The 72,089-nt window shown below is 38.8% G+C and overlaps 1 protein-coding gene across 2 annotated transcripts; it reads left to right on the forward strand.

Annotated features, from left to right (window-relative positions):
* Nucleotides 1–4,761: 4,761 nt before the first annotated feature.
* On the forward strand, nt 4,762–52,380 carry FANCB (FA complementation group B). Of its 2 annotated transcripts, XM_016202949.2 has the most exons (10): nt 4,762–5,956; nt 10,550–10,702; nt 12,552–12,644; nt 15,695–15,823; nt 17,868–18,031; nt 18,683–19,116; nt 19,233–19,470; nt 20,266–20,584; nt 47,189–47,326; nt 51,823–52,380. In XM_016202949.2, the coding sequence occupies exons 1-10, from the start codon at nt 5,030–5,032 to the stop codon at nt 51,871–51,873; spliced, it is 2,646 nt and encodes an 881-aa protein (XP_016058435.2). In that variant the 5' UTR covers nt 4,762–5,029; the 3' UTR covers nt 51,874–52,380. The 2 variants fall into 2 exon arrangements, with proteins under 2 accessions (XP_016058435.2, XP_016058439.2); XM_016202953.2 differs by lacking the exons at nt 47,189–47,326; nt 51,823–52,380 and having other exon boundaries at nt 20,433–20,517.
* Nucleotides 52,381–72,089: the final 19,709 nt, after the last annotated feature.

Raw genomic sequence — 72,089 nt, forward strand, 5'->3', positions numbered from 1 at the left:
TTTGATTAATCAGGGCTTGTTTACATTGTTTTAAAAACCTGTAAATTGAACCTTAATTTCGCTTGTTTCCAGGTTATTTCTATCTAAAAAGAGGAGAAAATTATCATTTATCCCATAGGTTAAAGGTTTATTTTATGAACATATGCTAAGAGCTTTTACTCTTAAAACAGATGTTGCATTAGTGTGAAATGAAATAGATATACACATATAAGGGAATTTTAATAGGCCTTGAAGTTACAGAAAGTTTGAGGAAAAAATTTATCTTCATAAATACATTAATATATTAGTAGCTTCTAATTTTTAACTCTGAAGGTGGCCCATTTAAATAACATTGAAAATATGCATGCTTTTGCAATAGTATTTAAAAATAAAAAGTAATAACCTTTCATATAATAGTCATTTATGTTTTTAAATCTATTTGACTCTAAGCCCTTGAGAGTAAATTTGCTTTTTGCTTAGAGCTCATGCTAAAAGAGAGTTGGGTTAGGATTATAGCAGGGCTTTGAATACCGTGCTGAACTTTACAAGAGTGGTTTGCAACATTTTCTCTCTGCATCATTCATATGTTCAATACAGTGTTTAGCATCTCTCCAGGTAGTAATTCAAGGGTCATGGATCTATTGAGAAAGCTGTGGGTGTGCATGTAAGGTTTTTAAATTAGGCGGCAGTTACCAGATAAAGGTTGTGTTTTAGAACAATAAATAAGATAACATAAATAAACTGATATATTGGAGGGGGAGAGACTAGAGTAAGGGAGATCTATTAAGGAGATGAAAGCCTGAACTATCCTAGTGGCAATTGGAACAGAGAGTTTGAAGATAGAGGTTTCTAAGTTAAGGAACTTGGTGATAAGTCACACTAAAAGGAATGGAATGTAAGGGGCCCGATTTTCCTAAGTCATAACTTTATCAGAGTGCAACAATACATACTCTAAAGTTTAGTAAAGGAGCAGATTCTCCTTCCTGTCACACTCGGATATTAGTGCATCAGAGCACTGTGTTGATTAAACATTACTTGTGACATTTAATATTAGAATAACAAAATCCTTTTCTATACAGAGTTCTTTTTGGTTGTTTTAACTAATATATTTATTTATGAAGATAAATATTTTTCTCAAACTTTCTGTAACCTCAAGACTTATTAAATTAACATATATGTGTATATTTATTTTATTTTATACTAAGGCAACATCTCTTTTAAGAGTAAAAGCTCTTAGAGTATGTTCATAAAATAAACCTTTAAACCTATGGAATAAGTGTTAATTTTCTTTTTAAGAAATCTAAAAAACTTTTTTAGTAGGTAGTAAAAGACAGTGTGTTCTTAGGTCTTTATCTTTGACAATATCATTTTATGCTTTTCCTTTTAGATATCTTCTAAGAGTCCTGACATGTCTGTGGGAAATTTGAAATACAGAAATTACTATTCATACATTTTGGTATAATATAACTAACATGCTTATTTCCTTTAAAGTAAAAGGTATAAAAAAAAAATTAGCCTGGCCAGGCGTGGCTCAGCAGTTGAGCATCGACCTGGGATCTAGGCAATTGGGGTTCAATTCCCGGTCAGGGCACATGCCTGGGTTGTGGGTTCCTTCCCCAGTCGGGGACGTGTAGGAGGCAGCCGATCAATGACTCTCACATCATTGATGTTTCTCTCTCTCTCTTCCTCTTCTTTCCTCTCTCTGAAATCAATAAAGATATATTTAAATAAATAAAGTAAAAGGTCGTTTCATAAGTAAAAGTCACACTTTTGATGTACCTAGCTATCTTCCTTACTATGGAAGTTCAAACTACTTTGTTTGTCCCACATCATTGACATTAATTGCCTAACAACACACCAATAAGCCAGAGACATCTGCTAGTTTGTATTATGATACAATATCTTCAGTTACTTCATGTCATAGATACCATGAAATTCTCTAAAACAATATCATGAATTTAAAACAAAAGCCATAGTGGAATGTATTTGTCTGTTGCTGCATAACAAATTACTCCCAAATCTAGCAGCTTAAAGCCACAACCTTTTGTGATCTCAAAATTTCTGAGAATCAGAAATTTGGAAGCCACTTAGCTGGGTGGTTGTGGCTCAGGATCTCTCCAAAGGGCTGAATTAACTAAAGGTGTGACTGAAGCTGGAGGCTCTGACCCCAAGAAGGCTCACTCACATGGCTGTTGTCAGAAGTCCTCAGTTCTTCACTGTCTTTTGGCAGGAAGCCATAGTTCCTTGACCTGTGCACATCTCCATGGGGTTTCTTGAGTGTGTTAATGATATGGCAGGTGGCTTTCCCCAGTGCAGGTGATCCAAGGAAGATATCACTAAGGAAGCTGAAGTGCTCTATGACCCAATCTGGTAAGTCACACACTGTCACATCTGCCACATTCTGTTGGTTAGGAGCCAATCATAATGATCAGCCCTCACTCAAGGAGAGAATTAAATGCCACTTTTTGATGAAATGAGTTTCAAAGAATTTGTGAACATGTTTTAAAACCACAAGTGATGTATTTGAAAATCAGACAATAAGGTTTGAAAGTAAATGCTGAGTAGTCTGCTTTTAAGTAAAATCTCCAAATCAGTCATTTCTCTAAAATGCAGGCCACATTAAACTTATAGATTATGTTTCAGTGATTTTTTTTTAAATTGGACTATTGATAGATATTTATAATAAAAGAACAAGACTTAAGCCTTTGGAGTTTGCGTCTCATTCAACAGAGGAAAACATTATTTACTTCTAAATAACCTAGTTTTTATTTATTTCTGAAATAGTTGAATTCTCTGGTGTAAATGATCCACAGGTAGGAGAAAAGAGAGAGTATGAATTATTTATAGTGGAGAGAGACCTTTCAGTATTTATAAACTGTTAAAGTATTTGACTATTGTTCTGATGTTTCTAAGGTTAGGTACCATATAAACCAGAGCCAGCCATGATGATGATAATGATGATAGTAGCTCCCCTTTGCAGAGCACTTTCTGTGTGCCAGATTTGATCTCAAGTGGGTTATGTAGTTAATTCCAGTAGCTTGTGAGGAAGATACTGTTACAATACTCCATTATGTAGATGTGGATGTGGAGCACCTCGCCTTAAGTCATGCATCTAGTGAAAGGCAGGCCCAGCATTCATGGGTCTCTAACCATGTGCAGCTCTGCTTAGCCTGAGCTAAGCCTTCAGTGACTGTTACAGGAGTGACTCAGCAAATAGAGCAACTGAATGGAGAGAGAACAACAGTCTTTTTCTTACGTGTGTTCAGTGTGGGGCAGTGTTCCTTTGTTCTTTTTTCTACTTGACTAATTCTCTCAAGTTGCCTTTTAGAATAAGGGGAGGCATGCCAGGACAGTGCGATGGTTACAAGTGTAGATTCCAGAATCAGAGGTCCCCTCTTCCAAATCTAGCGCCATTGCTGATTAGTGTTGTAACCTTGGAAAATTTTTTGACCTTCATTAAAATAAGGTTTTGTTGTTTAAAAGATGGGATAATAAGAATACTTACTTTAAAAGAACAGCTGTAAGTGTTATGGGTGGAAGTGGAGTTCCTGGTGTGCCTTGAGGAAAAGGATTTCCTGAGGTCCCCATGGGAGGGTAGAGTTTTGTGGGAAGCTTTATGGTGATGTAAAATTAAGGGGGGTCCCCTCCAAGGTCCCATCTCTGTCCGGCTCGCCATGGAAGAAGTCCATCTTGTCTTCACAGGGCCAGAATTAAGGCCACTGCCCAGAATTTCTGCTCCATATCGCAGTGCAGTGCAGTCCGGCATCCGGCTGGCTTAGCTTGCGTTCCCAGCTGCAGTCCATTGCCTGTGGGGTCCGCAGGGCCACGGGCCATGTGGCTGCTTAAGGTCACATGCCTATGGAGAGAGAACAGGAGCACGTGGGCGGTGCTGGTCACAGAGCAAGAGAAGAACAAGGCGAGCAAGAGGACGAGAGAAGGAACTCTGGGGATTCGCACCTTCCAGGCTTCTGACGGGTCCACCCTGTAATCAAGCCATTGTTCCCCAGGCTGGACTGACAGGCAGACATCTTTCTTACCTCACCCCAACTTCACTGCGCATGCACCCATCTCCCCCTTGTTCGATCCCTTCCCCCAGTGGTCTGCAGGGAACGGGCCAGTGGTTCCCGGGGGAGTGTGAAGCTGTGGCTTCCTGGTGAAACTGCCCAGATGACCATGCTTATAATGTCTGGCCTCCCCTTTGCTCTCTCCTTTATTAATATTAACTAGCTAATTATGATAACATTAACATTAAATGAAATCATGTTTCTATTATACCTGGCATATAATAAGCATGAATAATTGATAGCTTATTATTTAATTATTGTGTTCATTATAATATTACTAATCCTCTAAGAATAGCGACTTCCGTCTTAAAACTGCATTTTTTTTTTCAAAGTAAGATTTAAGATCTACTACTCCTGTGAAGATTTTTTTTAAAGCCATCTTATACTGTCTCCTGTTTTTCTTTCTGGGCTTTCATAGAGTCTATATGAGCTCCTGTCTCAGAGAAGCAGGGACCCAAGCGCCTGGGCTATGGGAGCAGTCTAATTTGAACAACTGACTGACTGAATTGTCACTGTAAAGGAAATGGGGAAAACCACATTAGGTCAGTAGGTTTGAAAGAGAGACAGAGTAGAACCCTTAAGAAATTCGCTGAGCTAGAAAGAATGTCTGCAGTCACTTTAAAAGAGCCCTACAGCTTTTAATAGTTGCTGTTATCACATTTTGTTATTATTTGTGATATGGTTATTTGCATTCTTTGCAAATGGTGCTTTTTAAGGGCTGTACAAAAATAACACTCGGGATATGTTTTTTGATGTGTGACATTAAGATAACAGAAAAAGCTTTAAAATGTTGACTTCATAAAATTTATAGTTCTTTAACAAAGGTAATAGTTCTCTAACAAAAATGTGTTTTCAAATCTGCTTACTTAATGGCAGTTTTTCTCATTTCATTTTTAGGTTTAAAAACATTGAATGGAATCAATTTGCATTTGAAAATTGGACCGACACAAAGACTCGATACTGTGGAATAAGCAAGCAAGCAGGCAATGACATCTAACAAACCACAAAAGCTCTTGTGTTATAATGGCGAAGTCCTTGCTTTTCAGTTGTCTAAAGGAAACTTTGCAGATAAAGGGCCTGCAGAAATACCCATATTGCATGTCAGAAGAATGGTATTTGACAGAGAAACAAGTGCATTTGTTCAGAAGTCCACCGGATCCTTTAGCATAAAGGAAGAAAACTCTTATTTAAAAATTATATGTTGCAGCTGTGTGTCAGATTTCAGAACTGGAATAAACCTCCCTTATATTATGATACAAAGCAACGAAAAGAAGAATGTTTTCAAATATTTTCTACTATTTCTTCACAATACCAATAAATTTGAAAAGCGTTTGAGTTTTAGACTTGGCCATGAGTTGAAGGATGGCCTAAGGGTCTTTAATGGCCCTTTAATTATATGGAAACATGTTAAGTCATTCTTCTATATTTCTCCCCAAACTGGCAAAGTTATTACTGTGTCTGTTAACTTTTCCTCTATTGAGTGGGCAGGGGAGATTGAAAATCTAGGTATGGTTTTATTAGGACAAAAGAAATATTATTTATCTGAGGAAGAAGGTGCCCCAAAGCCTTCAAAATCAGATTATGCAGTTTGGAACAGCAGATTTTGTGTGTACTTCCTTGAAAGGGAAGAAGTCGTAAGCGATACATACATTATCCCTCCCGCTTATAGCAGTGTGATAACTTGTGTGCATGTCTGTGCAACTGAGTTTGTCAATAACGAGCTAAGAATGTCCCTGATTGCCCTTACTCGAAAGAATCAGCTGATTTCATTCCAAAATGGGACTCCTAAAAGCGTGTGCCAGCTTCCCTTCGAAGATCCTTGTGCAGTTCAAGTTATGGATTCAGGAGGAGACCGCCTTTTCATTGTGTCGTTTAGGTCCAGCGCTTGTGCCGTTTGGGAAAAGAACTTTCAGGTACAGTAGTTATTCTCATAACTATTCAATCAGTGTAGCCTTAGACCTAGTGAGCATCCTACACTTAATAGAGTTTATCCTGGAGTCTTATTATCCAAATCAATTTTCAGTGCTGCACTTAAAAGAAAATTATATATGGTACATTACTCTTTTTTCTTAGAGTTATCGGAATACTACCTGATAAAGGTTTTGCCTTGCCATTTTGAGTCATAAAACCTTTGAGTTGCTTGGAAATATATAAATCTATAACTATAATTATTACATATTTATTTGTCTTTTACTGTGACTCTAATTTTTATTAATGTGATAATTGGAAGTATATTTTTACTTCGAATAAGATTAGAGGTGATTCGACTTCATAATCCTTCTTAGAAAATTCAAATAAGTTCAACTTTTGAAAAGCTGGTAATTATCTGTTTAAACTTAAATTGAAATCTAGAGGAATTTCTGGAAATGTGTCATTGTCCCTTAAGAGACAAATATTTGTTCTCCAGAGAGGAGTGATAAGTGTTAATTTTTTAAAAAGACTTGCTTGGTGAATTTTATGATCTTATATTTTGTCCTTAGCAAGCATTCATATTTTATTCACATTTACAGTAGTTGTATCTTTTAACGTAAGGTTTGGAAATCTTTTTAAAATACCCTCTGGTATTGAGTGTTCAATAACAGGTATAAAGGTGCAGAAATTGAAAAGGAAATTGGAGGTTTGTAACTGGGCATCTGAACAAATAATATTTCTCTGACCCTGATTTTTTTTGGGGGGGTAACACTGCGTCCTCCTGGCTTTAGATACATATCATCTTCAGTTATGTGATGTGAGTGTTTATAGTTCATGATAAGTAATCATTACTTGTCAGAAATGTCTCTTCCAAAAGTGAGTTTTAGTACATTATACAACTTCTTAAGTTGGAGATAATGCCTTACTTTGTGTGCACTAGCCATTCAATTAGAAGCTCAATTACAATTTCTATCACTATATTATCATGTTGATGACGAATATTGATAAATATTTTAGAAAGTTTGAGAGACATATTTTATTTTGTGTATGTGGAAATGTCAGGTTGAAATTGTGTTTCATCAGGCTTTGCCTTGTAAATTACCTTTATGGTAATAGGGATTATTATAACTATATTCAATCCCTGTTATACATAGAGGACTTAAATCCTCAAAAGGAAAATAATTTGAAAGCTACCCTGTTTTATTTGGAAAGCAGTCTTTTAAAAGCACATTGTACTTTTATTTGAAGGTTATTTGGAAGGTAGCATTTTCTGTCTTTTCCTTTTCCTTTCATGAAATGGTGGGGGGAAAACATCTGGTATAGCCCATAATCCTTATTGGGGTCAGGGTAATGGAAAGAACACACTTAACCTGGGTTTGAACTCTAACTGAGCCACTTACTAGTCTTACCTTAGGGAGAGTATTTCATTTCTGTGAACCCGTTTTCTGACTGTATGAAATTGAAATCATTCTGCCTCTGAGAGGGGAGAATTACATTAAATGACATTGTAAAGTGTCTAGCATGATGCGTGACACATAGGAGAAGCTCAGTAAGTGGTAGCTGTTATTGTTAGGCAAGGGCCAGGGCTGTCCTCAATGACTTGGACCTACCTAAGGTCCCTTATTCACCTAGATAAGAAAAAACAATTACCTCATGCCTCATAAATTCAGTGGAATATAGTCCTAACTCCCTTGAAGTGGGCCCCCTGCTGGGACACTGTAGACCTCTGCACTAACACGTTACCCAAAGCAGGAGATTGCCACTGCCTGTAACTGCTGGCCTCCTTGCCTTCAAATTGTGTTCTAGAATTCTTTTTCTACAGTGGACCACCATCCTTTCCACAAGTTACTTACCTGAGCCCCTACTGCCATATTCCTTAGGCTATGTCCCCAGGGAGTCTGGACTCTGAAACTGTTTGCAAATACCGTGTATTGAAAGCTCTAGGGTTTACTCCCTGATATCTGCCAAGTTAAGTGCTTTTAAATTGCCTCTGTAACTTGGGAGTTTTGGAGATAGCATGCTAAGACTCTACAGCTAAAGGGAGAGGACAGTTAAGGGAAGTAATTGCATGGGAGCAATTACACTTAGTTTAGCAGTTAAGACAAAAAAAGTAAATACAGCAGGTTTTACCTTCGAATGGAGCATATACTCTCAAGGGAAAAATATTTTCTAATTGAGTTCTGAGAAGAATTTACTGTTTGTGGTACTCTGTAAGAGGTTTCGAATAATAAAATAAATCCAGCCTGGCCAAGCGTGGCTCAGCGGTTGAGTGTCGGACCTAGGATCCAGGTGATCGGGATTAGATTCCCGGTCAGGGCACAGGCCCGGGTTGCGGGCTCAATTGACTCTCTCATCACTGATGTTTCTATCTCTCTCTCTCTCCCTCTCCTTTCCTCTCTCTGAAATCAATAAAGATATATTTAAAAGAATAAAATAAAATGAAAATAAAATAAAATAAATCCATTATTGAAAAACTAAAATGGTGTCTGTGATAGCAGTTTTTTCCCCAAATGGGAGAAAACAACAGAACAGTCTTCCTTTGGGTTGGCTATGGACTTACCTTATCCATTCATCCGTCTGGTACTTCATTCCATAAAGGAATTAAGGCAGCTAACAAAGATAGGTTAAATACACACAAGCATAAAGTAGAATAAGTAATGAAAGTCAAGGTTAGTGTGTTCTCAGATCAGCTCTCCCAGGTATAAATTTTTATCCAGTGACAGGACTTGAAACTGAGAGCTGAGCCTAGAGAAGTATATGAGTAGCCTTTCTCTTCCTAGGCTTTCTCCTTGAGTAGAAATTGTCTCTGCAAGTTTTGGCAATTATCTATGCAGTAGGCTTTTCAAAATTGAGATCGTTGTCAAGTATACCTGGTTCTAGAAGTGTTCTGTCGGATGCTACAGCCACTAGCCACATGTGGTTATTCAACATTTCAAATGTGGCTAGTCTGAATTAGAATATGCTGGAAATGTCAAATATACACCAGCTGTCAGAGACTTAGTAAAAAATGAAAGTCAAATATCTCAATTTTTATTGATTAGATTGAATTGAGATGATAGTATTTTGGATATTTTGGGTTAAATTAAATATAATAGTTACTTCTACTTTTTTCTTTTCACTGCTACTGGAGAATTTTATTGGATCTTGGAACATTTTAAATTATATATGTGCCTTGCATTTGTGGCTTGCCTGTATTTCTTTTGGATGACTGTTCTAGGCCTGTGGATTGCAGATGTGTGAGTGCATGTATAAGGGCACAGCTCTATGATGTTTGCATGCTGAGCACATTCTTATTACTAATATATATATATATATATATATATATATATATATATATATATATATAGTCTTTTATATAGTTATTGTACTCCATTATACTCATGGGGAGGTGGGAGGATGAGAGGACATGGGTTTACAAATAAGCTCCTTCCTGCATAGTGAAAAATCATTGCGTTAGAAATTAGTCTTATAGGGGAAAAGCTGATATTTGGTAATATAGATCGAAGACTCTTATTTATCTTGCTCTAATGCAAGCCGCCCTCATGTGTCACCTAGATGATGTGACTGCTCCTGGGATTCTGAGTGGGAGTTTTAGCTTTTCTGCCTGAGGGAGAAAGGGTACCTGATCCCCATGGTGTTAGTTTTCCAGGGGACTAATCTGGAGGCTTTTAGCTTTATGGTCCTTTAAGAAGTTGTATTCTATTTTAAACTTGTGGTCTCATGTTCTGGTATAAACTGGTCAAATCATTCCACTAGGCTAGGATGGTTCTAGGTGCCCCACTATTGGAGTCCCTCCCCTTTTGTGGCTCTGATAATGGCTGTGTCCTCCCCAACCAGAGTTTAGAGTATTAAGTTCATCTGACTCTTTTAAATTTTTTTAAAATTAAATTTATTGGGGTAACTTTGCTTAATAAAATTATATAAGTTTCAAGTGTACAGTTCTATAATACATCAGCTGTATATTGCTTTGTTTGTTTACCACCCAAAGTCAAATCTCCTTTTGTCATCCTGACTCCTAAAGGTTATTTTGATTTGAGCGCTTTTAAAGCGCTCAAATGGTACCTTCTAGTTACCTACTGCAACTGACTTCTTTGTCTGATCATAAGTACAGGGTGGGGCAATAGTAGGTTTACAATTGTGAGGACCGAAACACAAAATTTATTCTGTAAACCTGCTTTCACTCCACCCTGTATATATCCACCAAGGCTATGGGAGTGAGGGTCATCCTTAAATTAACCATGTTAGACAAAGAACCTTCACTAGAATTACTCATGAGAAATGTTAGAATTTCCAAAATAGTCTTGAGAAGTATTAAAATTTATAAATTATAACAAAATTTTAATATAGAAATCAGCAACGTTACAGTCCTTGGACAAACGATAAAATATTAAATTTAAGTACCTTGATATTTATAAAGTTATAGCTCCTTATGTTTTCTGATCCCTTAATATATTTATTTTAGTTTTTAGTGTTTATACTCCCATTTTCATTACTTATTTATAAGATGGAAGATAAATTACAACTACATGTGACAAAAAGATTTAGGACATTTCACATTTGATTTTTCCCCTCTCTGTTCTTTCCCACTCTTTCAGGTTGCTGCTAAGTGGGAAGAAATTAGCTCGGTGCTCGTAGATGACTTTATTGGAACTGGAACAGAGCAAGTACTGCTGCTTTTAAAGGACTCTTTAACTTCAGATTGCTTGAGTTCATTTCAAATAACGGATCTTGACAGCATAAACTATTCAGTGAGTTATGTTTACTTTTTATACATTAAGTACCATTTTAGGAAATTTGAGTGCTTTAAAGCTTTTGACCAGCTATATAAGTATTTGTGATTTCATACTTAAAGTAAACTTTTTGAACTTTATATGGCTTGACCAGAGACATAGAAGCATGGAACAGACTAACAAATCTCAGAGGGAAGGTGGAGGTGGGTGGGTGGGAAGAGATTAACCAAAGAATTTATATGCATATATGTATAACCCATGGACACAGACAATAGTGTGGTGGAGGCCTGGAGGGGCGGCAGGTGCAGGCTGGAAAGGGTCAATGAGGAGAAAAAGGGGACATCTGTAATACTTCAATGATAAAGATAAGTTTAAAAAAAATATATATATATATATATATATATATATATATGGACATCTGTAATATTTTAAACAAAAAAAATTTAAAAATTAAAAAAATAATAATAATAAAATTAAATAGAAAAAAAAGATATATATGTATTGAATCTTTTAAAAACACAGTCGGGCGCCACTTAACGATGGGGATAGGTTCTGAGGAATGTGTCGTTAGGCAATTTGTTGTACAAACACCATAGGTGCAGTTACACCGACCTAGATGGGCTAGCCTGCTACACACCTAGGCTATGTGGTACAGCCTGTTGCTCCTAGGCTACAAATCTGTATAGCATGTTACTGTACTGAATACTACAGGCAGTTGTAACACAATGGTAAATATTTGCATATCTAAAAATATCAAAACATAGAAAAGGTACAGTAAAAAGTACAATGTAAAAGATAAAAAAAGGATACACCTGTACAGGGCACTTACCGTGAGTGGAGCCTGCAGGACTGGCAGTTGCCCGGGGAGAATGGGTGAGTGAATGTGAAGGCCCGGGACACCGCTGTAGACTTTAGAACACCACACACTGGGGCGACACCACATTTATGGAACAGCACGCGGTGAAGGGACGCCGTGGGAGGGTGCGACCGGGAGGCGCGAGGCCGCCGGTGCAGGAAGGCGCACTGTGCTGCCTCGCGGCCCACCTTGTCCCGGTGGAACGGGCGCGATGCAGAGCCCGGGGCAGGAAACGCCTCCGCCAGTGGGGCTGCGTTTATCGTTATCAGGCATCATGTGCTGCATGTAATTGTATGTCTATTGCATGTGCCTAGACTTTTATGTGACTGGCGGCACAGGTTTGTCACCACCAGCATCACCACAGACACGTGAGTACTGCGGTGCCCTCCAGTGTTGTGATGGGGCCAGGGTCACTAGGGAATTGCAAACCTTGAATGTCCTTTCAACAGATGTCATACAAGTCGACTATGCTTTTGAATATAGTATATCTAGTGGTCAATCAAGTGACAAAAATACTGTAAATTAACTTACCATTGCTTCTGAAAGTCTTTTTATATCAATAAACATAATAATATTGGATTAATTAAAGAATAAAGTGAAGTGAAACTGCTTTATTAAAACAAGGAACAGTTCATTAAGATTTTGGGCATAAGGGAAATAATACTCCTGAAGTTTCAGATTTATATAAATGCTTCTGAGCTTCAATTTTTTTATTAGTGAAATGAGGGTAATTCTTATTTTCTCTAGTTATGGGATTTTAGGGTTTTATAAAAATCTAGTAAGCTGATACTTTTTGAAGCAGTATACAACTGTTACATGAGTGGTAATGGTAATAGTGATTTTTTATAGTTATAAGAAGATTGGGGGAATATATATTTTGTCTTTTATATAATAGTGTCTAACATAGAAAACTGCCCTTTGACTGGATAAACTTTAATTGTATATTGTTAATATTATGTTTTTTTAGTTTATTTCAAAATTTCAGTTTCGGTGTATTTTTTTATTTATTAGAGTCGAACATTGGATTGCAATGAAGATGACTTATTTGAAGGCGAACAAGATAATCGTTATTTGGTGATTCCAGCTCTAGAAAGAAGAGTGAAAGTTAGTGTCTGTTTGCTTTTTTGCTTTTGCTCTTTTGGATTAGTGCTATTTTATTTTATTTTTAAAGAATGCTTTTTATTATTTTTATTTGCTTTTTAAATCTTCACTGAGGACATGCTTGGGGGGTGGAGGGAGAGGAAGAGAGAGGGAGACAGAGAGAGAGAGAACACTGATCCTACTTTTGCACCAGGGACATATGTATTTAGCCTAAAGCAGCAGTGCCCTTGGCACCTGGCAGAGACAAACATAAAATCCTGTCCCCAGCCCTGGCCGGGTGGCTCAGTTGGTTTGAGCGTCGTCCTGTACCCAAAGGTTGCAGGTTCAGTTCCCTGTCAGGGCACATATCTAGGTTATGGGCTTGATCCCTGGTAGGGGCTTGTATGGGAGGCAACTGATCAGTATTTGTCTCTCACATTGATGTTTCTCTCTCTTTCCCTCTCTCCCTTCCTCTCTCTAAACATATAAGGTGAGGATTAAAAAAAAATCCTCTCTCCAAGCACAAATTTATTCTAGTCCTCATATTAATCTCAGTGTCACAAGTAATTTTTCAAAGAAAGTGAGCCACCCACAAAATAACTAAGCCCGTAAAGAAACAAGCCAGCATTTATTCACATAAAAGAACCAAAAGCATTTCTATAAACTAAAAATACACTGAAATACAAAAAACTTAACAGATGAGTTTACAGTTGACTCAAAGACATTCAGAGGAAATTAGCAAATCAGACTATGTTAGAAAAGTTATTTAGAAGATAGCACAAAGGAAAAGAAGGAAAATATGAAAGAAACATAAAGGGAAGCCAGGGACATATGGAGATGGGGAATATGAGATAGTTGGGCTCCATTTTGCCTCAGGAGCCTACATGTTGTCACTAGTTCTAAGTGTGGTTATAAACATTTCCAAGTGTTATAGAGATTAACAAGTCTACCCTGTCCCCCATTTTCCATCTGAGGTGACAAATGGAGAGGCAGAAAGATTAAGTAATTTACAGAGTATGAACTAGAGTCTAGAGTCCATTTCACTGTTCTTTCCTCTGTGAAATTTGTTTTCCAACCAGTTGTTGGAGGGGAATTGGGGAGAGCAGGACCTTGGAGAAACTCGTGCACATGTGCAGGAATGTTCACAGCAACACGTAATACTTCACAGCTGGATGAAACGCAGATGTCCATCAACAGCAGACTAGAGAAGTAAACTGGTGTAGTCACATGATGGGATATTGGAGAGCAATGAAAGGCATGAACTGCAGCCACCAGAGACAAGTGGATGACTTTAAAACCTAATACTCAAAAAGTTCAGAAGCAAAACACACAAAAGCTACATGTTCTTTAGAAATTCATACAATGATGGTAAAAGTATGAAGACAAGAGAATTATTAAAGATCAGGGTAATGCTGCCTCCAGTGGAGAAAGCGAGGTTTGTGGCTGGGAGGGCCCATGGGTGGCTCCTGGAGTGCTGCTTCTTGGCTTGGGTGTAGTTACATGGGTGTTGACTTCACGATTAGTCTGTAAACTGTTCTTCGTATTCTGCAGTCTTCTCCATGCGTGAGAGAGATCGCAGTGCAAAGAACAAAAAGCAAGCTTCGCTCTCATGCAGTACAGCGTGCTCCTATATTAGGTTCTGTGTGGGTTTCGTTTGTTTGTTGGGGGGGCAAAGAAACTATTCCTTAGCATATACTACTTGGAAAAACTCTGGAAAAGTAAGCAATCTGTTGGTTGCACAAATGGGATTAAGGGTGTAGGAAGGGAAGGTGAGATGTACTTTTATGTTGTTTAAATTTATTACCATATGCTTGTTTTCATAGTTTTATAACAAAACATCATAACAGAATATTTGAGCGGCCTAGTGATTTACCATTTATTCCTGGAGCAGGGGGCATGTGGATGGGAGTCGGGAAGAGAGAACAGGATCATTTCTGAAGGGGGCCTTATTTTCAGTCTGCCTACATAGTCCTTTCTTCACTCCCTCCCCTGCAGCAGTCTCAGATTTGTTCCACCTCTGCTGAGCACATCTTTCTTCCCCTAAATTACAAATTGCTCAGAAAATGAGTGATGAAGTGTGAATGATGTGGAGCCCACAGAACTAGGTCAACAGATGAAGTTTTAAAATATTTGCGAGACACTTTACATACTTTGTGCAATGAGGTAAAATGTGATTCAATCTTCACTCTCCAACTTCTATTCATTGATACCAAGAAAAAGAATGTACCTGTCTTAAAATGTAATTTAAAAGAAAGGAATTCAAAAGCAGGGTGCATTGTGTTTTTTCAATCTAGAAAAACATTTTTATTAAAAACTACATTAATACTGAAACAGTCTCAGATATCCATCTGAAATGAAACAGCTTCTGTCAGTTCAATGATGTGACTAAATTTTCAGTAACAAAATGTATTTCATGCATATTTTATGCTTTTTGCTGAAATCTGTTTATCTAGGACAATACAAGGAATGGATTGCTCTATGCCCAGGTCAGAGCCAGTCCCCCCCCCCCCCCCCCAGTAGTTAACAGTCAATCTTAGTACTGAGTTTATTGGCACAAAAATAAACGCATGACAGTTTGGAAGCTGCTAATGTGTTATCTTTAAATTTTTTATAAAGGTTGTATGAACAGAATTTCAAATAATATCAAATTAAAAGTAACTATTTCAATTTATAATTATGTCTTTTGCTTTTTGAAACAGACATAATTTCAACAAGAAAAACAGTTTCACTGTGGAGGTAGGAGTGTTGGTAGACTGGTTTTTATTCATATCAATTGGACTTAGTCATATTCATATTGATGGGCTACTAAACTCAGTAGTGAAACGAATGCTAATACATTGGCATTCTCTCAATTTTTAGACATAAAGTCTATTGCAGTTACTTGCTGTTTTCTTTTGTAATTAGAGACTTAAAATGTACAAGTAAAATAGTTTTGCTCTGAGAAATATTCTCTGCTTTTCTATAGAAAAATGAATTAATAAGCAGATTTGGAGAGAGCACTTCCTGAATTAATTGTATGTCAGTTTTCATTTGAAACTATGTCTCTGGCAAGGATTTTTCTTTCCACTTTACAGGTTGGTTTGGCTTCTATTCAGGAAGTACAGCAGCATCTTTTGCTTAAGGAAAAAGTTATTTTAAAATCTTACAAAGCTTTAATGAACCTGCTTCAAGGAAAAGAAGATACTACATCAATTGCAGAGGAGGTACAATTCATCATGTGACATTTTATCATTTTATGAATTAAAACCTATTGAAGAGTTATTTATTTTTTAACTTTATTTTTATTGTTGACACTATTACAGAAGAAAAGTTATTTAAATAGGAAATTGGAATATATTAGAAATGCTCAATGGATCAAGAAGCAAAGTGGCAGGGATTATTAATGGTGGGCTTTTATGACATTGAAAAATATGTGATTAAGAAGCCAATATTTTACCAATTTGCAAATTATTCTCGGTAGGATATTAAAATCTCAGTTATCAGGAACCTTGGGGCATTAAGTCCTTTTGTTTAAAAAATATTTAAACTTTTTAATTTGTATAATTTGAATAGAAATTACTCCGAAGTGAATTTTATATTTTCTGACTTCTTAAACAGAATTCCTGAACATTATTTAATCTTGCATTAGTGACACAGTTTCATCATTAGTATAATAGTTGTTCTTTTAGTCTCTTGCATGATTCATTTTTAAGGATATTTCTCTAGGTAATGTCCCTAAATTGCTCTGATTTTTTTAGCCCTTATGTCTGCTTTTTATAATTTTACTGTCTCTTTCTTTGTGGTTGACCATCATGAGAACCTCTTTTATGCCTGTACAGCAAGTAATGTAGAAAGTTAGCAAAAACTGCTTTGACTTCATGAAAATAGTATTTATGCACATTAGTTCCAGGCAGAGAAGGGCAGAACAGCAAAGTTACAAATAAATCAAGAAAAGCTGAGCAGAGAGGAACTTTAGTGCTTTGCTCTGACCCTTCTCAAGGTTGACCATTCTTACAGTGGTCAGTGCCTTGTGTCTGTATTTCAGTCCTAGCAATATGAGGATTTGGGTCCAAAATAGGATTTTGTGAGTATAGGAAACATAACAAAAACCCATCATATTACATTTCTGTATTACTCTTGTAAGTTCCTGAGAAATCTCATGAAAGTCATTGTTAAAAGTCTCCCCATGTCCCTTCCTTACCTCACCCCAACAACTTTGCCAGTATTAGAAAAGGGGAGTCAGTGTTTAAAAATTAATGCATTGAAAGCTCTGTGTGTGAGACACTGTTTTGGCCCTTTACATGGTTCATTTGAACAGCAATCCTGGCAGGTAGTAATCATTTCTGCAGGTTTGGGATGACTAGTCTGTCTCACATCTCACCGCTACTGGCAGAATTGTCAGATTCCTAGGACCGTGTGTCGTCCACTCTAGTGTAAGTGCCCATATTGTGTTTCAGTTATTACCACATAGAGGGGTAATAGAGATTAATGGTTGAGATAGAGCATGGTCTCTGGAACCACTGCGCTTTGGTTCAAATCCCAGCTGTGCCCCTTGCTAGCTGTCTGACCCGGGACAAGGTACTTAACTCTCTGAACCTCATTTTTTAAAAAATCTGGAAAATGTAGATAATAATACTATGGACCTAGGGTATTAGGGTTATTGTGAAGGTTAAACAAATTAATACAGAAATGGCATTAGAACAGTGCCTGACCTATAGTAAACACTGAGTAAGTGTTGTATATTATTATCATTACTACTACTATTCTTCCTCCTCCTGCTACTGTTTCTCTTGTTACTAAAATCCATGTGTGTGGAAATGAGTGAGTACAGCTTGGGCTTTAAGAATAAAATTTTAGCAATAATCAATCAGCAGTTCAAAGATAGTTTAATCATTTTTATTCATACAAAGTTTACAGTTATGGGTTTAGTGTAAGTTATTGATAAGATAAAGATTGGATTGTTTTCAGCATGCCTGGGGTACATATTGTCACATTATTTTCAAAATGGACTCCAGGTTTACATCCTGTTGTGTTGGATACCCTGTCTTGTTTCCAGTCACGCCCTGCTTCTTGATCTGAGTAGTTAATTATATATGTTTTATAAGTTTTATTTCAGTGAATTATGTATAATCTATAATATAAGTAATTTATTTTAAAATATGTAAGCTTTAAGGCTGACCAAAAGCTGATTTACATAATTTCTTTTAGTTTTGCTACATTTGATAGTTTTTTTTGTAATTAGTTACTTAAACATGTTTTTCTTTTAAGAAATGTCTTGTTACTCTTTGTGGTGGAGAAGAAAATCCTGTTCATACTTGTGATGAAAGCTTATCAGGCAGTTCTGAAGATTCAGAACAGCTAGTAGAGAAGATATGGTATCGTGTAATAGACGACAACTTGGTTGTTGGAGTGAAAACCACATCTCTGAACCTGTAAGTAAATTCTAACATGATACCATTGTCTTGATGCTCTAGAATAGCACTTGCCCAACAGAAATACAGTGTAAGCCACACATGTAATTTTCAACGTTGTAGTAGCTATATTAAAAATGAAAATAGAAATAGGTGAAATTAAGTTTAATAATATTATATTCCCAAAATTATCATTGTTGAGGGATAAACAATATTCTGTATTGAAAAGCTGATTTTATTTAAGTTATTTAGGGGAGTATAAAATGCAATTTTTACTTTAGAAGTATTTGCATTCTAAATTATTGCCAAAATAGTCTTTTTAAAAATGAGTAGTTTTTTTCTTGTTTAAAGAAAAATGGGGGGACCTACTTCAGAAATAAAATCCAGTCATTAATTTACCATTTCTTTCCATTAAAAAACTTACTTTCCTGAAGTCCAGCATATTTGCAATGTTTTTGCTTTCTTATTTTAAGAGAAGTGTTATTATAGGATTTTTAAAAATGTGTTTGGCTTTTACACTTAATTTTCTGATACATTTTACATTTGAAATGATGTTCCCTAGTAAAGGAGAGAATACATTTTGTTGTTGTTGTTCTTTGTATGACATTTAATCATCTATTTGATTTTAAAGAATGAACTTTTAGACTAAAGCAAACTCTGGATGTTTTACAGGTCTCCGAAGCAGGTGACTCTATCGTTGTTAATGGATGAACCCCGCAGCTGTAGCTTTCGGCCTATTAAGTGTCAAAATAGGGTGATCCGGTTGAGTAGGGGCTCTTTTCCCGCGCCCTGCTCAGTGCCCTGTGCAGTGGGATCAGAGGCAAAAAGGATCAAGTTGGCTGGTGGTGAGGAAGAAGAGGAAGAGGAGAGCTTTGTTTGTGGACAGCCGCCTGAGGAAGAGCGCGTCCAGGTGATCGCTGCTGTGACATCTCTTTCGCCGCTTTTAGCATTCAGTCAGTTTTGCTGCATTGTGCTGCTACAGATTACACAGAGAGAAAATGGTAACTGTTCTCAACATCGTTTTGTTCCGTGTGGCAGACTTTTCTTAAGTCTAGAAGATTTTTCAAATGGGAAATATCTAGTGACATTTCCAAAGAAACCTATAGGTAATTTTTGTTGGTACTTTTTAATCATATACCTAGTTGAATCAGAAAATTTTAAGAACTCTCTTTATTTGATAATAGAGTTTAGTGACAGAGCTTGTGGCATGTTTTTCTTGCAGAGCACATGGAAGATCTCTTTGCACTTCTTGCAGCATTGCACAAAACTTGCTTCCAAATCACATCACCCAGATACGCCCTGACTTCAATGAAGGCATGGCTCTTAGAACACATGAAATGTGAAGTAATCAAAGAATTTCCAGAAATCTGCTTTTGTAAAGGGTTAGAAAGTTTGTATGGGACACTCTTCCACTGGAAGCAAAGGACATCATTTGAAGGGATCTTAATAGTCTATTCCAGGTAAAGCACATCAAATTGGCATTGCTCCATCAGAGTTAATGTGTGCTGAATGTGTGGCCCAACAGTAATCCCCACGGTACAGTGCTGTGCCATTGTGGGACATGTCCCAGCCATTGCCTGGTGTAGCATGGATGGACAGGTGGCCTCATTTAAAAACTGACGCTGTTTTTCTTTTAATAAACTTAAAAAAATTTTTTTTTAATGCTCACCCGAGGATATTTTTTTCCCATTGCTTTTCAAAGATAGTGGAAAGGAGAAAGAGAAAGAGAAATGTCGATGTGAGAGAGACATCAATTGGTTGCCTCTGCACAGGCCCTGACTGGGACCAGGGATGGAGCCTGCAACCTAGGTACATGCCGCTGACCAGGAATCGAACCCAAGAGTCTTCAGTCTATGGGTCAACGCTTCAACCACTGAGCCAAACCTGCTAGGGCAAAAACAGAAGCTGTTTTTAATTTTATGTTTTTCGCTTTTTAAATTTTTGGTTGGATAGGACCTAATAATTAAGATTTTCTCTTACCTCTCCCTCACAATAAAATTTTAAAAATACAATATTGATCTTATTGCTCAGAGAAAAAAATTGGGAAGCAACCTCATGAGTATTAATTGACTTGGGGTAGGATACGTATTTTTGATTGCTACAGTCTAAATAGTGTCAATGATCATGTACATGCATCATTGGTTCTATTCATTGTAGAGTATTTGTACATGAATATTAATTGATTAATATGTTGTGCACAACTGCTTTGTGCTGTCCCAAGTTTTATAATATTGTGTTTGTCTTTTTTATTCCAGGAACCAAACAGTTTTATTCCAGTGCCTTCATAATCTCACCAGAGTTCTCCCTGTAACCTGTTTCTTCAAAAATCTAAAATCAGGAAGTGAGGATTTCCTAAGTGATTGTTTGGCATTAACTTTGGAGAAGGAATTGGTTATCCTTGGTTCTCTTTCTTCTGCCTTAGCTAAGATTGAAAACAACGTGGAGCAGAGATGTGAAGCAAGCAAAGAAAAGAGTGGTGGTGGTCTGGCTGCTTTATCAGACAGACAAGAAAACATCCATCCCTACAGAGAAGAACTTCAGAGAGAAAAGCAAACATTGGGGACAGACCTAAAAGTGAGTGGTGCTCTTTATAGAGAAATGACCTTGAAGTTAGCTGAGGTCCAGCTGAAATCAGACCTTGCTGCACAGAAACTGAGTGGCCAATAACTATAATCTCAATTTGATTATATTTTAAAATATTTTTCCCTGCTAGAACATTTTGGTTCCACTGGTTTTTATTTTACATTACATAACTCCTTTGTAAAAATAAAAAATGAGGCTTTTTGTAGGATATTAGGTTTTGATGAGGCACAAGATAGCATGGCTTCGAGCAGCAGTTCTCAACTCGCGCCGTTTTGCCTCCCTCCAACCTTTCCACCACCCTTCCCAGACCAGGGGCATTTGGCTTGTTTGGAGACATATTTTTGATTGTCAGAAGGAGTGGGAAGTGGGGAGGGTGAGGCAGGGGTGCTATTCACATCTGGTGGGTAGACGCCAGGGATGCTGTTAAATATCCTACTCTGTAAGATGAGCCACCTAGAATGATCCAGCCCAAAAGGCTGAGGTTGAGAAATCCTGCCTTAGAGTTACCACTTGAGTGAAGGCAGAAGTGATCTATCAGTATTTGGGTCTAAATCTTTTTTTTTTTTTTTTTTTTTTTTTTTTTATGTTTTTACTGATTTTAGAGAGAGGAAGGAATAGGGATAGAGAGATAGGAACATCAATGATAGAGAAACATCATGGACCGGCTGCCTCCTGCACGCCTCCTACTGGGGATCGAGCCCAAATCCGGGCATGTGCCCTGACCTCTAGGTTCATGGGTGGATGCTCAGCCGCTGAGCCACGTTGGCCAGGCTGGTCTAAATCTTAAAAAACCAAAAACTTAAATAGACTTTTTATTGTATTCTGCTTATTTAAAATCTAGCTTATAAAAATTAACTTCAAACAGATAAACAAGATTGTCAGGAGTCACAAGTTTATGTAAAGACCAACCTCCTGTGGAAATTTAAACGGCAGACTGTCTGGGTGAGACTGTTAAAATGAAAGTGTTTGGAACCATTGTTAATTTAAATTTTATTAGAAAGTTTCTCTGAAATTGTCTATAGGAATGTGAAAATTTTAGGCCATTTCTCTGAAAAGCATCTCTCTTTCAAAAGGCTAAGCATACCTCACAGGTCAATATTTTTTAAAAAATTAAAAATGCCTTTAAGCCATCTGAAACTCTTAACTCTAGGCAAAGCTAAAATATAATATTCTAACTAAAATAATTTAATGTTCCTCATGGATGGAAAAATTTAAAAATAAGTAAAAATTCACTTCAGTCAGGAAGTGATTTTTAAGGAGTTCAGTGAGACATTTCAAAGGGGTAAAAATTCAACCTATTCCCTTTTTTTTTGAAAAAAAAAAAAGAATTCTGGAGTAATAAGAGAATGTCAGGAGAGGAAAAAAAGACTCAAAAGGATATGGGCCAAAAGGAATGTTTCTGATCCTTTTTGCTCTAATATCCTTAAGTGAGATGGAAGAAATAAAGATGATTGTAGAAAGTGCCATTTCGTGCTTGCAGCTATGAAGTGCTAATTCCCACCCTGCCTTAGAAGTGCTTGTACCTAATGATCTGATGATGTAAATGGGTTTTAGAGAATATAGGTTCTTATCTTGTCTCTGCCTTTATGATTGTCCGTATAATGTGCTAGCTCTTTTTTAGTAATCCATTGCAAACTGAGACAGCTCTCTTTCTATGAAATGTCAATGGAAACTATTTCAGACCTTCTGAAAGTGGAAATGGAATAGTTTCAGGATGAATTGTGGAAATCAGGGAGCAGGATGTGTCAATAGATATATTAAAACTGCCCATGGCATGTTCTGAAATAACAATGAAGTATAAAGTATAGAAACTAAATTGGAAGGTGGAGGCTGTCAAAAAACTAAGTAGAATTTAATTGTAGTAGTTTATCCATAGGGAACTTAGGATAATAAAAGTAGCATTTGCTTATTTTTTATTTATGAAAGCAACCTAAAGTTATTAATGTAGATATACCAAATAACTTCTTTACAAGTGAGTTTGGTACTTAAATATATTTTTCTACTTACAAAAAACTAGAAAAGCCAAAGTTTGAGGAAATGATGGCCTACTGCTCTCTCATGACTGTTGTCTGTTTGCCTCTGTAAGCGTTTTCCTCTGGCCACTGCCCTCATCGTGAACTGGAAGCTTCACTCAAAAACAGTCTTCCCTCCTTTCCCTCCCTCCCTCCCTCCCCCTTCCTTTCCTTCCTTTTATTCTGCCTAAAAGTTGAACAGTATCAGATATTGAGAGGTATCCTTTTTCTTCCTTGTACTCAAACTTGTAAAAACATCTGTTTCCATTCTCATGGAATGAGTGAAAGCTCTTTCTTGGATAACCACATCTAGAGAATTTTAGGCTTTTACTGCTAAAGACAGTATGGTGCAAAGGAAAGAATGTTGATCCATAAACAGTGTACTTAATTGAATCCTTCAATGGTTTGTTCTGTTTTCCCTTTTAGAGTTCCCTTGATCTGTAACTTGAATTGCTTACTGCCTTAACCAAATAGCCCTATCTTGTTGTGTTGAGTATCTTCACAGTGCTAATGGTCTGGCCACTTTCTAGGAGCTTATTTCGATAATCCTGTTGGCTTTTTATTCAGTAGGGTAGCAGGCAGTATTCAGGTAATGAATGTTCATAAGGCCAGAAGATCAGACACCTTCTGAGCCTGCACTGTTGAGATTTTTCCTGTGCTGCACTTGTGAGAAGCTACACTGGACAAAGTACCTGTGTGCATAACTGTAGGTCAACATAATGGTCCTGAGTCCAGCTAGGAAATACCTTTAGCATCATTAACTTCATCTTTAATTATCCATTTCCTCACAGCAGCAGCCTACTTACCCAAAAGTATAAGTAGTGTTACAGGCCGGTAAAGCATACCATTAGTAATGAACCAAGGCGTTTAGCACTAGGTACCCAGTCGGTGTAGAGTGGGAGAGAAATGCGATGCACTGTATTGATGGCCTGTTGCACATTGATTTCTTTCTTTCCTTGTACCAGAACTCTCATTTTATCCAAGAAACTTCCTTTCCTGCAGTTCATGTGATGGGGAAGTGAGCTCCATTCCCAGTTCCGAAAGTTAGTCCTGACTCATCTAGGCCAGTCAGTGCAAGACATTTCCCTGGGAACTGTTACTGGTTTGAGATGGACACAAACCATCTCAAGGGGAAGGACTTGGTTCTTCGGTGAGGAAGAGGTTCTCTTCCTGTCCATCTGGAAGTAGGTGGCCCTAATTTATTTACTTATTTATTTATTTATTTATTCATTTTAAAAAAATTGTTACTGATTTCAGAGAGAGGAAGGGAGAGGGAGAGAGAGAGAGAGAGAAACATCAATGATGAGAAGTCATTGATCTGCTGCCTCCTGCACGCCCCCTACTGGAGATTGAGCCCGAAACCTGGGCGTGTACCTTGATGTGGTCCTAATTTAAAATGTTGAGAATTATCTTATAACCACAGGATATTAGGCTTTCGAATGAATCTGACCGTGTAGACTGAATAATTGTTTTATTGTGCCCCTGATCAAACCTAAATCTCATCCTTTCCCAGGACTGCCTATTGCTTCAGGAAAAAATAACTAGTGACAGAAATCAAGGTTTCTATTAATTGCAGGTGAAATAATTTCTCACTGCTAGAAATGGGGAAAAGAATCCCAGAGAATGAAGCTGACTGTTGGACATGTGGAATTCCCGGACAGGAACAGTTTAGTACGGAGGCAGGATATGCATAAAAGAAGAGTAGGAAAGAGCCACCCACTCTCTGCCCTCACACGTACCTTTCATTGGCTTGCTAGGCTTCTTTCCTGGGTGTTTTTGTTTGTTTTTTAGTTTACAACTCAAATTAGTTCATATCTCATAGTATTTTATGTCTGCGATCAGCTTTTTTTAGTGTTTTTTTTTTTAATCTTCTTTTCTCTATCACTTAGCTTCCCTCTGCTATTACACCAGGCTACTTGTTCAATTATGCCTTCCTCACTGGGCTAGAGGTATATGTCAGATTATTTAACTTATTTCTCCATATTTCCTGTGTTAGAATATAAAATTATAAATGTCAGGATCTTATTTTTAGTGTTTCTTAGATATGAGAATTCAGACTTGCAGTTCTCTTCTGATAACTGTTCTCATATCCTCAGCTATATGCTATAGGAAGGGAAATCTTTATCAATCATGATTGTTCTAGGAGTCTTTGTGTTAGAAAAAGCTGATTTGATATAATGGGACTGTTTTGGAAATAGAGTAGTATTCCTGTATCAAAAGAGGGGCACAGCATTATTAATTCAGAGCTTATAGCCTTTTCAAAGGTAACAGGTACGTGCTAGAACATGACTGGTTGCCTTTTAATGTATACTAGGGAAGCAAAAGATAACCCTTTTTAACTTCATTCTAATCTCATTAAAAAACAAGATTATGGGAATTTTTAGTGTAGTTTTTGTAAGCCTGATGAGATGTTTTAAGGTTTAGAATGAGCAAGTAAATTGGGTATGTCAAGCGTGATAATAAAGTCCTCCTAAAAGTTATCCAAACAGGAAATGAATATGCTCTAACATTTGCAAGATTCTGGTAAATGTAGTAAATACTTAGGGAGTGGTGGGGTGTAACATCCGAAGGGAGCCAAGACCAAATGTGCTCTTGATAGTCTGCAAAATCTTTCAAGAAAGTGAACATGCAGTATGCGTGTTGGGCCCAAGAAGGGGAGGTGGGACTTGGTGTGCAGACGGGTCTGGTGTTTTCTGAAGCCAGTGCCAACTGGAAGGAGAAAGAATTAGGCTAGAAGTATAAATATTAGGAAAAATAATTATCCACAAAATTTAGGGAAAGAGTTGGAAATTGCAATTCACACTTGCATACCAGTTTTTTATGATGTGGCATTGCTGAGAAATAGCAATAGCTCACATTTATTGATAATTGTGTGCCAGACATTGATTTAAATGCTTATTAGCTCATATGATCTTTCCAACCATACCAAACTGCTTTCCAGGAAAAGAGCCACTAGCCACTGGCTATTTAAACTTATATTTAAATTAGTTATAATGAAATTAAAACTTTGTTTTTTTAGTTATACTAGCCACATTTCAAATACTCAGTGGCCACATGTGGCCAGTGGCTACCATTTGGACAGTACGACATTTCCATAGTCACAGAAACTTCTCTTAGATAATGCTTCTATAAGATGTGTACTATTAACAATCTCTGGTTTTTACATCAAGAAACCGAGACCCACACAGGTTAAATAACATAACCAAGGTCACATGGATAGTAAGGAGCAGAGCCAAGATTCAGGTCCAGCATAGCTCCAGTCCCTTTGCTCTTTCACCACTATGCTATTTGGCTTATAAAGTCAGTTTGTAATAAAGCAGTGTATGCCCTTACTGTTTTATATTAACAAAATGCACTTATTGCAAAAGAAGATTATGAGAAATCTACAATTCAATAAAAATAAAAATATAAGTTTGTTAATGTAATTGAAATATTGTAAGAACTCTGGGCCATGCTATATTAAATCTTGCAATGAGCAAGTTCTTAGAGTTGATTGATGGCTTCAGCTGAGTTTTATGTCTTGGCTACTGACCTCCAACTATATCTAAATACCTGAGTCTCTTATTTCCTCTAGGTTTCTTTGTTAGACCCATTGCTCTCCAGAATTATTGCATTTACCACTGCACATTCTTATTTTGAGGTTTCTGAAATGTGGTGTCTGTTCCTTATAGAACCCTTAAGTAACTTCTCTTTGAGACATCTCTAGGAGATCTGGAGATACTCTGAAGTGTTTGTCATTGCCTGGGAATAACTGGTAGAGCTTGGAATTCTAGGAAAAGTTGTGAGCTGTCTGGTCTACAAAACTTACGTCTTTAGTCTATGAGTACTATATCACTTGAGAAGAATAGGGGTGGAATTCTTTTTTTCACCCTTTGTGTGCTCTAATCCTCCCAAATGATGTGCAGATAGAAAAACATTTCATCCCTTTAAAGATATCAGTGGTGTGTCAAGTGGAAGGGGATATAGAGTTCTTTCATTTGGTTGTGTTTATTGGTGTCTCATTGAAAACATTGTCATTCCCAGGTGTATAAGTAGGTGCTAGAGACATAAAGATACCTATGACTATTCTTGGCTTTCAAAAAGCTTGCAGTCTTAATGGGAGGGACAGTGGTATAGAATTATATTGTACATGGAGGTAATTCATAAAAGTATTCCTAGGGTTCCATGGGAATACCCTTATAGGACACCATATCCAGTAGGGACTCCATCTGCGAGCAGGGGTTCTTAATTTTGGCCTTTGGGGATCTGATAAAGGCTAAGGATATTCATGTTGGGGCTGGTTGTGGATTTAGTGGTGTAGTATAATGGCATTTTGCCTAATGATTCAAGGATCATCTGCCAGACCTATTGTTGCCCCATGAAGAAAGGCCCAAGGAGAACTGTATACACAAAGAAGGAAGTTCAGACCAGAGCACTTGGGACAGTAAAAAGGGGTCTGAAATATTTAAATCATGTGATTTTGCAATATTTATTGATTGAAAAAATGTATTTTATTATATTGGTGAACCCATAAAATAATTATATTTAAAACCCTTTTAGAAAACAAAATTTGTTTAAAAAATTTAAATAACATATCCATGTACATTAAAGTAAATGATTTCTTTAAGTTGATTGTTTGAATTATTTTGCCTGTTTTATTGTGGTAAACACATAACATTGAATTTATATTATTTTTAACTGTACGGTTCTTTAGTGTTAAGTATATTTAAGTGGTCGTGCAATAAATCTCTAGAACTTTTTCATCTTGCAAAACTGAAACTCTATACTCATTAAACATCAATTTTCCCTTCATTTCCTTCTAGACGTTACTCTACCCTAATAATTCTCAGCCATGGTTGTACCTAAGAATCACCTGAGGACTTCTTAAGGAGATTTGCTGATTTTAAGCCCCACTGCAAAGCTACTGATCCTATTGGTCTAGGTTCTGCCTTGGGCCTTTACATCAGTTTAAAAGGGCCCCGGGTAATTCTGATGTACAGCTAGGCTTGAGAGCTACCCCTTTACAACAAGCTGCAAATCAGCTTGACCATTTCAGGGGGCATGACTTACAGATTTCTTTTTGTCAATGGCATCTTTCTCTTAATAATGTAATATGCCATGGTTTCTCAAATTTTAATGTAAATACAAATCATCTGGGGATCTTGTTCAGGTCTCCATTCTAATTGAGCGGGTCTAGGGTGGGGCCTGAGACTGCATGTCTAACAAGCTCATAGGTGATGTTGGTGCTGTTTTTTGAATACCTTGTGTTGATTGGCTTAGGCCTGGGTTATGAGAGGGAGACTTTTTACTGTTTACTACTTAAATGTTTTTGATGTAGGCATTTGTTATGGGTTGGATTGTGTACCCCATAAAAGATATGTTGAGGTCCTAACCCCATACCTCAGACTGTGACTTTGGAAATAGAGTCATTTAAGATGTGATTAGTTAACTTGAGATGAAATCATACTGTAGTAGTATGGGCCTCTAATGCAGTATGACCGGTGTCCTCATAAGAAGATGTGAAGACAGAGACAGGGAGAATATAATGTGACAATGTAGACAGAGATTGGAGTTATGTAGCTGCAAGCTAAGGAATGCCAAAGATTGCCAGCAAACCACCAGAAGCTAAGAAGAGGCAAGGAGGGGATCCACTACAGATTTCAGAGGTAGCATGACCCTGCGTACATCTTGATTTCAGATTTCTAAACTCCAGAACTGTGAAACAATACATTTCTGTAGTTTTAAGCTACACAATTTGTGGCATTTTTGTTTCAGCATCCCTAGGAAACTAATACAACATTTATCAATGACATTAGTTTTAAAAATGAAAAGATCAAGGGTATTTTGGAGGAAAGAGGAAAGGTCATTGTAAATTAATGAAAAACAAAACAGCGTGATATTTGCATAGGACTATAAAGCAGGTGGTTGTTGGTATTAAAGTATAAGATTCTGTCAATTCGTCCTAAATATCTATTAAGTTTATCAAGCTTTCTTCCATTTTCATGGCTACCTCTCTGTTCCATGCGACCATTATTTCTCACCTGGACTATTTCAGCAGCTTCCTAACTTGTCTTCATGTTTTTTACTCTTGCTTTCTTCTAAGCCTGTTCTTTAAACTGCAGCTACAGTTGGCAAAGCTCCAATATGATCTACTGAAAAGCCATTCATCATCATTTCAGTGTCATTGTTCATTCAGTGTCTTCCCATTACTTTTAGAATAAAGATCTAAATCCATATGTGGCATGTAAGCTATGGTGTCATCTAGCCTGCCTCTTGAGCCTAGCTAGGATTCTACTCCTGTCCCTGTGGGCACTAATCACTGACATCCCACCTCTTCTTCAAGCACAGCATTTTGCTTCCTACCTCAGAATCTGCACATGCTGTTCCCATTATCCAAGCTGCTCTCTCTCCTATCCTACTCTCTTCGCCTAGTTTCATGCCCATATATCCTTCAAATCTCACTTCTTAATTTACTTCCTCATGGAAACCTCTGATCCTCCAAGACCCAGTCAAGAGTCCTCACCCCATCCCCGGTATACACTTTTGTAGTATAACATTCCAGTAACTATAATTAGAATTTAATAGCTAACTAATTATAGGCAGGTATTATAGTTAACTCCAATTTGAAGTCAGGGCTGTTGTCTCCAAAATGTAAAACTCTTAACTTCCTTATGACTAGGGCCCATTATCTGTCCTGATTACCTTTGTATACTACCTAGCATAGTACTTTGCACATACTTGCTGCTTGACTAATATAAGTGTAATTTTTTTAAAAAGAGGACACTAATGAATGACATGTTGTTTTAAGAAATTAAAGGGCTAACCTTTATGTGTATGTGTGGGAGGAGGCAGAATTTCCATATTAAGAAGCTTGTACTTAATTCTTCAATCAGTGGTTCCAAGACTTTGATCATGTGGGCAGGTATAGCTTTAAAAATTGAGGAGGCCAGAACAGAGAACCCAAAAATTGACCCAAGCCATTACTCTCCATTAATATTTCACAGAGGAGGCAAGAGCATACAGTGGAGTAAAGACAGTGTTTCTTCAATAAATGGTTTTGGGAAAATTAGACAGGTACATGCAAAAAACAAACAAAACTAGACCACCAACTTACACTATACACAAGAATAAACTCAAAATGGATAAAATAATTAAATGTAAGTCGTGAAACCATAAAAATCCTAGAAGAAAACATAGCAAAATCTCAGATATCTCAAGTAGCAGAATTTTCACCGAAAAATCTCCTAGGGCAAGAAAATCAAAGGAAAAAATAAACAAATGGGACTACATCAAACTAATAAGCTTCTGCACAGCAAAAGAAACCAGCATTAAAATGAAAAGGGAACCCACTGTATAGGAGAACATATTTGCCAAGAATACATTTGATAAGGGGTTAATTTCCAAAATGTATAAAGAACTCCTACAACTCAACAAAGGAAAACAAACAACCCAATTAAAAAATGGGCAAAGGACCTGAATAGACACTTCTCCAGAGAGGACATACAGATGCCAAGAGACATTTGAAAAAATACTCAAGGTCACTAATCATCAGAGATGCAAATTAGAACCACAATGAGGTGTCACCTCGCACCTGTCAGAATGGCTCCATCAACAAATCAACAAATGACACGTGCTGGCAAGGGTGTAGAGAAAGGGGAGCCCTAGTTGCACTGCTGGGGGGAATGCAGACTGGTGCAGCCACAATAGAAAACTGTGGAGTGTCCTCAAAAAATTAAAAAATGGAGCTGCCCTTTGACCCTGTGATTCCACTTCTTGTAATATATCCTAAGAATCCTGAAACACTAATCAGAAAGAATCTATGTACCCCTATGTTCATAGCAGCACAGTTTTTAATAGCTAAGATCTGGAAACAGCCCAAGTGCCCATCAGTAGATGAGTGGATAAAAAAGCTGTGGGACATTTACACCATGGAATACTACGCAGCTGTAAGGGAGAGGGATCTTTTACCCTTGAGACAGCATGGAGGGACCTGGAGAAAATTATGCTGAGTGAAATAAGCCAGGCAGAGAAAGACAAATATCACGTGATCTCACTCATATGTGGAGTCTAATGAACAAAATAAACTGATGAACAAAATAGATCCAGAGACATGGAAACATGGAACAGCCTGAGGGATCTCAGAGGGAAGGTGGGGAGGGGCAGCGGGAAGAGATTAACCAAAGAACTTGTATGCATTGCCCATGGTCAGACAATAGTGTGGTGAAGGCCTGGGGAGCGGATGGGAACCAGGTGGAGGGGGGCAATGGGGGGAAAAAGTTGGGGATATCTGTAATACTCTCAACAGTAAAGATTAAAAAGAACCTTTCAATCTTATGAAACGGCAAAAAAAAATTTTTTGAGGAGGCCAGCATGGATTTAACAACGTTTTTTAATGCTTGATATTTTGATATTTTGATTTTTTTTTTTTGTCATGTAAGGATGTTTAAAAGTGGCACTATCATTTTATAAAACAATATATTGATACTAGATATATAATCATAGAATACAGATAATTTAAACTGAATAAATTTGATTTTGTGAAAAAATTCACCACATTGGCTTTATTTTCTCAGTCTCATCACTCAGCACGCCGATTTAGAAACTTATGGACCAGCATTAGTCAGTGGATCAATGTTTAGGAATCATAGATAGGAAGTTTTGAAGGAATTTATGTTGGCTAGTGGCACAGTCTGATTTTTATTTTACATTGATGACCTTGTTAGCTGTTTGGACGCTGGATTGTAAGGAACAAAGAGTAGATTCAGGAATAGCAATTAGGAGATTGCTAGAGTGGTCTAGGTGAGAAATGATGAAGTGTTGATTTAAATTGGGAAGGGTAAAAATGAAAAAATGTGTTGCAGAGATATTTAGGATGTATGGTCAACAGGACTTAATTTGTAATTTATTAATTGTTATTAAAAGGTGGGAGATCAGAATCACTGGAGTTGAATGTGTGTGTGCACATAGACATTCACATTTATGCCTAGATTTGCCCTAGACCTGAACCAAATGGTCAAGGGTAGAATCTGGCTATATTAATTTTTTTAAATGTGATTTAGATGCTTGCCATACAAACCATGGGTAGATGGTCAGTAGCAGGAGAGGAGGTAGTCAAGGAGGACTCCCAGGGTTTTATTTTGGGTTAATTATATAGGAAATGTAGGGAGGTGAATAGTTGGAACTCCTTCGGTGAATCTATCCCATTTTTATTGAATGGGCTGAACTCAATGAAAGCAATCTTCTTTTTGTACTCAAACAGTATTTCCTGTACACCTCTATAGCTCCTCTGGTACTTTTGGATACAGAAGAGCAGTCACATTTTCAAGTATTGTAAAATTCAGTCCAATTTATTGTCTTCAAAATGAGACCATAGAAGAAAGAAAATATTACAGTAACAACAAAAAAGTATCCATAACAAGAAATATGGAAGATCTGAATGAAGAAAACATTTAAATACTACTAAAGGATCCCCCAAATGACTAAAAAATAATAATATATATCATATTCTTAGATAGGAAGACAATGTCATTAAGAAGTCAGTTCTCTCTGTTAGTTTATAGCTTTAACCTACTCACAATAAAAATACCAATAGATTCTCTTTGGAATAAAATTTAATGAAAAAGAAAATGCAAATAAACATTTAGCAACATGTGCAACTTCAAAAATGCAAAATGAAATGAAATTCCATGGAAAAGGCTGGACTTTAATGGCACAGTAAAGTGAAATAGGTTGCCACAGACCTACTCTTCCACTAGACAAAACTGAATACATTACAAAAATCACATTTTAAAGGGTTCAGAGAGCTGTGGAAACAAGGACTGGATGGACTAAAATTACAAAACAGGAATAATTATTCCATAGTGACTTGATAATTGCCAACCCTTTGTTACCTGGGGCCAGGCTATGGATCAGGCTTGGTTCAGGCAAAGGTCTTCTGCTTGCGGACAGACGTCAGCAACCTTTTAGCAGTTGCATAGTGCTGTAGTGACAAACTGAAACATTAAGGGCCCTTAAATGCATACAGGTTTCACCTTGGGGTAAAACTATAGTCAGGCTGTGCAAGAAATGGGGGAGCTAGCACAGAAACTTCTAAGAGGCACACTGAAATCTCTTTCAGTTGTACAGTGCTGCGAGGGAGGAGCTCTGCTTCCAACATGGCTGGGTTCTCCTTCAAGGCATTTGCAAAGTTTTGAAGCTGAATGAGGTGGAGGGAGGAGGCTAAAGGGATAAAATGAAAACTTCTGAGGGTCAGAACTGTCTTTTGTTAGCTTCCAGGGCCAAGGAGACCTGTGCTTCCAGAATCTAGGAACAGGAACATAGCAGAAGTAGATGGAGTCTTCCTAACCTTGCAATAGATGATGCTCAGTTTCTGCTTGGGTTGAGTGGATTAGCTACTCACCCTAACTGACTAATGAAATAGAGACTCTCTTTTCCATGAACCTCTTTTCCTGTGTATGGTTTTTCTATACACATTATCTGGCACACAATAAAATAATTTCTAGATAGGCAAAGAGGCAAGATTGTATGACCGGTAATGAAGAGGAAAACTACCGGTGGATCCACAGATGTTGCTGACACGGACTCTAACGTATGTTCTATAATAGAGGAAAGGGACAACATAGATGAGGTGGGAAATTCAAAACAATTGGAATCTAGATCAAGCGGAAAGATTAGAGCTGAAAATGTAATGTCTGAAATGAAAAACAGTGTATGAGTTTATCAGCAGAGGGCCATAGCAGAATGTACGATTAGTGACTTGGAACATGGGGTCAATTCAAAATGCTCAGACTCAAGCAGAGAGAGAAAAGGTGGAAAAAAGATTTGAGAAAAAGAGACGTGTGAGACATACTCAAATGGTTTAACATTTATGTAATTGAAATCCTGGAAGAAGAGGAAGAGAATGGGAATGAGGCAAAACCAATATTTGAAGAAGTAATAGTTGAGAATTTGTCAAAAATGGTCAAATATGTCAACCCAGAAGTTTCAAGAAGCTCAGAAAACTCTAAGCAGAAAAAAAAGTAGGAAACCACACTTATACACATCATGGCAAAACACTGATAAACAAAGCCAAAGCCAATTAGAAAAGCTAAAATTGGTTAGAGAAGAAAGATACATTACCTTCAACAGAGCAATAGTATAACTGATGGCCAAGTTTTATCAGAAACAATTCAAACCAGAAAGCAGTGGAATTACATCTTTAAACTGCTTATAAAAAATAACTGATCCTAAAATTCTATGTGTAGCAAAAATATGTGAAGGTAAAGCCCTGGCCAAGTAGCTCAATTGGTTAGGTCCTGAAAACTCCAAGGTTGCCAGATTGATCTCCTGTAACAACACATACAAGAATCAACCAATGAATGCATAAATAATGGAACAACAAATTGATGTCCCTCTCTCTCATCAGTAAATAAAAAAAATTTACATAAAAAAATAAAGGTACAGACATTGCCCATAAGCCTGCTCTGAAAGAAATATTAAAGGGATTTCTTCAGGCAGGAACAAAATGATACTATATGGAAACATGAAAATGTAGGAGAGAGTGAAGAACAAGAAAAGATACAGTCAGTAAATATACGTCAATAAATATTGTACAAAACAATAGTTGTCATGTCTTGAGTTTAAATTATTTATGAAATCAAAATGCATGAAAACGAGAATTGGCATCACCAAGATGGTGGAGCAGGAGACCCAGGCCTCTGGCCCCCAACAAAGAATGGCAATTAGCTATCCACAAACGGGAACAGCTCTGAGAACTCAGGAATCCATTTACGGAGCTTCAGCAACACTGTGGACCAAGAAAAACTGAGAATATCTGTACCAAAAAAAGGTAGGAATAATGGTTTGATTTTGCCTGCATCATCCCAGTGCCTGGTCAGCACTGCTCAGAGCTTCCTCACCCAAGGTCCCCTTGCTGGAAGAAGGAAAACAGAGTGAGCAAGCAGCTTCCCCAGGCTTTCAGGACACTGCCTGAAAGACCCACTTTGGCTTCACCCCACCCACTTAGAAACCGGCATGGCTGAGCCATCTCGAGATTGCTGGGAGTAAGGAAGGCCAGGGAGCACCAGTGTTAGCCATGCAGTGGGAGTGAATATTTCTAGGACCTGCTCTGCAGAGGACCCCAGTAGCCTTTGTCACTGAGGACCCCAATAGGCCTTGTAAATGCTGTGGACCCTGCAGCTTTCATCACTGAGTACCTTATCACCAACCCCAGCAGACTGCTCTACAGAGGATCTAAGCAGCTTTTCCACTGAGGAAACCAATGGCCAGGACAGCCGCTGTAGATCCCATCCAGCTCTTAACACTAAGGGCCCCACAGGTTTTGCATTTGCAGACACCTGCTGCCTGACTCCCTCCCTGTTCCCCTTTCTCTCTCCCCAGCCATCTTGCTGCAGGACCCCCAGGATCTGCACTGGCAGCCAGACAGCCTCAGTGGCTTTGTGGGTGCATAATGCCAGCTTAGGTTTGTGTGGCCAACTCCCCACTACCATGCATATACCCACAGCTACCCCCTGTAGATGCCTGAGTGCCCACCAAAGCCCAGGTCCAGGTTCAGCACCTGCTTATATGCCTGGATAGAGCCCGACTCTTGTCACAGGACTCCCCTGCCATACAAATGCTCACAGTTAGTGCCTACAGCCATGTATCTGCATGTCCCGGCACCTATATCTAGTGCCCACAACGGAGCATGTGCACACCACCAGCCCCTTTTCCTCACCTGAGGACCTGGAGTTACCACTAAGGGCCCAAACATCCATTGCAGCCACCACAGACACACTACAGCTCTCACCACAAAGGTTCATTCAGTTGTCAATGTGGATAACAGCTTCCTGAGCCAATGAGACACCATGTCCCCACCCTCAAGACCTAATGCCCTTACACTTGGCACCCTACACCACTAGACCAAGGGCCACAGCATGCTCCAGCATGCCATGACCCACAGGTGAAGGCTTTTCTTACTAAAGTCAGTCCATAAATCTGGAAGAGGCTACTGCTTCCTGAAATGTGCAGACACAGACTAGGCCACACAGATCATGATGAGTCAGGGAAACATGACACCACCGAAGGAACACAATGAACTTCCCGTAACTGACTCCAAAGAAATGGAGATCCATAATTGCCTGACAAGGAATTAAAAATAATTGTTCTAAAGAAACTCAGAGACTACAAGAGAACACAGATGAACATTTAAACAAAATCAAGAATACAGCACAAGAACAAAATGAGAAGTTCAACAGAGAAAACATTAAAAAGAATCAAATTTTTGAGCTGAGGAATACAAAAACTTAAATATGAAAAGTAATAGCTTCAACAGCAGACTCCACTGAGCAGAATAAATATTCAGTGAACTAGAAGATAGGTTATTTGAAATTATCCAGTCAGAGTAGAAAAAAGAAAAAAATAATGACAAGGAATGAAGAAAGCCTGGAGAAAGATACGGACAGCCGGGTACATGACTCTTGTTCAACCCAATGGAGACTTCACTGTGACACATTATAATAAAACTCACATATTAAAGACAGAGCATCTGGAACGCAATAAGAGAAAAGAAACTCATCACATGCAAGGGACTCCTCCCAAAATACACATAATGGGGATTGAGTTCATCCCTACTAGACCTACCTTACAAGAAATGCTAAAGGAATTCTTCAAGAAGAAAAGAAAGGACACTAACTAGTAACATGAAATAATAAAAGAAAGCGTAAGAGTTAAGAAAAAGTATAAACCTTACTGGTAAAGGTAAATATATAGTCAAATTTCGAATACACTAATATTGTAATGGTGGTGTGGTGTGTATAAGTCCCTTATATCTTTAGTGTGAAGATTAAATGACAAAAGAAAAATAACTATAGCTAAAATTTGTTAATGAATACACAATATAATAAGATCTGAATTGTGACACCACAAATATAAATTGGGAGGGGGAGTAAAAGTGTTGAGCTTTTGTATGCAAAGTTATTATTAGCTTAAAACAAACTGTTCAAAATATAAGATGTTTTATGTAAGCCTCATGCTAACCTAAAAGCAAAAACCTGTAGTAAAGAAAAGGGTAAAGGAATCAAAGCATACCACAATAGAAAATCATCAGATCACACAGGAAAAAAGCAAGAGGAGAAGAAAGGAACAAAGGATCTCCCAGAAAACAATGGGCAAAATAGCAATAGTAAGTCCTTACCTATCAATAAGTACTCTAAATGTAAATAGACTAAATTTGCCATTCAAAAAAATAGTGGCTGAATGGATTTTTTTTTTTTTTTTTAAAGACCCAGCTATACCTATAAGACCCACTTCAGCTAAGAACACACCTTGGCTGAAAGTAAAGGGATGAGAAACACATTTCATGCAAGTGGAAACCAAAAGAGAAAAGGGATAACAATTATATCAGACAAAATAGAATTTAAGTAAAAAATGTAATAGACAAAGCAAGTCATTATATAATGATAAACAGGTCAATGCATCAGGAGGAAATAACAATAGTAAATATATATGCACTCAACATCAGAGCACCTAAATATATAAAGCAATTGTTAACAGATCTAAAGGGAGAAATAGTAATACAATAATAGTCAAGGACTTTAATACCCCACTTTCAACAAGGAATAGATCATTCAGACAAGATCAGTAGGAGCATTGAGCCTGAACTATATTTCAAATGGACCTAACAGATAAATATGTGTGTGTATATATAAAACATTTCATCTAATAGGAGCAGAATAAACATTCTTCTTAAGGGCTCATGAAACATTCTCCATATGTTAGGCCACAAAACAAGTCTTAAATTTCATAAGACTGAAATAACATCAAGTATTTTTTTCCAACTACAACGGTATGAGACAAGAAATAAATAACAGGAGGAAATCTGGAAAATTCACAAATATGTGGAGCTTGAACAACACACTCCTGAACAACCAGTGGGTCAAAGAAGAAATCAAAAGGGAAATCAGAAAATAACTTGAGACAAATGAAATACAACATTTCAAAATTTATGGGATGCAGTAAAAGTAGTGCTAAGAGGGACGTTTATAGCAATTAAGAAAAAACAAAGATATCAAACAACGACTTTACACCTTAAGGAACTAAAGTCCGCATCAAATGTTTGGCAGACATCGACTTGCTGCTACCAGGAGGGGTAGAGCCTTGAATATATAATTGTTCATGTTTGTATTGTCCTTGGTGCTGGTGAAACAGGTGATACTGGTTCTTATTGGGTGTTAGGAGAAGTCAAGGATGTTCCTCAGGATTTCGTTTGGGGATCTGAGTCAACAATGACCCTATTCACAGACTTGTGGAATTAGCTTCCTATCCCTGTCTTACACTTGGCTAGGCTTTTATGTCTCTATCCAGACACCAGACAATAACTAACATTTGTGTAGTGCTTTACCATTTATCAGGATCTTTTACACATGTTATTATATGTGATGTTTTCCAAAGCCCTTTGAAGTCCACTAGGCAGTCCACTGTTTCTTATAAGGAAATTGAAGCTCAGAGAGGTGAAGTGAGTTGCTCAAAGTAGTACAGCTAATACGAATTCCAGTTCTAAATCCAGTTCAGTCATTTGCTTGTGCATTTATATATCTATTCTTTATTTCTTACACAAATATTTATTGGGTACTTCCTACATCAGTTACTGGGCTAATCGCTGGAGATAAAAAGATGTGCATGATATTGTTCCTTCTCTGAAGGACTGCACAGACAGCTGTGTACACATATAAGGAGAATGCCAGTAATCAGGAAGAGAGATTAAGAAAACAACCCTATTTACAATTGCATCAAAAAATAAAATAACATACCTAGGAGTAAATTTAACCAAGGAGGTAAAAGAATTCTATTTGGAAAATTATAAGACATTGAAGCAAGAAATAGAAGAAGATACAAATAAATGGAGGCATATACTGTGCTCATGGATTGGAAGAACTAACATTGTTAAAATATCCATACTACCAAAAGCAATCTATAGATTTAATGCAATCCCTATCAAAATAGCAATGACATTTTTTACAGAACTACAGAAAATGATTCTAAAATTTATATCAAACCACAAAAGACCCCAATAGACAGAGCAATTTTGAGAAAGAAGAAAAAAGTTGGCAGTATATCAAACTACACTACAAGGCTATGGTAATCAAAACAGCATAGTAATGGCATAAAAACATATACATAGATCAATGGAACAAAATAGCCCAGAAATAAACCCACACCTATATGTTCAATTAAACCTATGACAAAGGAGGCAAGAATGTACAATGGGGTAAGACAGTTCTTTCAATAAATGATATTGGGAAAACTGGAGAGATACATGCAAAAAAAAAATGAAACTAGACCACTTTCTTACATCATATACAAATAAACTCAAAATAGGTTAAAGCCTTAAATATCAGACTTGAAACCATAAAACTCCTAGAAGAAAACGTAGGTCATAAACTCTATTACATTGCTCTTAGTAATATATTTCTGGTATATCTCCTCAGGCAAGGGAAACAAAAGAAAAAATAAACAAATGTAACCACATCAAACTAAAAACTTTTTGTACAGCAAAAGGAAGCGTCAACAAAACAAAAAGACAACCTACCATTTGGGAGAGATAATCTTTCACCAATGATACATCTGATAAGGGGTTAATATCCAAATTTGTAAAGAACTCTTACAACTTAATGCCAGAAAAACCTCATCTAATTAAAAGATGGGAGAGGACCTGAATAGACATTTCTCCAAAAAGGACATATGGATGGACAGTAGACATATGAAAAGATGCTCAACCTCACTAATCAGAGAAATGCAAATTAAAGCCACAATGAAATATCACCTCACACTGTCAGAATGACCATCATAGCTCAACAAACAACAAATGTTGGCGAGTATGTAGAGAAAAGGGAACACTCGTGCACTGTTAATAGGAATGCAGATTGGTGCAGCCACTGTGGAAAGCAGTATGGAAATTCCTCAGAAAATTAAAAATAGAACAACTTTATGACCCACAATTTCACTTCTGGATATTTATCCGAAAAAATCCAAAATACTAATTTAAAAAGATAGATGCACCCCTATTTTAAGTGCAGCATTATTTACAATAGCCAAGATATGGAAGCAACCTAAGTGCCTGTCAATAGACGGTTGGCTAAAGCTGTGGTATATCTTACAATTTGTGACAGTATGGATGGACCTAGGGGGTATTATGCTAAGTGAAATAAGTCAATTAGACAATAACAAATACCATATGATTTCACTTATCTGTGGAATCTAAAGGAAAAAATAAAACAGAAACAGACTCATAGATACAGAGAACAAACTGATAGTTGCCAGATGAGAGGGGCGTTGGGGATCTGGGTGGAAAATGTGAAGGGATTAGGAAGTACGTATTGGTAGTTATAAAACAGTCACGGGGATGTAAAGTACAGCATAGGAAATATAGTCAATAATATTGTAATACCTATGTATGGAGCCATGTGGATACTAGACTTACCAGGGGGCTCACTTTGTAAGTTATATAAATGTCTAACTGCTATGCTGTACACGTGAAACTAATATAAAATAATATTGAATGTCGACTGTAATTGAAAATTCAAAAAAGTAAAATAACTTAAAAAAAAAGCCAGCAGATTTCTCCAGGGGTGTACAGGTATTGTAAGAGCATAGAGAACTTTCAGCTGGTGCATGGGTGATGTGTAGAAGACGTCAGGAGGAGGTGAAAGAAAGACACGCCAGGAAACTACTTTTTCCTATTGCATGTCTATGGTTCTCTGATTTCAGAATCCTGAAAGTTACTGAGAGAAATGCAAAGTTATTGATACCGAGTTCTACCTTTTATGAAAAAGTTGGGAAGAAAAAATAAGGACCAAATTGAGGGAGAGCATTGTTTTATGCAAATGGTTAGATTTAGTCAATAAATTCTTCCTTTAAAGGACTTTTTAAAAAGTCAGCTATTCAATAAAAGGAATTGTGCTTCTAAGATGGGTAATTTTTCTCTATTGTATTGCACAGTTTGAGCTGAGAACACTAAACATTCCCTCGAATTGCAAAGCAGGGAAAATAGAAGTTTCATAACTAACAAATGTAAAATCATAATTGTTCACCAGGGTGCCATAAAAATCTGTCATTAGAGCAAGTGAAAATATGGTGGTCCTTTTGATCATTAATGGAAAATATTATGACACTTCTATGGAAAGGAGAGTTACAAAGTTAGACCTTTCTGTCCTAATTCAATTTGAGAACTGCTCCTTTTACATTTATTTATTTATTTATTTATTTATTTATTTATTTATTTATTTATTTAATTTATTATTTATTTATTTAATTTTTGTTTAAAATATTACAGATGTCCCTTTTTCTCCCCAATTACCCATTCCACCCCGTCCCACCCCCTTCCCCAGTTCCCCTCCCCACCATTGTCCATGTCCTTGGGTTGTGCATATATGCATATAAATTCTTTGGTTACTCTCTCCCCCTCCACCCACCCACCCTCCTCCATCCCTCTGACATTCATCAGTCTCATCTATGCTTCCATGTCATTGAATCTATTCTGTTCATCAGTTTATTAAGTTCTTTAGATTCCATATATAAGTGAGATCATATGATATTTGTCTTCCTCTGCCTGGCTTATTTCACTTAGCATAATATTCTCCAGGTCCATTGTTACTGTCCCAAAGGGTATGAGATCCTTCTTATTTATAGCTGCATAGTATTTCATGGTGTAAATGTCCCACAGCTTTTTATCCACTCATCTACTGATGGGCACTTGGGCTGTTTCCAGATCTTAGCTATTGTAAACTGCACTGCTATGAACATAGGGGTGCATATATTCTTTCTGATTAGTGTTTCAGGGTTCTTAGGATATATTCCTAGATGTGGGATCACTGGGTCAAAAGGCAGCTCCATTTTTAATTTTTTGAGGAACCTCCATCCTGTTTTCCATAGTAATTGCCCCAGTCTGCATTCCCACCAGCAGTGTACCAGGGCTCCCCTTTCCCCACACCCTCGCCAGCACATGTCGTTTGTTGATTTGTTGATGGAGCCATTCTGGCAGGTGTGAAGTGACACCTCATTGTGGTTTTAATTTGCATCTCTGATGATTAGCGATGTTGAGCATTTTCTCATGTGTCTCTTGGCCATCCGTATGTCCTCTTTGGAGAAGTGTCTATTCAGGTCCTTTGCCCATTTCTTAATTGGGTTGTCTTCCTCTTGCTGAGTAGTCTGAGTTCTTTGTACACTTTGGAAATTAGCCCCTTATCAGATTCATCCTTGGCAAATATGTTTTGCCAGACCGTGGGATTCCTTTGTATTTTGAGGCTTTTTTTTTTTTTTTCTATGCAGAAGCTTTTTAGTTTGATGTAGCCCCATATGTTTATTTTTTCTTTTGTTTCTCTTCCCTAGGAGATGTATCAGTGAAAATTCCACTGTGTGGGCTGTCTGTGACTTTACTTGGTGGTCTAATGTCATTTTTTTACATCTATCTGTCCAATTTTCCCAGCACCACTTATTGAAGAGACTGTCTTTACTCCATTGGATGTTCTTGCCTCCTTTGTCAAATATTAACTGACCATAATGGCATGGGTCTATTTCTAGGGTCTCTGTTCTGTTCCATTGATCTATATGCCTGGTGTTGTACCAATACCAGGCTGTTTTGATTACAGTGGCTTTGTAGTACAATTTGAAGTGCGGTAATGTGATCCCTCCCACTCTGTTCTTTTTTCTCAAGATGGCTGCAGCTATTCTGCGTCCTTTTTGGTTCCATATAAATTTTTGAAATGTTTGTTCTAGATCTTTTCTTGCTGTTCTCATTCTAGTTCTTTTGGTTGTTGTGTTAGATGGTTCATTAGGTCTTTTTCTTGTTTCTTGAGATAGGCCTGTAATGGTATGAATTTTCCTCTCAGGACTACTTTTGCTGTGTCCCATAGATTTTGGGTTGTTGTCTGTTCATTTTCGTTACTTTCCATGAAGTGTTTGATTTCTCTCTTGATCTCATTGGTAACCCATTCATTGTTTAATAACATGCTATTTAGCCTCCATGTGTTTGAATATTTTTGAGTTTTTTTATAGTGGTTGATTTCTAGTTTCATGGCATTGTGATCTGAGAAGATGCTTGATATGATTTCAGTCTTCTTGTATTTGTAGAATCTTGCCCTGTGCCTTAACTCACCTTCAATTTTAAATGATAGCCTTGCTAAATAAAGCAATCTTGGTTGCATGTTCTTGCTTTTCATTACTTTGAGAACTTCATGCCACTCCCTTCTGGCCTGAAGAGTTTCTGTTGAGAGATCAGCTGTTAGCCTTATGGGGGTTCCCTTGTAGATCACTGCTTGTCTCTCTCTTGCAGCCCTTAATATTTTCTCTTTTTCCTTGCCATTTGCCATTTTAATTATGATGTATCTTGGAGCGGGTCTCTTTGGGTCCCTCTTGTTTGGACCCTTTGTGCTTCCTGAACTTGTGTGATGTTCTCATTCACCAGCCTAGGGAAGTTTTCTGTCATTATTTCCTCCACCAAGTTCTCTATCCCTTGTTCTCTTTCCTCCCCCTCTGGCACTCCTATAATGTGAGTGTTGTTTTTCTTCATGTTGTCGCAAAGCTCCCTTAGACTGTTCTCATGCTTTTTAAGTGTTTTTTCTTTTTGCTGCTCTGATTTTTTTCTACCATGTTTTCTAATTCACTTATTCTATCCTTTGCTTCATTGAGCGTGCTTTTAATTCCTTCCAGTGTACTCTTGATATCAGATACAGCATTCTTTATTTCTGTCTGATTTTTGTTTATGCTATGTATCTCTTTTTTCATGTTTCCACTACGGTTCTCCATCTTATCCTCTAGTGCCTTGTTTTTCTCATTAAGTTCCTTGAACTTCTGTATAATCAATACTCTGAACTCTGTTTCTGATAGCTTGCTTAATTCCATCTCATCAAAGTCTTTTTCTGGCGATTTTTCCTTTTCTTTAATTTGAGGGTTGTTTCTTTGTCACCATTTTGGTAGGTCTTAGTGTTTATATCTATATATTAGATATATTTGCTGTCTCCCAATCTTGTGGGGTGGGATTTTGTATTGTGAGTCCAGTGGAGCCCAGAGGTGTGTTTTTCTTATACTTCTGAGCTCTTTGCTCTAGTCGTGTCCCTTTTGTGGGTGTCCGTTTTGTAGGTTCTTTGGGTTCTCCTTTTCTGGTTGGGTCTAGATTGTTGTTGACTAGTCCTTGGAAGGACTCTCCCCTCAGCTTGGTTAACTGTCTCAGCCACAACTTCATCGTGTAAGCTGTTGTACAGGTGCTGGCAAGGCAGGACAATATACAACTAAACTTCCAGGAAACAAGTGGTATCTTACAAAATATCTTGACAGTCACAATGAAAACAACCCAAGTAGAAACAGAACTGGGAGAGTGAAGGGAGAACAAACACACACACACACAAAGCTTAAAGAAAAAGAGAGAAAGAAAAGTAAAGCTTAGAGAGAGAGAAGTATATTGTTGTTAATAGTGATGAAAATTTAGAAAGTAATAATAAACTAAAATATAAAAAATAGAGAAGCTACTGGGAGATAATAGAGGCAGAGAAAAGATTCTGAAAGAAGGGCCAGTAAAAAATTAAGGGAGAGAATAGGAATAGGATAATAGTTGAAAAGGAAAAAATAAAAATACAATAAAGAGAATAAGAGAAACTAACAATCGAACAAAAGGACAGGAAGACAGAAGGGAGGAAAACAAAAGAAAGAAAAGAAGAGGAAAAAAAGTTATGCCAATGGATTGAGATGAGAGAGAGAGATAAAGCCTGGGTAGAGAGGGAGCCCAATAAGAGATTTGGGGGAAACTATAGAGGAAAGCAGTAAACTTGTTAGTTATAATGATAAAGTCCTAGCAATTAAGCATGAATATCAAGAAAGTCTTGAGAGTAGAAGGATAAAACAAAACAAACAAATTAACAAAACAGAGAAACAAAACAAAAAACAAGCTAAGCAAAATAAAGTTCTTTTATATAAAAAAAATAGTTAAAAATTTTTTAAAAATTAAATTCTTATAAAATTTAAAAACAAGAAAAAACAAATACATTTTCCCTCTGTTTCTCTTCTTCCTAAGGGAAAAAGAGAACAAACAAACACACAGACAAAAAAGCAAAACAAAAACAAAACAAAAAATCCAGAAAAATCAAATACAAAAAAAACCACCCCAAAACAAAAAAAGTAGTCAATCAGGTGAGTTTCTTCTGGGCAACTTATGTTGTCTGAGGGTCACTGTTTTGTGTGCTGATTTCAGTTTTCCTGGGAGGTGCTTGTGTATCACCCAATGTGAGGAGCCGTCTAGGTTTGGCTCTGGTGTCCTCAGGTAGATGGTTGCTCTGAGGCTCTCCATGGGCCACCTCTTATAGTTAGCTATTTTGCAGCCTTATAGTTGCCTGGTCTTACTCCAGAGTCTTCTGTAGAGTCTTTAGGGTGCAGGGTGGCTAGTGTAGCCCAGGGTATCACTCCCCTTAGAGGTGTCGCTGTCAGGCGCTCACTCTGCGGGAGTTAATCTCTGCTCCCCAGCCAGCTCCTCAGTCCCCACCCTGTCCTCTGATTCTAGTTCCCCGGGCTCTGGCCTGTTGCAGCTTCAGATTGATTTCCGCCTGTTGCCTTTTCTGTATCGGCCGTTTCAGCAGCCTGGGCTCAATGGGCTCGATTAAGAACATTCCCCTGAGCCCCTTGCCTGCCCAACCCCCAGCAGGGTTTTCAGCGTTTCCTCCAAGTCCCAAACAACAGTCCCTGAGAGTCTTATTCTTGTAAAGGCCTCCCATGAGCTGCTCTCCCCTTCCCTGCAGGACTGTGCCCTGCGGGGGGGGGGGGGGGGGGGGTCTGGGGCCTCAGTGAGCGGGACCTGCCCCTTCCTGTTGGGGGCGGTGCTCCTGGCTGCGGGAGAGGCAGGTGGGCTCCGCCCCTCCCTGCTCAGCTCTGGTTGGCTGGTTGCTCCAGGCCCGCCCCTCAATCAGTCTGAGCAGATGCCAATCCCAGCCTCCACTCATCTGCACAGTGCACCCCGGGAAGGTGGGAGCCAGTTCCGCGATCAGACTCACAGATGCACAAAGGGACACACAGCGGAGAGTCCGCCCCTCAAGGTCCTGCTGCCCACGCACCAAGGCCCCCAGCGGGAGGCGACCCAAAGTCAGCTCCACGCATCTCCCCGCACCGCTGGTCTCAGCAAAGCTGGGGCACGGCGCCCCTCAGGGCGGGTCACCCATCCCAGCCTCCCGGCACCGGGAGCTCAGGGCAGGAGGGCTCCTCCCCTCCCCCACGCCCTGCAGATTCAGCGCTTTCTGGGGCTCAGCACAGTGGCCCACAGGGAGGCAGAGGGTCCCCGTGTGCGGCTGCTCAGCGCAGTCCTCTGGTCCCTCACCACGCGGGTGCCACACACCTTGGGACGGCCTTCCCTATGGTCGGCACCCCGAGCATTAGATGCCGGTTGTGGTCTCCATTAGAGGCTTTGTTTCCCGGGAAGGCGCCGGCCGCCATCAGAGGCTTTGTTTCCCGGGAAGGCGCCGGCCGCCATTAGAGGCTTTGTTTCCCAGGAAGGCGCCGGCCGCCATCAGAGGCTTTGTTTCCCAGGAAGGCGCCGGCCGCCATTAGAGGCTTTGTTTCCCGGGAAGGCGCCGGCCGCCATTAGAGGCTTTGTTTCCCGGGAAGGCGCTGGCCACCATCAGAGGCTTTGTTTCCCAGGAAGGCGCCGGCCGCCATCAGAGGCTTTGTTTCCCAGGAAGGCGCCGGCCGCCATTAGAGGCTTTGTTTCCCGGGAAGGCGCCGGCCGCCATTAGAGGCTTTGTTTCCCGGGAAGGCGCCGGCCGCCATTAGAGGCTTTGTTTCCCGGGAAGGCGCCATCCGCCGTCAGAGGCTTTGTTTCCCGGGAAGGCGCCGGCCGCCGTCAGAGGCTTTGTTTCCCGGGAAGGCGCCGGCCGCCGTCAGAGGCTTTGTTTCCCGGGAAGGCGCCGGCCGCCATCAGAGGCTTTGTTTCCCGGGAAGGCGCCGGCCGCCATCAGAGGCTTTGTTTCCCAGGAAGGCCCCGGCCGCCATCAGAGGCTTTGTTTCCCGGGAAGGCGCTGGCCACCATCAGAGGCTTTGTTTCGCCAGGAAGGCGACAGCCGCCATTAGCTTTGTTTCGCTGGGAAGGCGCCCTCGCCTCCTTGCGGGCACTCCTGGTTCCCTCTGCGCTCCTCGCGGGGCGCTCCTTCCCCTCTCGTCGCTCCGGGTGCGGGATCCCCGCTTTTGGAGGGGGGTCCGCTCTCCCGAGGGGGGAGGAGCTTTGCTGCCTCCAGGCCTCGGGGCTCGGAGCCCAGCACAGGCTTCAGGGGGTCCCCCCTTCCTACGCCCCCTCTCTCACCGGCCTCCGTGATGTCTCCTCAGGGCGCCCCACTCGCACCCCGTCCACTCAGGTATGTTTCTCTGGTGTTTCCAAGCTGGCTACGGAGGGTTTAGGAGCAAATCGAGCCCGTGGCTGGGAGCGGGGGCCTCTGCTGCTGCTCACAGGGCCCCCATCTTCCCTGTCCTCCAGCACTGCTCCTTTTAAAAGTTACATAGTATAATATGTCACCCATTTATATTGAACTGAATGTCCTCTGAATTTTCTTGCATCATAATTTATATATTTTATGCCTCCACACCTATCTCATTGCAGCAGCTGATGGATGGCAGACCAACACCAACTTCCTGCTCCAAAGTCCTGTGCTTCCTCTTGCTCCATCACTACTATGGACAGGAAGATTTGTCCATCATTACAACTCTACTCAGCCCTATCTTTTCTTTTCCCTTTAAGGTATGAATCTCATTATTTTGTTGTTGTTAGTCAAAAGTAAGATCTTCCTTGAAGAACATTCTTAGAAATGGTGAATGAAACTTCAAAGGAGTAGAATATAATTTAGACCCATCTGTCTCAAAGGCCAGAACCCTGCGCGTAGCACTGTGCATGACGCCTACTCTTCTATTGTGGTGCATGGCAGAGACCTTGCTGCAGGCCAAGGTTATCTGGAGTTCAGTCCTGGCTGTGACCCTAGCAGTGCAGTCTTCTAGGGCGGCCCATGTTGCTTGTATCTAGAATGCTAACATCTAGGTCTTTGTCTCAGTAAATGTTAGTTGAATGATCGAGGCCATGGAACAAACACCTAACCTGTCTGCTTCAGTCTCTTTGCACCTTGGAGGCATTCCTTTGAAGGCTTCTCTGTCTCTAGAAATGTATTGTCATGGGGTGGCCCATGTCTTCTCACTCTACATATCTTCCTGGCTGAGCTCACTCACTGAAATGGTTTCACCTATCATCTATTTATTTGTAAATCTCAAGTTTAAAATTTATAGCCTCTCTCTCCATTTTCTTCTCCCCTCCCCTCCCCTCCACTTTTCTCCTCTACTCTTGTGCTCCATAATAATAGACCCTTAACATTGCTAAGAAGACTTCAAGGGTTACCTCAATAATCCTAGAACTCCTGAAAACCACTATGGAATATAATTTTCCCTGTTAAATGCATGTAGAAGAGAGAATAGAGAAAAAAACAAACACAAAATACAAACGTAAACAAAATGCAAAACAAAGGAAACAAAAACCAGGTTTCTCTGAGGTCCTGAGCGAGGCACTCTTCCTTGGTGTCCCATCTATTCTTGTTTTGTCAGTTCTTCCATCCAACAAACAGCCTCTTGGATCATTGACTTCCCCTCATTCCTCCTTCCCTCTAGTTTTAGTCATTTCACATCTTATTTACTACAATAAAACAGTCCGTTGGTCTCCCTAATTTTGTGTTTTTGTTTTTCTCTATTTTGTTGTAGATTAGTCTTCCTAGAAATCTGTTTTTGCTTTGCTATCTCCTTCTTTCTTGGCGGATAGTATAGAGTAGCTCCACTTTGTGTAAAAGCTCATGTGGAATCTCCCTCCAGGCACTTGAGTCTGCCATCCAAGGGCCTTATGTCACCTGGCAACCCTGCTTCCCACTTCTAAAACCGACCTCTACACCTCTGCAGCAGCCTAATGCATAACCACTGGCCACATATGTGATTGAACCCTTGAAATTTGTCCTGAAGGCCTGAGGAATTGAATTTTTAATTTATGTGATTTTAATTGATTGGCATTTAAATTTAAAAATTCAAGTTTTGTCAATGTGGATGCGAATATTAACAGAAAATGATTTTGGGCATTTGATTCAGTTACTGGAAGACATTTAGGTTATGTTTGGAACAACTCAGGTATGTAAATTCATCTTTTCAGTTGTAACTTTTATAAATCTAAGTGCAGATCAAATATTTCTGATAAATTTAGCATCCAAATTAAGATATGCTGTGTGAAATGCACATTAGCTTTCAGAGACTTAGTATGAGTAAAAGAATGTAAAATATCTCATTAAAATTGTCCATAAATTTTTTTGTATTTAGTATATATTGAAATAATAACATATGGATATATCAAATAAGATAAAATGTATTTTTTTAAAAATATATCTTTATTGATTTCAGAGAGAGGAAAGGAGAGGGAGAGAGAGAGATAGAAACATAAATGATGAGAGAGCCATTGATCGAGCCCACTACCCAGGCATGTGCCCTGACCTGGAATCGAACCCCGATCGCCTGGATCCTAGGTCGATGCTCAACTGCTGATCCACGCCCAGCTGGGCGATAAAATGTATTTTAAAATGAATTTAATCTGTTGCTTCTGCTTTTTAAATGGGGCCACTAGAAAATTTTAAATTACATATATGACACATTATATTTCTATCAGACTGCTATTCTAGAACAATTGGGCCATTTTTCTATTCTCTCCTCCCTTCAACTTAGATTTTTCCAGGGCAGGCTAAATTTTTAATATTCCCTCCCCCCAATCTTCATAAATAACTCATACTTGTTAGATAACCTGTTTGAATGAATGGCTTAGAAAATGTGATCCAGGCTTCCACCACTCCCCCTTCTAGTGTTTTCTAATGTTGTTCCTCACATTTGGAACATCCTTGTTTTTTTCTTCTTTTTTTTTTTTTTTAAAGTTATCTTAGGAATAGTTTATTTCTTTTTTTTTTTTTTAATATATCTTTATTGATTTTAAAGAGAGGAGAGGAGAGGGGGAGAGAGATAGAAACATCAGTGATGAGAGAGTCATTGATGGGCTGCCTCCTACATGCCCCTGGCTGGGGATAGAGCCCACAACCTGGACATGTGCCCTGACCAGGAATTGAACCCTGATCGCCTGGATCCTAGGTTGATCCTCAACCGCTGAGCCACGCCCATCCGGGCCATCCTTGTTTTCTTTTCCAAAGAAAGTTCAGTTACTCGAATCAAGTATCATGCTTTCTTCCTCCTTTGACACAATTACCAGATCTAAACTACTACTTTTTGAGCAACACAGAGGCTCAGTAAGGGCCAGTTGAGTAATTGCTCAGTGCAGGAAAATTCCATATATGTGAAGTGTATCCTTATCGAGTTGCCAAATATTCAATTTGGCGATTTTAATTAAAGAAATATGTTTGCATTTTGGTAGATGTGCTATAGTGGAAAAAGAACTTGCTATAGAGTCTGCAAACTAGGGCTTTAGTTCCAATTCTTCCTCTCTGCACACCTGACCTTGGACAAGTACACTTCACCTTTCCAGGACTTACTTTTTGCGTCTAGAAAACAGATTAGGTAATCTCTAAGCTATATTGCAAATCACATATTTTATAAGTCTGTGACGGAAATCTTTCTCAAATGCCTTACACAGTACTACAAATTTTTAAAAATAGAACATGCTGCACCGAAATTAGCATTTTTAAAAATGTCAGAGTCATTATTAGGGATGTCAATTATTATGCACCGACAGTGTAATGCAGCTAAGGGTTTATTGTGTGATGTGTGTGATGGCTTACTTTTCAAATCATCTGCTTTTTATTTTTTAATTAATGTCTGCCCTTTAATTTCCTCTTTTGATGTTGGACTGTCCCCAGTCACTTATTGCTGATGCCAGCCCTGCCTATTTTAATAGCTTCCATGTCTTCTTCTCACCTAGTTTGAGGCTTCTAGCCTAAGGTGATGTGGGGAAGCCCAGTAATGTTAAGCTTGTTTGCCTTATGTCTGAAGTTGGTCATTTAGTCCCTCAGGAGCCATTCACTGGGTTCCTGTACCTGTGTGCAAGGCACAAGATGGTGCAGGGCTGAAGAAGAAATAATTTATAAGTCATCTTAATAACCTTGGGGGAATGTCACAATTTAAAAAGCATGTGAACTTTAGTGTAGGGCTTCTGCAGGTCTTTTTTTTTCACTTCTCAGTTTTCAGTCCCTTTACTGATGACTGAGTTTCCTAGACAAGTGATCTATAGATAATAGAGGGCTTAATAATAATAATGGTCAATCAACACAGTGAGGAATTCTCTCAGGAATATACAAAGGGACAAGTCAAACAGCACAAAAAGTCCAGAAATAGGCTCCATGTATATGTAGGACCTGATTGTACACAGAAGTAGTTTCTCAAAACAGAGAGAAAAGGATGGATCATTTAGTGTCTCATTTAATGCTTACTATTAGCTTGTCAGCCAGATAACATTATTCTCCCCATTCTAGAGATAAGGTAAAAAAAGAGTCAGAGACCTGCCCAAAGTGTCAGTGGTAGATCTGGGGGGAGAAAATGTATTATCTTTGGTGTTTCTACCAGTGCTCAATACTGAGTCATTTCATGTTCAGATGACCTGAACCCTTCCTAGTGGTCAAAAGAAGTAAATAAAAAGGTGGTTCTCAACCAGCAATAATTTTACCCTCCAGAGTAAAATGTCTGGAGATGTTTTTGGTTTTCACAACTGGAGTGAGAGGGATGCTTTTGTCATCTAGTGGGTAGAGACCAAGGATGTTGCTTAATATCCTACAACACAGTATAGGCCCCCAAGAATGATCTGACTGTAAATGTCAATATTGCCATGATTGAGAAACCTTCCAATAGACCAAATAAAGCTCTTAGTACTTCATTAGTAATGTAGGTTGGATTACAATAAATAATTTATTTGAAGTCCATTTTTTTCCTTGCTCACACTATATTAAAGCAAGAAACAAGTGGGAGGAAGGTGAAAAAAAAGCTCCTGAGGCTTGGAAATACCTGGAAACCTTTTCATTTTATCTTTCCTGTGGGAATATAAGTAAAATCTAAAGACTTGCTACATACCTATAGTAGATATTATTAATGTTTGCCATCAAGGTTTCTGATCCTTCTTTTTTGGAGATGGGGGCACATGCCCTCTTGAGGTTAAGAGTAGTCATGTGACTGAAATGTGAGTTATGGGGGAAAGCCAGTTTGTGATTTTCCATGCTTTCTTCCTAGGCCACAGCAGCAGTGGGAATGTATGTTGGTATGGAGAAACCGAAAATCTAAGCAACATGGACACTGCGCCTATGCATAGAGGTCAGCAATTCTGCCTAGTCTCCCAGATCTACTAAAGACGTTGTATGAGTAAGAAATCGTCTTTTGTCATGCTACACCACTGAGAATTTTAGATTATTACTGTAGTGCACTCTAACTTATCCTGTCTAATACATCCAAGCTAATTAGCAAGGACTTTGGAATTCTTGAACCCCCCCCCCAAATTTCTGGGGTGTTGCTTCTGCCTTGGAAATCAGGATATATTAATATTTCATATACATATTCATTCACACTGCTTTTTCAAATTCTGATTAGCGCTCAGGTCCTAGAGAGATGTTCATCTCTATAAAACTCCAGTCACTCTGCAGTGAGCACCAAATGTTCTTACCATATATTTGTTGGGACTGTCTGTGAAGGAATAGTTTTTTAGGCCTTGGAAGTATATTTTATGTTTGAAATGATTTCTGTTGGCATTAAAACATGTCCTGATTGGTGACATCCCAAGCTTGATGACTTTTGCCTTCTTATTATAGAAATTATATTATGAAAGATATAATGTAAATTTTATTTCATTTCCTGAATTTCTAAATTAGAAATTGCGAAAATTCTAGGACAATGGTAAGCAACCTCTCCCTGTTCTCTTCTACACACTTTACTCTCTCTTTCTCCCTAGTTTGAATCAATACCATATCATTACTTCTGTGATCTGTTGGAAACAATATACCTTTTTTTGGTAAGTCAAGGATCCAGAGACTAAAAAACAAACTTTTAAAGTCCAGAGACTAAAAAACAAGCTTTTAAAGTGGCCATTAGTACTCTTGTAACATTATACCTACAATCCAATGTGATTTTTACCAACCCCTTCTTGATGTATATCCATTTTAACTACCATATTTATTATTGCATTTATTTACTTACTCAAAAGTATTTATTTACTTTATAGCAATCCTATAACCTCATTGAATGAGCTTCAACTGTAACCTAAGGGTCACCTACCTGGAAGTTCCTAGCTCTTTCTACCTTATGGGAGTTGTGTGTCCTTTCCTTCTGAAGTCAAGTAAACTGCAGTGCAACACAGTCCCTCAGGTGGTAGAAAATCTAACATGCTGACCAAGATGTCTGGGCAGTTCTGTGCATCTGATTTCTTGTGGTTTGTTCACACTATGGCCTGTTTCCCTGTCACCCCTGAACCCTGGTGGCTCTTCTTCTCATTGTCCATTTTGCCTTTTTCTTTGTGTTTCCTAGGGACTAGAGTTTTGGAATTTTTTTTCTAGTAGGTACCAGTGGTTATTGGTGTAGAGACATTGTGTTAATAAAAAAGAGCAGGAGGGATGGCTATATTAAAAGTGCAAGAGGCCAGTGGTAACTTTTAGATTGAAAGTAATTTAGAAATCATGATCATGTCCCAGAGCTATGTTTTTCAAACTTTTGAAAACATGACCTCCAGAAGGATATACTGTTTTGCTATGATCCAATATACTTAAACACATATATAAACATATGACGAAAAAACAAGTGAAATAAAGGTTCATGAAATAGCTACCTTTACTACATGACAGGCATTCTGATATTTTCTGTTTTCATTAGTCTAACCTGTTCTATTTTGTGTTTTAAAAAATTCCAGTTATGGTGCATCAAATGATTTTACAATTCATTAGTGGGTCATGACCCGTAGTCTGAGGAATCCCGTTGCCAAAACTGCCTCCCTTTCACTCGGGTACAGTAAGTCTTTGCTTAAAGTAATGGATAGGCTTTTGGAAACTGCAACTTTAAGCAAAACCAATTTGACAGTAGAATTCCTACAACGTAGTTCTGGTCACAAAAACATCACTAAACTTCTGAGTAAAGACCCAAAACACTTCTAATATGAAACATTGAAATAAATGTGAGCTATACATACATTTAAGAAAGATGGATAAAAACAGGGAAGATCACTCTTTTTCAACCAGCTTATTCTATTCTAGTTCAGGGTTGCGGTGGCCAGAGCTTCTCAAGACGGCACAGGGTACAAGATGGGGACACACCCTGGACAGGATGCCCTTCCATCTCAGAGCTACTCACCCACACCCACACCCACACCCGCACCCACAGTCTCTCAGATGGGAGAGTGTGCACACAACAGTTCGCCTCATGTTCACATCTCTGGGATGTGGGAGAAAACCCAGGCAGACATGAGGAGAAGGTGCGAATTCCACACGGACAGTGGCCCCTGCCTGCGATTGATTCCCCCCCTCATTAACATTAGAAGAAAACGACGTTGAATGAAAAAGACGTTACTTGAGGACCTGCTGTGCATACTTGTATGTAGATAAAAACGGGCAATGCAGCTCAATTCTGACTCTTTCAAGAGCTGAATAAAGCTGCCCAATTAACAGAGTACAAACTCATATACGGGAACAACCTATGACTGGCTCTAGCAGTTTTGGTCATAGGAATTTGGAAGCCTGTGCTATGGCTCCACCACTTGGGACCGCTTCCAGCAGCCACACCAGTGATCAGTCTAATCAGGGTGGTGCTTCTGCTCTGGTAATTTCCACTGCTGTGGTTGTTCACTGCACATATCAAACAGACTGACAATTAGTGGCTGAGAGTGTAAACAGAACTCATGTAGAATTTAAATCCCTTACTAATGTGTAGTGATGTTTGTCAAGAAAACACTGTTGTTTATATTGCACTGGATTTCACTTGCAAAAATATTTATTTTCCCAGTCATGCAAGAGGAGAAAAGAGGAAATTAGAGATCAAGATCAAGGCGGATGCAGACAGGCCAAAATGACAAATACTATAACTTTCCAATATGTCTTAAGCCAAATTTAAATGAAATTATTTGCTTATATAGTTAATTTAATCTAATTGTTTACTAAATTAAAACATTTATATCTTGCTCCCCAAGCAGATACAGTATATCTATAGGTTCAAGGCAAGGGGAGATTTCAGCTAGTCATTATCTATTTTGGTACTTCCTGTGTTCATTTCCTAGTGCTGTTGTAACGAAGTGCCACAAACAGGGTGGCTTAAAACAATAGGAATTTATTCTCTCACAGTTCTGGAGGCTAGAAGTCTGAAATCGAGGTGTCAGCAACATTGTGCTCTCTCAAAGGCCCTAGGGGAAGCTCTTTCCTTTCCTCTTGCTAACTTCCGATGGTTTGCTAGCTGTCCTCGGCTTGCAGATGCATCACTCCAATTTCTGCCTCCGTTTTTAAATGAAAATTTCCTAATGTATCTCTCCTTCACATGGTGTTCTTATCTCTGTGCCTTTTAGTCCAGGCTGATGGTGTTTTCGCTGGTATAAAACCCTCTCAGAAACTTGTCAGCCTCCTGGTAAAATTCATGGGAGTCCGACCATTAGGCATGAGGGTCTTCCACAGATCCTTCCTGTGTATCTCCATCTCTGTTCCTGGCTTATGCCAAGGTCGCCGATCAGATCCATAAATTGTATGTAAATAGGCTGAGGATTTTCCAAATCAAGTGCTGGTTTCTGGATTGATCCCTTTCCTTTAATGTTTTATTGTAAGCAGCAAGGAGAAACCCTGCAATACTTCCCACAGTTTCCTTGGGAATCTCCTCAAATATCCAAGTTCGTCACTTCCAACTTCCATTTTCCATAAAACTCTAGAACATAATTCAGCCAAATTCTTTGCCACTTTATAACAAATATTGCACTTTCTCTAGTGTCCAGTAACATTTTCCTCATTTCCATCTGAGACCTCACCAGCAGCACCTTTAATGTTCGTATTTCTACCCACATCCTATTCATGACGGTGTATGGAATTCTCTGAGATAATAGAAGTTTCCTCCCCTGTGTTCCTCACTTCCATCTTGACCTTTAGCAGAATCACCTTCAATGCCCATATTCCTACCAACCATCTATCTCTTCAAGGCAATCTAGGCTTCTTCTGTCAAGCTCCTCAAAATTCCCCAATTCCAAATACATTACCGTATTTTCAGGTATTTGTTATAGCAGTACTCCACTTCCAAGGACCAAAATCTGTATCAGTCAGGGGTCTCCAGACAAACAGAACTAGTACAATATGTACAAGTATATTTGTCTATATTCATATTTATATTCATATATATGAAGAGATTTATTTTGAGGAACTGGCTCACATGTTTTAGGTGCTGGCAAGTCCAAAATCTGTAGGGCAGGCAGGCAATATGGAAACTCAGGTAGGAGTTAATGTTCCAGTCTCAAGGCAGAATTTCGTCATCTTCGAGAAGCCTTAGTTTTTGCTCTTAAGGCCTTCAATTGATTAGATGAGACCCAACTACATTATAAGGTAGTCTCTTTTGCTTAAAGTCAACTGATTGTAGATGGTAGTCACACCTACAAAACACCTTCACGGCAACATCTAAATTAGTTTTTGAATAAATAACTGGTTACTATAGCATAGCCAAGTTGATAAATAAAACTAACCATTGCACTTCCAAAGGCAGACTTGGTCACATTCTGTCATAAATTATCAATAAGTATCTGATTCTTTATAAGCTCAAAGTATTGCTTCTTTATGCTTTTATTTATAAGTTTTAAGCTTCATACTTAGCCATAAGTCTCTTGTGCAGCAGGCCTTTGAATAATGCAATTCCATTATAATGTTGATGAGATGCTATTGGAACTTAACTCTTGTTTCTATCAATAAGCCTATGGTAAAATTAGTTTCATTATACATTGCTTTGCTTAACATCACAGACCTATTGGTGATGTTAAGAGAGGACTTTACTATATTTGTTTTATTTTATATCCTTGCTTTGTAATATATATGATTTTGAAAATGTTCTTCTCTTGAGTATTATACCTTCATGTAAAACATGCTGCTTATTTTCTATATTAAGAAAAGTATTTTGAATTTAAAAATTTCTTTAATGAAATTGAGCCTTTTATCAGAGGAAGTTTTCACACCCACTTGAATGATAATGGTGCAACATATCATTCGAATCACAGGGATATGTGCTTCCTTGCTAAGGGCTTAAAGTATTGAGAGACACAAGAGTGGAGGCAGATGATAGAGGAAATGCTTGGCAACTCATTGGAATTACATGGAGAGCTTTTAAAAATTGCAGACCAGTTAAATCAGAACATCTAGGGGTGGTAACTAGGTGTCAGTCTTTTTGAAGTTCCCCAGATATTGTGGTTTAAAAATATACCCACAAATTCTTTGTCATTCCTTTCCTCTAGAGGTAAAATTTTCCTTTTTACTTGAGAGTGGGCTGGACTTAGTGACTTGTTTCTATCAAGAGCTTATGGCAGCTATGACTTCCAAAGCTAGGTCATACAATACTTGAGCCTTCCTCCATCCTTTCTCTCTTGAATCACATATTTGTGGAGATGCCAGCTACTATGGCCATGAGGACACAGAAGCAGTCCTATAGAGAGTCCCATGTTGTAAGGAACTGAGGCCTCCTACCAATAGCTAGCAAGGATCTGAAGCCTTTGTGATGGTTAACTTTATGTGTCAACTTGACTAGGCGGCAGGGTGTCCAGACCTTTGGTCCAGTGTTATTCTGGGTGTGTCTGTGAAGGTGTTTCTTGATGAGATTAACATTTGAATGGGTAGACTGACAGAGTAGAGCACATTGCCCTCCCCAGTGTGAACGGGCCTCATCCAGTCAATTGAAGACCAGAACAAAACAAGACTGACTAAGGGAACTCCTGTTGTCTAAGTGCTCGAGCTGGGACATAAATGTTTTCCTGCCTTTTTACTTAAATTGAAACATCTATTCTTCTTGGTTCCCAAACCTACTGGCTTTTGTACTGGAACAGACACCATCAGCTCTCCTGGTTCTCATACTTTTGAATTTGGATTGGAACTACGGCATCAACTCTCTTGGATCTTAAGCTTGCTGACTGCAGACCTAGGGACTTCTCAGCCTCCATAATCATGTAAACTAATTTCTTATATATATGTATTTATTTTCTATTGGTTCCTCTCTGGAGAACTCTTGCTAATATAGCCTTCTGACAATAGCCACATGAGAAAGGCATCTTGGAAACCTCAGTGAAGCCTAGGTGACTGTAGCCTGTGCTGACATCTTGACTGCAACCTCATGAGAGATGCTGAGCCAGAACCCCAAACTAAGCTACTCCAAAATTCCTGATCCATGGAAACTGTGTGGGATAATAAATGTTCGTTGTTTTAAGATACTAAGTTTTGTGGTAATATGTTATGTAGCAATAGCCTATTACCACACTAAGTGTTTTCAATATGCAGCCAAACTTAAGGAATACTGCCTTACTCTTCTGTCAGTAAAAATCATGAAGATCAAAGGTACCTTGACCACTTATTTATATTGTAAGGGACCTGTCAAATGTCTAACTGAAGCAACAGAACTGTAGTGCTAGAACTTCTTGATATTTTCCACTTTTATCTTTACATCCAGTCAAACCCTCCATCAATGAGCTTCACACCTGAACCATCTAACATTGACCTTTCCTCTGTGCACTCTGAATTCCAGTAATTCTCAGCTCCAGTGATTCTGTTATCTCATACTTGAGTGTAGGCATCTTTGTGTTTGGGACAGGGTAAAGGCCCTCTGAAAGACATAATATTGTTCTAAATTTGTCTGCTGGTTTGAACCTTTACTCTTGGTTTTCAGAGGGAAATTCCACAAGAAAAATACTAGAAGACACTAGACATAAATTCCCTCAACTTTCTTGTCATCAAACTACTTTTGTGTCTAATCTTTCCTCTCCTCCGGCTGTTATTCCTGAAGAGTGATGTTCTTTGTTCATAGGCTAATATTTCCGTCTGTGCTCTACACCACATTTCCTCCTATCCTCAAGGGCTGGTCTGCATCTTCTCTGCTCCCTCTCTTCTGGCTTCTTCTCATTGAAACTACTCATGGTTTAAGACCCTTAAAGATTGGACTCTTTTCCCAGCTGAACTGTAGTCTCCTAGAAGGCAAGGGCAGTGTCTTGTTAATAAAGATTCATTGAATATATGAGTCAATGCATTAATTTTGGAAATATTGAAACATTTAATGGACAATAGAGTTAGTATTTTTCAGTGTGTACACCAAAATTTGCATTTCATTTTGTTGAAAAGGAAAACTTAGATGAAAGTTAGAGCCTCTTCTCCAGAGTTATAATAAAAGAAGCTACAAATGTATTATATTTAAAAGAGAGATTTATCTTGCTGGTAGTCAGCTATCAATTTGGCAACCTAATGACCACTTGCCAGCATTTAAATCATCATACTAAAACTGAGAAGCTGGAGGTCCAAGAACCCTTTCTCTTATTGCTACCTAAGTGTTTCTGACTTCTCTTTATTTTGCAAAAAAAAGAGGACACTCAAAGAGCCTAATGAAGTTTTCCCTAGGAAGAGAATCACTGTAGCAGGGTATTATTAGATGTGAGAATCACTGTAGCAAGGTAGCTACTGTTCCTCTCAATCATACCCTTTATTACATTCTCATTTTGGAATATAAACTATAGACCAATTACATTAGATTTTTCCATCACACCCAATATTGTACCTATTCTCTCCTCACTCTACAGACTTTTACTAGAAGAGTCCATCTACTGCCATGACTTAGAGAGGGTCAGCAAGACACAGAGGAAAGAACATGGACTTCATATAAAGGCACAGAGTAGCTGGATGGATTTAAAAAACACAGGATCCAACTATATTCTGCTGCAATAAACTATTTCAACTTTGAGGACACTGATAGGTTGAAAGGGAGGACTAGAAAATAATATTCCGTGCAAATAGAAACTAAAAGAGAGCAGGAGTAGGTATACTTATATTAGACAAAATAGACTGTAAGACAAATACTGCAATAAGAGACAAAGAAGGTCATTATATAATGAAGGGATCAATTTATCAAGAGGATATAACAATTGTAAGTATATGTCCACTCAGTATTGGAGCACCTAGATATGTCAAGCAGATACTAACAGACCTGAAGGGGGCGTAGACAACAACACAATAAGAGTAGGGAGCTGAAGCTCCTCCCTTTCAAAGCGCCCTAAGCGTTCGTCGATAGGTAGTGGATAAAGGAAATGTGGCCTGCATGTATATAGTGCAGTATTATCCAGCCGTTAAAAGGAAGGAAATCCTGCCATTTGTGACAACATGGATGAACTTAGGGAATTATTCTAAGTGAAATATAAGCCAGACAGATAAATACTGTATGATCTCACTTCTATATAGAACCTGCAAACATTAAACTTAATGGGAACAGATGGAATGGTGGCTGTCAGGCACTGAGGTGTAGAGGAAATTGGGAGATGTAGGTCAAAAAGCTCAAACTTGCAGGTACAAAATGAGGAAGTTCTGGGGGTGTAATGTGCTATATGTTGACTATAGTCAACGCTACCGTGCTGTATACTTGAAAGTTGCTATGAGAATAGAGCTTTAATGTTCTTACCATAACAACAATGACAACAAAATGGTAATTATGTGAGGTGAAGGATGTGTTAAGCAACATAACTGTAGGAAAAAATTTTACAATATACACGTGTATCAAATCATTACATTGTACACCTTAAATTTATACAATGTGATATATCAATTATATGTCAATAAAGCTGAAAAAAGAAGTAATGAGAATGCATGTTAGAAAAAATCTGCACTTTAAATTCCTTATCCAACAACAAAGAGCCTAAACGGCACATTTCCTTTTTTAATTTATAGTATTATAAATGGAAATATTATTTATGACAAAGTGTCTAGGTTACTTCCAACTTACTTTTTGTGTTTTTAACTCTTCACACATTACAACTCCTTTTATAATGAGGGCATATGTTTAAATTTTTTATATAATGCATTGATATTGAAACCCAGCCTCTGATTCCCTGATTTCTGTTAGCCAGCAGGGATACACACACACACACACACACACACACACACACACACACACACACACACACACACACACACACATACATACATACACACATATACACATATATATTCATCTCAGAATATTTCTTAGCTTCAGGGAAGGACAGGTAAACCAGGTGGGGAGGAAGAGTCAGGTTGTAACCAAAGTAGGGCATGATAAAGTCACTGGCTTGCATGGACCAGTCACTGTCTATGTGGAAGGGTCTGTTCTAGGCTTCTTTCCTAGTGTCTGGCAATTCCTTGGCCTGTAGCAGATAACCCCAGTCTTCACATGAAATTCTTTGATATTGTGTTTTCTTCAGATCAAACATATTCAGTGCCTTGAAAAAGTCCTCTTGCTAATTTGTGTACACATTTCTTTTGAGAGTGATGCTTTTTGAAGGAAAGTACAAAATGACAATGTCTGAGATCAGTGCTTTTAGCAAGATTTTCCTGACCTAGTTAAAGAATCTGAAGTTTCAGGGAAAAACCCATGCTCACAATTTCCTCAGCAGTTCTATGACACCTATTTAGTGAATTTATAACCATTTTAAAATCTTTTCCAATATAAAATATTATGAATATAAATGTAAGAGTTTTCAGTATAACACAGTTGTCATCCATATTTTGTTTTTTGTCATTCCTACCCTAGATGGAATGGAGGCTGCTCTAGAAATCAGGCTGTTAAAATGTCCCTTTTTCAAGTGTATTGACAGATGTGATTGGTTCATGTAGAAGGACAGGAAACCTCAATGGCTGCCTTAGGCAGGAAGGGTATATTAGCGCTTGAGAAGCCAATAGGAGGATTAATTGTTGCTTCAAACAGAATGAACGTGTAGAGTGTGCTTTTTGGCTGTCTGGGGTGTAGTTTCAGCCATTGTAGGTTATAGCTTCCTCGCCCTTGCTTTAGGGGTTGCTGAGAAACTACAGGATTATCTCTTGGCTGCAGCATGTCTGCCTTCTATGGACTCTGTAAAAGATGGCTTTCATGCCCATGTCATCTCCCTTGCGTGCATCTAATTCAAGCCGTAGCTGTATTGAGCAGTTCCTTCCATGGGCAAATTCATCACAACAGTGCATCAGTTTGCTAGGCTGAGGTAACAAAGTACCATGAACTGAGTGTCTTACACAACAGAAATTTATGGTGTCAGTTCTGGAGGCTAGACATTTTTTGTATGTTTTTATTGATTTCAGAGAGAGGAAGGGAGAGGGAGAGAGAGATAGAAACACCAATGATGAGAGTCATTGCTCAGCTGCCTCCTTCACCCCCCCTACTGGGAATCGAGTCCACAAACTGGGGCATATGCCCTGACCAGGAATTTAACAGTGGCCTCCTGGTTCATAGGTTGATGCTCAACCACTGAGCCACACCGGCCAGGCTAGAGGCTAGAAATTTGAGGTCGAGGTGTTGGCAGGCCCAGCTCCCTCTGAAGAGCTAGGGAAGGGTCTGTTCTAGGCTTCTTTCCTAGTTTCTGGCAATTCCTTGGCCTGTAGCAGCATAACGCCAATCTTCACATGATATTCTCCTTGTGTGTTTATTTGTGTCTAAATTTCCCCCGTTTTATAAGGATACCAGCTGTATTGTACTAAGACCTGCCCTAATGACCTCATTTTAATCTGTTTACCTCCATAAAGACCCTATCTTCAAATAAGGTCACAATTTGGGGTGCTGGGGGCTTAGGACTACAGTGTATGAAATTTGGGGGTGGGGTGAGGGGACACAATTCAACCCATAACAGTGTCACACCTTAAACTCACACTTTGCCTTTTGTGGTATGCTTTCTCAAAGCTGAAGCTGTGGAAGTTTGCTGGGCTTAGAAGATTAGGCTGTTGACACCCTCCAAGACATCCTCAATCATTCACAGATGGGGCCTAGTGAAAAAATAAACCAGACTCCTCTCCTTTGGATGGATTATTCTGGAAGGTATTTTGTCTTTTCTCAGAATTCCTGATGGGACTGGGTCTTAAATGCTACAATAATAGCAAGTTCACTAATGCACCCTGACATTGGCTTTCTCCCGTCTCACCGTACCTTTCTCATACTACAACTTCTTGGGATTTTTCTCTCAGACAGATTCCAACACTGCTGAGATTATCTCCTGTCTCAGATTCTGCTACTGAGATAATCCAAACAGCTGCTTTTGCTATCTTCAGTAGGAAATCTAAGTAATCCCCTATAAATTTGAATTTCAATTTAAGTTATACATATAGTAGTACCTGTGGTTATGATATTAACTCTGAAAAAGTATATTTTTAGTCTCCATAACATGGCTTATCTTACTAGTATGATTAATGTAGGCATATAGAAAAGATAGCTTTATTGCTGAAAATACCTTTGAGACCCTACTCCCATTTTCACAGGTGGGAAAACTGAAGCTCAGAGTATAATTGATAACACAAGAAGAACATAGATTGGGCTAGAACCTGGACTCTCTGATATCTGAATTAGCATTTTCCCCCACTACACATTTAATTCCTATTGCCAGGAATACTTCATATGTTAATCATTCCTTTCAGAGGGTGTTTTACATGCTTTTAAGATAATGGAATAGAAAATTCTTTAAGACAGGGAAGATTCCCATTTATTTTGTTTGACAAATGGGGTTGTCTTTCATAGAATGGGTGCTAAGTAGATATAATGTTAGCTCCATAATGGCACAGATTTTTGTCTGATGTGTTTACTGGTATATATCAAGAACCTAGAATAGTGCCTGGCACATAGTAGGCATTCAACAAACACTTGTTGAGTGAATAAATGAATGTAAACATGCTTAAAAGACAAGAAATACTTGTTTCTGTCTCTTTTGCCTTCTATTAGAGGGCCACCTAAAATCTGTTAATAATAGTACAATTATACATGTCAAAGAATGTTCTAGATTATATATATCCACAATCTAATATAATCATCACAATATCCCTATAAGTTAAGGAAACTGAGGCTTAGAGGAATTTTATAATTATTCCAGCGCCACGAAGCTAATGATTGACCCAACCATGTGTCGCCCACGTTGCCTCTGATTAGCATAACTTTGATAACTGCAGTGTTAATGCTATAGACAATGAGGGCTCAAAAAGCTCTAGTCTCTACCTATAAATTAAGCATTCATATTGAAAACATCATAAACCAAACGGTGAAGTACTCAATCCAAGGTATTTCTAAACATTGAATCTGAAAGAGTGTGATGACTCATCATAAAACCAGAAAGAACCTTTATTTCTCCCTGTTGGATTGTGCAAGTCTGCTGGATATGAATTTTATTAAACAGAAATGACTTCCATTGTCATAATTCCTTATGTCATTAAGTACCATTATTAATTGTTGGTTCTTTCTCCAGTTTATTCTTTATGAGAAAATAATGTTCTACTGAACATTGACAAGCAAATAAAATCTCTTCCTTGTGAAATGTCAGCTCCCTTTGATAGTCAGAAACAATATATTCCAGAAGTTAAGTAAAGGGCTCTGCAGTCAACTATGTGACTTTGACAAGTTTCTTACCCACTTTAGATTTCATGTTCTAGCCCTGGCCAGTGTAGCTCAGTGGTTAGAGTGTAGGCCTGCGCACTGAAGGGTTGTGGATTTGATTTCCAGTCAAGGGCATATACCTTGTTTGCGGGTTTGTTCCTCACCCCCGGTTGGGGCATGTTGTGGCATGGAGCGTGTGTGGAAGGCAACCAATCAATATGTCCCTCTCACATCGATGTGTTTTTTTTTCCTCTCCCTCCCTCCCTCCCTTCTACTCTTTCTGAAAAAGCAATGCAAAAAATATCCTCAGGTGAGGATTTTTTAAAAAAAATCCATGTTATACATCTGTAAGATGGGATCAAAGAAGTACTTAGCTTTGCACAGTACCTGAATCTAAATGTGTGCTTTTTAAAATGTCATAATACTGCTATTTGTTTGAAAAAAGATTGCCTTTGCTGGGGTAGGGATCGTTGCTCTGGGCCTGCAGACACAACATAGAAGGCGAATCTTACCAAGGTGATTTGTGTTCCTTGTTATGTGATTTAGGACCTCACCATCCCTTACAGCTATACTATTCAACATGGTAGCCACTAGCCACATATGGCTCTTGATTTAATTTTCATGTGTTTAAATCAAAACTTAAATAGCCAGTGTAGTTAGTGACAACCAGCCCAGACAGAACTATGCTTTGTCATGCTGGGGATGGGACTCTGCAAATCTTTGCCTGCTCACACCCAGTTTGGCTTTGACAGTAGGAGGCACTAGAGGGAGACTTCAAAGATGGGAGGGGAAGGCATTTGTTCCTGCCAGTCCTCTTCTATTCCTGTCAGTGAGTGTCAGGACATCAATGGTTCTTCACTGTGGCAGTGGCAATTGGTTTCAGAACTTGTCACATTTCCAGACCTAACCCCATTGTACCCCTCAGAGATACCCAGAACACCTGGGTAGTGCCCCCCCACCAATACCCCCTGGTCTGGGTCCCAATTCCGTGGGGCTCTTCTTTCAAACCTTTAAATTCCAATAACCCTAACCTCTTACATGGGGGTAGGTTGCTGCTTCAGTTTCCTCCTTTTGTCTTTTATTTGACAACAGTTCAATCAATTCTCTATATTAAATCTTTTCTCTTAAAATGCCTGGCATGGTGTTTGTTTTTCTGCCTGGACCCCCATACAGGCTTCCTGGGATCTCAGTCCATGTGGGCCATGCTCCTGCTGCTTCAGCCAAGTGCAGCTCCAGCCCCACAGCTTCATCTAGGACTTTGCCTCTGACAAAATCTAGCCAGATTTCTTCTTTCTTTCTTCTAATTCTTAACCTCACCCTTTAACCAAAAAGGTCTAAGTTTTATTTTAACCATACCTCTCAACTTTTGTTTCCATTGCTTTTCTCACTAGATTTTAGTTTTTTAATTTTATATTATTTTTTTCATTTCATGTTAAATTGTGTTTTGATTATTACTCTTTTTGTTTCATCTTTTGGTTTTCTCTTCTTGATTTCCTCAGCTAAAGTTTCATTTATTTTTTTCTTTCTGTATTTATACTGGGTGGGATTATAAAATATGTAAAATGAACAAATTAACTTTAAAATTTTTTAATTTATAGATTTAAGTCTCTTTGCTTCTTTTTATTTTTTCTCTTTGTTTCATATACTCTTTAAAGTTATTTTAAAATTGTAGTAAAATATACTTAACATAAAATTTACCAACTTAACTATTTTTAAATGCACAGTTTAATGGTATTAAATATATCCACATTGTTGTGCAACCATCACTACCATTCATCCGTGTATCTCTTTTTATCTTGTAAAACTGACACTCTGTTCGCATTAAACAACAACTCCCCATTCTCCCTTCCCCCCAGCCCGTAGCAACCACCATCCTACCTTCTGTTTCTATCAGTTTGACTACTCTAGGTACGTCATATGAGTGGAATCATAAGTATTTGTTCTTTTGTGACTGGCTTCTTTTACAACAGGGTTCATCCATGTTGTCACATATTGCAGAATTTTCTCCCTTTTTAAGGCTGAATTACATTCCCTTGTATGTATATACCACATTTTGCTTATCCATTCATCTTCCATGGATACTCAGTTTGATTTCACATTTTAGCTATTATGAATAAGGCTGCTGTCACCATAGGTGTGCATCATATGCTTTAAATGACTTTTCATAATGACAGTTATAACTGAATGAGTCCCAAAAGGCACCGATGAGAGAATACTTTAAATGGTGAGGAAAACAGAGGTTTTCTTCCTTCTCACTCCCTTGTATCTACTTCTCTGACTCACTGAAATGGATCCCCCAGTCTAGTGAAGCATGTTCTTCCAAGAAATTCATCATGTAGTGATTGAGGCCATATGAATGTTACCTTTTCTCAGAGTACGAATCCCCATCATACTTTTGACCCATTTTTCTCACTGCAACATTTTTGCATGCTGACATTTTATGTCATTCAACTCACTGGGCTCTAAATCTATGGTCTATGAAATATTTTATCATTGGATTCTAGACAAATCCTTCTCATGTCACAAACCTGGAGAGCTTGTTGTTAGAGAGGTAGCAGCCAGGTTAAGGCTGACCGCATGGTGCTCGCAGGTGGTAATGAACTTCTCGATACCAACACAGGCCCAATAAGAGATTCTATTGCCACTTCTAGGACAGTTTTACCGCAGTCTCCTTCCTGCCTACTAATTATGAGGCTCCTTCCCCTCACCGTCTTATCAGGGACATGGGGATGCTTGTTTGAGGTACAGTTTTCTTCAGCTCCCTTTCCTTGCCATGAAGACCAAAGAGATACTGGGTGAAACAGGCATTAGCACAAATAGGACTTTACAATTAGTTTATTTCCTTTGGCAGAGGTTCTTTGATTTGTCAGGTTTCATTCTTGGCAACTAATGATAAGGAGAATGACCAGACTCCACCACTTTTAGATAATAGGTCCAAAATGCCACCACCCCTACCTGGGGGTCAGGAAAAGACCTCTCAGCATATCAAAGCTGCTGGGCAAGGCTTTTAAAAACTTTTAACTATTGTTGGTGTAGTATGTGCTTCTGTGCATCACCCAGGTTTCCCTTGAGAACTGAAGCACCCTTCCTCCCACCTTCTGGGTGCTGGTGGCTGACAACTCTCAGTGGAACCCTTCTTTAGGAACTGCCCTTGGCTTAAGAGGACCACCTGGCAAGGGTCACATCCCTTCCCCAGGTACTGCCACAATCATTGACTAGCTGATGCTGAAGTAGAAAGGCCCCACCCCTTTGCCTCAAGGCAGGACAATTTAAGGGGCCAGCTCAACTTCAGAGGTTCTCCACATGGGCTCAGCCAAGGCCACTGTTGTGAATGCATTGCAGTTAATTTCTCTGTGCCCAAACCTGTTTTTCTCACATACTTAAGATATTGGGTGCTAGGAGTGACCTGAGGAAGCTCAACTTAAATGGGATTTGGGAGGTGGATCATCCACCAGTTAGCTAGTAATCAGGACCCCATCGCTGGGAGAAGGTGAAGCACAGACAATCTCTGGTATATTGAAGCCCTGGGATTGTTAAAACTTTCAAATATGGCAGCCAACTAGGAGATAAACTGGGATCCTATCACAACATAACTCTGTCAGAGAACTGCTGGCCGTCCGAAGGAGAAAGGGAGCTTTATCCCAAAGTTGCTGCAGGATCTAGCCAACATACACTGTTAGGGTCCAAAAGAGAACTCTGGTCCTGGATCTTGAGGGTGCTGGATCAATGGGGAAGGAGCAAAAGATTGGGTCAAAGAGAGTGTATTGAATTGGAGCACCCTCGTGTAATGCAGGATTTGATGCTTTGGCAAGGATGCAAGGAGACCATGCTGACACACAATTATGATGGCTCTTGGAAGCTTGGACAAAACAGTGGCCTGTATCAAGTCAAGTAAAAGTGACAGAATTTCTATAACAGATGGTGTGAGAAGGCTCCAAAAGGCTCCAAGAAATGGTCATTCTAGCCTGGAGGTACTGTGTAAGACTGGAAAAATCAACAGTTGATCATACTCCTAATCCCCACAACATATCAATATCTTACCTTCTATGGCAAAGGGACTTTGCAGATGTGATTAAAAATTTTGAGATGGGGTGATTACCCTGGATTTCATGGTGCGCCCAATTTATTCACAAGGCAAAGCGGGATGCAGGAAAGTTAAAGAAAGAGATGTGATGACAGAAGCAGAGATTCAAGTGATACGATTGACAGCTTTGAAGATGGAGAACGGGAACAGGAGCTGAGGAATGTGGCAGCCTCTGGAAGCTAGAAAAGACAAGGAAATGAATTCTCTCCAGTAGCCTCTAGAAAGGAACACAGCTTTGCTGATACCTTGATCTTAGCCCAGTGAGACCAATTTCAGACTTCTGACCTCCAGAATTGTAAGAGAATATATTTGTGTTGTTTTATAAAAACACTAAGTTTGTGATAATTTGTTACAGCATCAATAGGAAGCTAATACTAATACAGGCATGGATTGCTAACATGGCACATCTGCATCCATCAGTATTGGGGCATTTATAGCTGTTGCATTCATGGTAATAGGGACAACTATCCAGCCACTCAATATCTTCTCTAGTAGTTATGCCCCGGCATTTCCATACTGAAATATGTGTTGCTTTTTTGTCAATTAAATTATTTTTTATTCTTCCTTTATATTTCTTGCCTTTGGGTTCAAAATCCTGAAGATCTGTTCCCACAAATACCCCCCTGATTTTTGCTTTTATAATTTAACAAGTTCCTAAGGGTCCTCCATTGTATAAGCCTCCTTTTCCTGAGTTTGAGTCTATACTCAGTCCCCCTCCCGGGGCATGCTGGAGTCTGATTATGATTATCTACTGAGCAACAATGACTGCTGGGGTACTGAATATTAACTTGCTCTGCAAGGGCACTCACTTAGACCAGGGAGTAACAATTTCTCTAAGTAAGGGTAGGAGAATTTTTCTGCAGACCACAGGAGGCCCCATGAGAGGCACTTCATAGGGGGTTGGGGATTTAGGGTACTCCTCAAAAGTGTTTCAGATATTTCCACTCAAATAGCTGAAAATGCACTCTTTCCAGGTCACTGCCTCTGCTCTCATCAAAGACCTGGCAGGGCTATGAATCCTACTGATACTGTAATTCAGCAAGTAAACTCAGATTTGATCAGACTCAAAGTCTGAGTTAGATTTCTGGATATTTTATTCCTACTGTTCCTACCACTGTAAGAGAAAAAAAAAAAATTTAAAGCATGTTATAAAAAAATCTTTGATTTTAATCTGTGCCTTGAGGCGAAAGCTTAGGCATATGAAGTTTTTGTTCTCCATGCTTTAAATTCAGCACTGCCATCAGGAGCAGCTATCCAACTTAATTAGCTATTTCAGCCCTGCTTAGTTTGAACTACTGGTTTCCTATATTAGATTATGAGCACAGGACCAGTGCATTTTACATCCTTGCTACTCAGAGTATGATCTGCAAACCAGCAGCATGGAAATCCCCTAGGAGCTTGTTACAAATGCAGCATCTCAGGCTCTATCCTAGATCTGCCAATCAGACTTGGATTTTAACAAGACACCCCCCCCCCCCCAAGTGATCCATATGCCCATTAGTCTGAGAATGGCCTGGTGAACAAGGCTGGATTCAGAGTGTTGCTTCTCACCATCTCCTGGCTCTTCATTCCCTGTGGTTTTCAATTTGTGGCTTCTAGTGTTGGCCCTAGCCTCACCATATTCTATATCCTCTCAGATTTAGACCCTAGAAAAAGTAGATAGTCTCTCAATAGTTCCAAGTGAACCACCCATTATTCCTGAACCAAACACTGGGGCCAGAGAAATGAGATGGGTATACTGACCACGGTATGAGGCTTCAAGACTATAACAAGGCGTGAGGTCCAGTTAGAAATGACCAGCACACATTGTCCAGGAGTAATTGATGTGCTACCCCAAGAGAGTATTTGGGGAATTGACCAGTATTGTTTTACCAAACAGGAAAATAAATTCTGGGCTGACAAAACAGCAGTTGTTTACTGTGCATTAAAAAAATGTCTCCCATCCCCCCACCCCAACCTCTTTGGCAACCATCAGCTTGTTCTTTACATCTATGGGTCTGTTTCTGTTTTGTTTTCTTTATTTGTTTTGTTTTTTCAGATTCCACATATAAGTGAGATCATACAGTATTTGTCTTTCTCTGTCAGACTTATTTCACTTAATACCCTCTATACCCTCTAGATCCATTTATGTTGTCACCAATGGCAAGATTTTATTCTTTTTTGCTAAGTGATATTCCATTGTATGTATGTACTACATTTTTTTATTCAGTTATCTATCCATGGGCACTTAGGCTGCTCCCATATCTTGGCTATTGTAAATAATGCTACAGTGAACATAAGGGTGCATATATATTTTCTAATTAGTGTTTCAGATTTCTTTGGATAAATACCCAGAAGTGGAATTGCTGGGTCATATGGTGGTTCTATTTTTAATTTTCTGAGTAATCTCCACACCATTACCCATAGTAGCTGCACCAATTTACAATCCCACCAACAGGGCACGAGGGTTCCCTTGCCTCCACATCCTTGCCAGCGCTTGTTGATGTGATGATAATCATTCTGACAGGTGTGAGGTGATATCTCATTGTGGTTTTAATTTGCCTTTTCCTGATGATTAGTGATATTGAGCATCTTTACATATGTCTGTTGGCCATTTGTATGTCTTCTTGGGAGAAATTTCTATTTAGGTGTTCTGCCCATTTTTAATTGGATTATTTATTTTTTTGGTGTTACGTTATATAAGTTCTTCATAAATTTTGGATATTAATCTCATATTGGGTGGGTCATTTGAGAGATTTTGTGATGGCTCCCACTGAGAGTGAATTCTCTTTCCTAGTGGGCTCTGCCCCATCATTGAATGTTCTTCTGCCCAGCTTAATTCTGACCCTGGTGTCTCCCCTCATCCTCTTCTGAGTGGAGGCTGGCTGACACTATCTTATTTCCCCTCTTCTGAGAATGTGCTGTTGGGACTCATCCTTTGTTGCATGAACAGTCTCCTCTCCACTGCTGGTGAACTCATCTGAAAACCTGCAGACTCACACACACGCAAGGACTGCTCAGAAACATGCTACATTGGTCTATTTACACCTACATTTGCGAAATTTTCTATCAGGGGTTTGCTTTCCAGTTCATCGCCAACATTTCTTTCCTGATGTGCAGTTAAATGAATAAGATCTGCGAGATGATGGTTTTTTCCTGGGTTTTTAACTTTGCAGCCTAGGAGTGACCTAGCTTTCAAAATATTAATCCTCTCATATTTGTGATTTTAGGCTACCAGAGAAATAGAATATCACAGAAATAAGGGTTATTACCATCTTAGCGAACACCTTTTAGTACCCATGCCACATTCCCACAGCCTACCTGTGATGATGGTCTATGCCACTCTGGTGGAAAGTCCTCAGGCTGGCCAGCAGCATCCCATCATGACTTTTTGTACCACCCTGTACTTTTCTGCCTCAGAGCTTTTGCCAAAGTGGAGGAGGGCTTTATTGACCCACAGGCAGGGCAAATCGAAGTAAAGAGATGATAGTGGGTAATTCCCCTAACTTTCTATGCTTCAGAGGGGCATTTCTGAGGCATGTTCTGCCATTTTCTCAGAGGTTCCCCAGTGGGATAGAGCTCAGTTGCCCTCAACAAGCAACACAGTAACACACCCTTTGTTGGCTTTTTCTCTTTTCTAATCAAAATCAATCAACCTTCCCCCCTCTGGCTGTTTTTCACTCCTGCCTCCTTAAGTCATCTCCCAAATAAACTACCTGCACCCTCAAGCCCTGGGACACCAGGTTTTTGGACCACGTCCATCCCACTACCTGTTTTTATATATAGCCTGCTTGTGAGCTAAGAATGATTTTCACATTTTAAAATGGTTGAAAAAAATCAAAGAAGAATATTTTGTGACATATGAGAATTACATGAAAATCAA

The sequence above is a fragment of the Miniopterus natalensis genome, chromosome X (assembly GCF_054644295.1).
Source record: "Miniopterus natalensis isolate mMinNat1 chromosome X, mMinNat1.hap1, whole genome shotgun sequence".
Taxonomy (NCBI): domain Eukaryota; kingdom Metazoa; phylum Chordata; class Mammalia; order Chiroptera; family Miniopteridae; genus Miniopterus; species Miniopterus natalensis.

Excerpts from the sequence above, each read along its gene's own strand:
- FANCB (XM_016202949.2), top strand. The coding sequence starts at position 5,030 with ATGACATCTAACAAACCACAAAAGCTCTTGTGTTATAATGGCGAAGTC. Across the intron at positions 12,645-15,694 it reads CTCTAGAAAGAAGAGTGAAA|GTTGGTTTGGCTTCTATTCA; the intron begins GTTAGTGTCTGT and ends TCCACTTTACAG. Across the intron at positions 20,585-47,188 it reads CATTGGGGACAGACCTAAAA|CAGCTGATGGATGGCAGACC; the intron begins GTGAGTGGTGCT and ends ATCTCATTGCAG.